Genomic DNA, 72,089 nt, shown 5'->3' with positions numbered 1-72,089 from the left:
CTCTGCATTGCTAATGGAGCTCTTTGTCTTCTTTACAACTTTTCCATCACCTTTGACATAAGATTTGGGGACATCAAAGTGGAATGTGAAGTAAGGAATTGCAGCTGGTGTGTTTCTTGCTAACAGTTTCCAAGATGAAGAGAAAGTTTCTGATATTTAACTAGTTGTCATGAGGTTTGGGACTAATTTGTCTAATTACCATGTGTGCTCCTTGAGTGATATAACAAAAATGTCCCTTAAATTATTTCTCAGATTTGCTAGAACATTTGGTAGAGTATCTGGACAAAACATAAGTATCACGTAAGATAACAACTAATGTAAATTATCAAAGGCCTTCATCCATGCAATATAATACACTGATCACCACTGACAACCATATTAGAGGGATTTTGTTGCAAGTTTATAATGCCGATTCCGAATACCACAATGCATTGGCTAGATTAGTTTCAATTTTTGAGATACAGAGACAGGAGATTATAAAAATGTACCCCCAGGGGCCTGAATACTTACCTTTAGAGTTATATAGGGAGTAGATGGGGGGCGGCACTGGGACATGCTGGCCACACTCAACACTATCACTGTCTCTCATTGCCTCTGCCTCAGTTCTTCCCTAGAACTGCGCTGGAGAAGAGAACCAGCCGGACCTCCGACCTACCGCCCATTCCCCTGTTTATCATTCTACTATCACTGCCTGTATACTGTTTGCTAAATACACAGTTTTATAACATGTTTTTTTGCCTGCGGAATTCGACTCAACTGTACTGCTGTGCTGTGTGCAGATTCTTCACACAGAATATATCTATCATACTAAAACATGCATGTCAGTTTTCCCATACATGCCATGGTACTTTGTATGTTTTATATTCCCCAGTGTAGCCTTCATAGTGTGCTTACCGTGGCTGCCCCACCTGGTGAGCTTGTTGATGGGATGAAAAATACATGGACCTGATAATTATGTTAGGACTCTACTCCTAGCATAAGGATGCTGCAGCCACCTCATCTCTTCTAGGTGTGACCTATTCCACCCAGGGTAATTCTACGCAGTGCACCCAAGATGGCTGCCTTATGTCACGCCAGTAGTAGTAATAGTAGTAGCAGATAATACTGTAGAATATACTGTATTAAAGCAATGAGTATAGGCTGAAAAAGTTTGTAGAAACAGAACTGGATCCAGAAGGAGCTTGCACCCGAATGGAACTAGACTAGAACCGAAATAGCAGGACCACCTGCTGAAAGAAAAAGGTACAGGGCCAAGGGGAGCACAGCCATGCATGTGTACTTCAGAAGAAGTAACAATGTACTGGAAATTTTCCTCTGGGCTGGACAGGCTTTAAATGCACCACTGCACCATGATTGGATAATGAATATTCTATGGCCAACGATAGGTTAGCGGTAGTCAGCTGATTTTCTCCAACATGGTGTCACCCAGTAGGCAGACAATAACACAATATTTAGCAGTTATGCTGGATACACACTAGTTGATATATATGCAGATCAACTGACGTATCGGGCAGTGTGTTGATGAATGTCAGAATTAGATCTTTGGTTTCCAACTTTACTACATTACTACTTATTACTAAAACAACATCAATACCAATAACAAAAAGAATAAAAATGTAAGATGTGTTCATATCTAGATAGGCACTACTCTCCTACAGTAACTGGAGAACTTGTTGATGAATATGGGCCTAATTTAAATTTGATCATGTATGTTCAGCTGCTGCGAGCCCTATGTCCAATGCATACAGTACTTGTTGAAGTGAATATTTGTTATGTAGAATATAGTTGTACATTTTCGTTTAATACTGCTAGGATTATGACTTTCCATGGAAAGTTAAAGATTTTTTGTAATTCTTAAAATAAAGGCATTTTGAACTAAAAGAGACCTGAGCCTCTAAAGCTTAGTACATATAAGCAAACACAGAAGCAAAGACCTTCAATACCATGCGTCCATCCCTAGTAGCTCATTATAAATATAATAAGTGCATAACAAACTGCATCTGACCACAGATCATGATGAATTGATACATCGCTAGCCAATCATAAACGATCCCATGATGTTATGACACAACAGACAGAAATTTGTTTTAGTAATATAACCTAAGTGTTTAAATTCCTTCACTTTGCAGGCTGGGATCTTATGCCTGTCTGACCTCATGAAGTTATTGGCAATAATGATAAAACATAGTCCCGCCAATCGCTGCAGGAATTTCTGTTCAATGCTGGGATGTCACAGAATATACAAATGAGATAGACAAACCTGTAACCCTGCGACAAAGGTCAGAACAAGTAGAACTGGTGAATGAGACATCATAAACAACAGAGATACCACTAATGGTACTGCTGCTTCTGTGTCAATTATCATCACGATTATATCATGACTGCCCACATCCGTAGCCTACAATAGGCATACAAAAAAATATATCACAAAATAGTTAAATTACTGAATCAACTAAAACATCTGACCAATGAAATGCCTAAAAGCCCAAATGAGTTACTGCTCCTGCACCTTTTATTACTACTTCATTTCATACTTGCCTTCCTCCTACCCCCTGAAACTGTTGGGAGGCCCCCAAAAAAGGCTCCCATTACCTTGTGTCAACCTTTTGACCCTGTTGACCTAATGCATGCCGACATTTTCCATGTGTCAACCTTTGGCCTGTCGACCAATAGTGGTCGACCTAATTACTGGCGATCCTATGACCCATACCTCTCTAAGCCATACTTGCCAACTCTCTAGCACCCCCCCCCCTCCCCGAAGTGTTTAATGCGCATGTGCGCATATGTAAGTTGCGGGGTGTGTGGTCTCTGCCGCCCCGCCACAGCTGATTGCCTTCGGAGGGGAGGGGAGCGCATCGCGCGTCTCTCCTTCCCCTCCCTGTGTCACTGTGACTGGGCTGTCGCCTGTCATCCAATCAGAGCTTGCGGCCTGGCAGCCAATCAGGAGCCAGCCCGCGAGATGTAATTGGCTGATGGCCCAGTCATACAGTCAGAGTCAGTAAAGCCGGGGCAGGAGAGACACGAGATGCGCTCCCCTCCCCAGGGAAGCAGAAGCAGGCAGCGGCGGTGGGGGACTGGAGGGGGGAGAGGACCGCACCGTACACAGCCAGCACAGCAGGAGTCACTCACGTAGGGTGAGTTGTGCTTCTGCTTACTTCTGGAACTATGGGGGCATTTATGTGTGGCACTGTGGGGGCATATCTGGCACTGGGGGCATATGTGTGGCACTGTGGGGGCATATGATATTTGGCACTGGGGGCATATGTGTGGCACTGTGGGGACGTATCTGGCAGTGTGGGGGCATATTAGTAATGGGCATCAGTTGTGCGGTGCAATGAGCATTATTCACGATATCAGTCAGTGATGTCACCCATCCCCCCTGCTTCATATATCCAGTCACTGACAATATCGTTAATGATGTGTCGGGGGTGCAATACTAATGATATTGAGCATACAATGTTCACCACGCATCATTAACAATATCGGTAACGTGTCTATTGTTAACGATATATTGCCCAGTGTGTGCCAAGCTTAAGAATGTCAAGGTCCTCTTTACATACTGTGCCACCCATTAAAAAGGTGTGTTCCTATCATCTTTCATCGATGAATGTTTGTTCCATGACTCTGGTGCCCCCACCCCACACACACACGCAGACACTCACACACACACACACACACACTTCCGCCCTCTCATTAACTCAGGTAAAAGTTAGCTTTGAGGTGTCATTCATTTATTGCATCCTAAAAAATATCTAATTTATCAATCTAATCTTGACTGTCGAACTTGTGACTGTCTTGTTCAGTGTTAAAACATTGACCCAATTCATGGACGGCTATACCCTGTAGCTTTACCAGTCCCATGAACTATTATACTTTTCAGAAAACTAACTTGTGATTAAATAAATCACTAAACATTAGAAAAGGCAGAAAAAATGAGTATTGTGGATTCAGGTATGATCTATTATTGTAACAATAATTGTTCTGTTTACAAGATCTCAGCTGTCATTTATAAAAATAAGTTAATAGTGGCATGGAAGCAACATGGAGTGGGCTCCAACTATCTTACCTGCGGCCCCATTGGATCTGAGAGGGAGATGTATCAAACAAGTGGAAAAGTAATCCACAGCAACCAATCAGCTTCTAAGTAGCATGAACAGTGAACCAGAAAACTAGCTATGCAAATAAGCTTTACATATATCCATTATATTAGTGACAGTTGCAGTCTTCAGCACGGGGCTCCAGGCTTCCACCCACAGGGACTGCATGTGGCAGCCAAGTCGTTCAGCTTCTGCTGGCACTGGATCAGGGAGCTAGACAGCACAAGAAAAGTTAATAAATAAAACAACTTAGGAAACAAAATGAGGAGGGCAATAGACCTCTTGTTGCATCTATTCAGGATTGCTCGGTGTGATCCAAATGTGGCCCCAGCAGTGATGGCCGGGGTTTGCCCATGCGCATTTCTGTGCATGGGCAAATCCCGATACCGGCTGTGGGGAGGGAGGGCAGGGGGCAGCTGAGGAACATCCAGCATTGTATGGGAATGCAGGCGTGGCGTTACCTGCTTGGGGCAGGCGGCTGGCGTCACATGATGTCAGTGCCCACCCCCTCTTCCGCAGACTCCAATGGAAATAAAAGTCAGTTTGGTGACCATCAAATGATTTCTCTCCCCTTCATGACCCCATGCAAGGGGTCGTGTTTGCCTACATCCCCTCCCATGGTACCGAGGGGATTCGTTGGCGACAGTGGGGGGTGGACGTTCGGCCAGGCTGCGGGTGGTGATTTTGGGCTACAAACAGTGTATAATACATATATTCAGTCTACAAAAGGGCAGCACATTGGGGGTTATTTTGATTGAGTCGGACGGATACGTGTGCAGACGGAAAGTGATTTTTAGCCCAGTGCGCATGCGCACCGTACACAATACGTATGTGCAGCAATAGCACACTACTCTCGGACGGGACCCAGCGATTAAAAAGTCATCCCTGATCACGGACGGACAAAGTGGGCATAATGTGGGCGTTTTGATGGGCGAGGCTAGAAAACAGGGAGAAACTGGGCGTATTCCAGGGCGTACACGGGGGTGTGTACCGATACTGCACGGACGAGTAGGTCCGGCTGAGTAGGTTCACAATCGGTCACCTAATTAATGCGCACCACTCCTAAAATACTGACACCTGCACGCAATACTAAGCAATGCAGCACTCAATTTACTTTAATTAACCAATTGAGTAACTGCAAGCCACACCACACGTCAGATACACATTCGAAGGTTCAGTTTTTGTGGGCAGATGTATATAGGTACATGTACACACGTGTAATGTAATTTATATGTGTTATATAAGTTATTTAAAGTCAAGGGTAAGGAATAAATGTGTGCCTGTGTGGGTTTTGGCCTCAAATAACCCATATTGTAAATGCATGAATGTTAGTTGTTGGTGGAGTGAAACATCACACATATCATTAGGTTAGCGAGATGTGTAATTAAATAGGGCCATACTAATTAGATCAACATTATTAACAGCAAATAGGGACAAATAGATTGTGAGGAAGTGAGGAAAGTGGCACATTAGGAACACAAGGAATAAACATGTAATGAGGGTTAAATTGTAGTTTAATTAAAGGAGATAAATTAGTTAATTTAAAGCAATAAAAACATCAAACACTTAGGATAATTGGCTCATTGTCTCAAGATCACTTCAGAGCGAATAATTTCGGTTCCATATATTTATGCAGCAGAGACTGACTGCTCGGACGTACGCTTACCCTTACGCTTAGAGAAATACGCTCAGTCTCCGAGCGAAAAGGATGCGATACGGCCGAGCATGGTAGCGTACGTGCATGTGCTCGCCACTCCGCTTGAACGACCGACCGTGTGCAGATGTTTTGTGGGCATACTCGCGCTCCCCCAACGAGTGAGCGAGGCCTACGGACGGGTCTGTCTGCACACGCATCCGTCCGATTCAACCAGAATAAGGGCCATTGCCTTTAATTCTAAAAATGAAGAAAAAAAACACTGACAACAATTTCACATCTATTTCACTCATCTGAAAATGACCAAACATTCCTCTAATTTTCTCCAAAACTCCAGCACATGCTGTGTAAATCTCCATTTTGTCCCACATTAGCCCCACATTAGCCCTACTTTCCACAAAATGCACTCAGGTTCACACATGCCCTCAAATCCCATATTCATATGCTATTTGTACAGTAACTTCCCACAAGCCCTCCCGACTTCCACACATGCCCCTCAGCCATTCCCTTATGCCCCTTGAATGCTGCATATGACCTTTCAATATGTTTACATGCCCTTTACCTGGCCATCAGACCTCCCCAAAGGCTCCTTACATGCCCGTCACATCTCCACACGTTACCTTAAAAATGTAATGGAACTCTAGCCCAATTGTGTAAGACCCCCTAGAATCCATGAAATGATCTTTAGCTTATAACTGTGACCCGCTGTTATAGTTACCAGCGGTACTTGAGTGGCTGCCTATAGCTGTAAAGGCCTTCACAATTGGCTGAAGAACACAAGATAAGACCTGATAGTGGTATCATCTGAGTTTAGGAAATGGGGTAGGCCTTGTTCAAGATCTCCACAGGCAAAGGTAAATGCACTGAGATGAAGGAACACTGCACAGATGGTACCTTACACGGTGAGCATTTGGAGAAAGCATCAAGGAACTTGAGGGTGTAACGGCACAAGCACAAGGCAAGGTATGGCACAATGTCTGACATGCAGATAATCCAGCAGAGTAATCACAGGATGAGCATGGGGTGCAGGCACCTGGAACATGGACCAACAGTTTACACCTAAGCACAAACTGTAATCTGCAGGGCATAGCAGGACTGACTTCTTTTAAAAAAAATATCGAAACCAAAATCAGCAGAGCCAGAGACGACAGTTCCCCTTAATGAGTAAAGTGGTGCATCTGCAGCATTTCATATAGACAAGTCCCAGCTGTCAGATAGGAGAAGACACAGAATGCTCTGTGCCTACCTGGCATCCCCACTGCCTAGCAATCAGCACTGCAAGGCACGAGTGATATGGTGTCCTGGTCACCTAGAAAAGGCTGGAAACTGTGGGAGGGTCGAGCTGCGGCAGGGGCCAGAGTTCAGTGCTCTGCGAGGGCTGCTGGTCATCAGATCCTGGCCCTGATTCAACACCATTCAGAAGGGGCCAAATTCGGCCCCGTTCCGATGGTGGGGCGTCTGAGTTACACACTCGCCAGCCATTCGTTGCGGGGAGGGAGGGCTGGGGTCAGAGGAGGGCGGAACCCGGGCTTGCCCATGAGAACACCCAGCTTTTTATTGCCAAGAACAGCTCCATTGAAAGACGCTCCATCGTTATATGTAAAATAATTAGCTACACCTGTGGATCTTTATTATCATGTCAGTGAGAAATGTCTGCACCTGTGGACCTGCTAAATGCCCTGGAAAAAGTGAGCTTTCTGTGGTCTTGAGGGCCAACTTTGAGAACCACTGATCTAAAGGTGCCCATACACAGTACAATTATTGTATGCAATTTGGACTAGATCGCATCGAATTGCATACGTTTCGGGATGCAATATGATGCAATCTAGTCCAAAAAGTATGTGCAGCACATACTTCTTGAGCTTCTTGAGCTGTGAGATGGGATGTGCACAGGAGCGCGCATCTCATCACACCCAACCGTACCGTGTATGGGCACCTTAACCTTTTTGAAGTGGACAATGGTATGAAATCCACAGGTATATATTTTGCCCGATTACTAAGCTTGAGGGAAAGTTGACTATTAAACATTGGCAAGAAAACATACTAAATAAAACAAATCTGTAATAAAGGCTATAGAGACTATGGCAAACATGTATAAGAATTACATACCTCCCAACATGACCCTCTCCAGGAGGGACACATTGCTCTGCTTCTGCCCTTCTGTCTTAATTTATGATTGACATCACCTGTGTTGAAACACCTTTCTTATTAATTATCCTGTTCAACACAGATCAAGGTAATCATGCATTCAGAAGAAAATCCAGAAGCAGAGCATTTTGTCCCTACTGGAGAGGGTCATGTTGGGAGGTATGAAGAAACACAAATCAACAGAAAACAAATTAGCAATATACTGTATTATCAAAAGCAGAGATCGTGTTGATTTCTTAGTAGAACCTTTGCCAGATCTGGTATAGAGTGAAATAAGAGCCTTCAGCCTCACCGCACAGCTGCAGGAATTAATAATTTAACAAGTATTTTAAAAAGTAATCAGCCAAACAATAGCAATTAGCTTTATTGCCTATAAAAAAACAATGGTAATGACAATTATATTTTCTCTAAGACACATTGGGGATACATAAAGCTCAGTGTGTTCTGGGAGCAGTTTTATTGTATCCGTCTTTTTGTTTTATTTTTCATATTAAAAACATACTTGCCTACCTGACCCTCTGCTTCAGGGAGAAAATACTCTGGGGTAGATTTATTAAGCTCGGTGATGTGATAAAGTGTCTGGTTTTTATTACCAGCCAATCAGCTCCTTACTGCATACCTCCCAACATGACCCATTCCAGGAGGGACACAATGTTCTGCTCCTATACTTCCCTCTTAATGGTGATTTCTATAATCTGTGTTGAACGGTTAATTGATAAGAAAGGTATTTCACCACAGGTGATGGTAATCATACATTAAGAGGAAAGTCCAGGAGCAGAGCAATGTGTCCCTCCTGGAGAGGGTCATGTTGGGAGGTATGTTACTGTGAAGTTATTGGCTTGGTTTGAAAAATGACAGGTAGGAGCTGATTGGCTGGTGATAAAAACCAGACACTTTATCACTTCACCAATGCTTAATAAATCTACCCCTCTGTTCCTAGACTTTCCTGGTAATGTATGATTGACATCACCTGTGGGGAGCTAGGTAATTGATAAGAAAGGTGTTTCACCACAGGTGATGGAAATCATATATTACCAGGGAAATCCAGGAACAGAGCATTTTCTCCCTCATGGAGAGGGTCAGGTAGGCAAGTATGGTTAATATTATCTTGCTGCTCCTTTCTACCTGCCAGAATGAGGTACTGTATGAGAATTCATATAAAAGGCATGTACAGATGGAGCGGGTCTCTTCTTTGCAGGGGATGGTGAAGTCAACGCCAGCCACCATCCCCCGCCACCCGCCATCTGTATCTGCGAAAAGGGACACGCGCGCACGAGATCCCCTTTCGAACGGTTCCCCCTGGTTCCCGCTGGCTTGTTGGCCGTCACCCGGGGTCCCCACCGCCTCCCCGCACCCCCCCTAACCCTGTCCGTCTCCATGAAGCGGAGACGGACAGGGTTCCCGTCGCCCTGCCGCCCGGAAACGGAGACGTGCGTGCGCATGAGACGCACGCACGTCACAGTCAGATGGACGCCGGGCTGCTGGCGGATCGCCAGTGGTGACGTTCTGGCGATTCGTGAGTCAGGGGCGAGCTGGGCCAGGGAGCAGGGTGCCATGTGCCCCCCCGGGCCGCTCAATCGATTTGTGTGCGGGCCGACTGTTTCTGAGGCTGCTGCTGCAGCCACGGCTGACCAGTCTCTGACTGGTCTTCAGAAACATGGCCGCCGGCCTCCTGCACTGAGGACGTCCAGTGCAGGAGGCCGCTACACACAGTGGGGCTGTGGACTCTCTGTCTGAGCCAGACAGTCAACCAGTCGATCACAAACCACCGCCCGCTACATACCACCATCAACTGTGCGCGAGGAAGGGAGAGCGAGGTATCGCTCTGCAGTCCCTGCGGGCGGCCCGCTATCCGCTACAGTGCTACGCAAAAAACAGGCGCTACACATAATGACAGCATGGAGCTGTCAGCAGCGGCGGCAGGTGGGTAGCAGGCAGCGGGGTCAGGTAGCACGGATGAGCAGGGGGTCCCTGCGGTTGCGTGAAGTCAGTGGCGGGGTCCCTGCGGCAGATGGGAACTACTAGTTCCCATCTGCCGCAGGGACCCCGCCACTAACTTCACATCCACCGCAGGGACCCAGCGCCTCACGATCCCGCAATGGTACTAGTCCGGGGGGGGGGGGGGGAGAACCTGCCTCCGCCGTCTACCGCAGGGGCAGCCCTCATCACCGCATCCTGTCCTGCAGTCACAACCTGCCTCCGTCCACCATAGGGACCCTCACAACCGCATCCTGTCTGTCTGCTGCAGGATCCCCAGCCACTGATTGCCCAGGTAACCAGTGAGTGAGGGGGGTTTGGGGGTTGGAACCTGCTGCCTGAATGGAGGCAGTTGTCTGACTGGGGGGGGGACAACTGCCTCCATCCAGGGGGTGGGTGGCCTGGACCTTGAGTTGTCCAGGGCCCCCACATACCTTAATCCGGACCTGGGCAACACAGCATTGGTGGTGCGTACTGGGTCCAGGGAAGGGAGGCATATAACACACCCCCTTCCCTGCATGTCTGGTAGGCACTCCCCTCTGCCTGCTCCTGATTTGCTGCCAGGCCGCGAGCACAGGCGCCAACATTTAAATACTGCCACTGTGCCCACCTAAGTGGTGCGGTCTATGCTGTGCTCTATGCCGGAGCTTTGATGTGCACTGTCCCAGAAGTGCTCCCTGGTGTACTTTGTGTCTGGGGAGCGTCGCAGTAGCAGCTCTCCTCCTCGGCTCGGCCCTGCCCATTAACTCCTCCAGCTCCTCGGTCTTGATTGTGGGGCTCTCATCACTGGGTAAGTGTCCCATATGCTCAGTGGCACACACTAATAGCAGCTGTCTCACATCCAGCAGGGTCTTCCCAGCAGCTGTCAATCAGCATAGTTTGTGCTGCTGATCGTACATAATCCCATCTCAATCACCCCGAGTCCCCCCATTTCATATAAAAGTATAATGTGCCACTTTCAATCAGTGCCAGGGGTCTCCTCAGAGAGCACACATCAAGTGTGCAGTATATTTGCAGTGTGTGTGCTTTTATGTTGATCAGAATGTGAATTTGGGGTACATTCCCTATGTCAGAATGTGAATTTCGGGCACATTCCCTGTGTCAGAATGTGAATTTCGGGCACATTCCCTGTGTCAGAATGTGTACTTTAACTTGTGTGGGCATATGTACAGAAAGCGCTACTAGTGTCGGCAACTGGTGTGGGCATATGTACAAGCAGCGCTACTAGTGTCGGCAACTGGTGTGGGCATATGTATAATCAGCACTACTAGTGTCGGCAACTGATGTGGGCATATGTATAATCAGCGCTACTAGTGTGGGCAACTAGTGTGGGCATATGTATTATCAGCGCTACTAGTGTCGGCAACTGGTGTGGGCATATGTACAAGCCGCGCTACTAGTGTTGGCAACTGGTGTGGGCATATGTAAAAGCAGCGCTACTGGTGTCGTCAACTGGTGTGGGCATATGTACTGGCAGCACTACTAGTGTCGGCAACTGGTGTGGGCATATGTTTAATCAGCGCTACTAGTGTCGGCAACTGGTGTGGACATATGTACAGGCAGCGTTACTAGTGTTGGCAACTGGTGTGGGTGTTACGTATAAGCAGCGCTACTTTTGTTGGCAACTGGTGTGGGAGTTACATATAAGCAGCGCTACTCCTTTTGGCAACTGGTTTGGGTGTTACGTATAAGCAGCGCTACTACTGGCAGCAACTGGTGTGGGCATTATGTATAAGTTGTGATACTACTACTGTCGGCAACTGATGTGGACGTTATGTACAGTATAAGTTGCGCTGCTACTGTCGGTAACTGTGTGCGTTTTATATATATATATATATATATATATACTAGGTGATTCATCGCGCCCTACAGGCGCTCTTCACACCGTCGTAAGGGGCTGCGCCCCCTTAATTTGTGAACGTTTGTATATGAGAAATATGGTTAGAATTGTATGAAAGATGCCCTGTATTGCAACTTAGGTGTCCGCGAATCGCGGGAGGGGGGGTCGCGGAGGGTGCCGCGAATTGCAGGAGGGGGGGTCGCGGGGGGTGCCGCGAATTACAGGAGGGGGGGTTGTGGGGGGGTGGATGCTGCGAATCGCGGGAGGGGAGGGATTGCAGAGAATCGCGGGAGGGGGGTCGCGGGGTGGGTTGCCGCAAATCGCGGGAGGGGGGTTACGGGGGCGGGGGTTGTGGCGAATCATGGTAGGGGGGGTCGCGGGGGGGTGTGCCGTGAATCACGGGAGGGGGGGTCACGGGGTGGGGTGCCGAGAATCGCGGGGGGGGTGTGTGTGTGCCGTGAATCGCTGGAGTGGGGGTTGCGGGGGGGGGGGGGGGTGGGGGGGGTGTGACGCGAATCGACACAAGAAAAAATCAACACAGAAAGGTCAACACATGTAAATGTTGACATAAGTGTGGCACTTCATTGGTGTCCATGTCGACACATGAGAATGAATATGAAAACATTCAAAAAATGAAAAAAAAAACTTCAAAAACTCATGTCAACCTTTTTCATTGTCGACCATAGCCATGTCAGTGTTTTCCATGTGCAATTTAATTCTGGAGCTGCTGCGAATCGCGGGGGGGTGCCGCGAATTGCGGGAGGGGGGGTCGCGGGGGTGGGTGCCGCGAATCGCGGGAGGGGGGGTTACGGGGCGGGGGTTGCGGCGAATCATGGGAGGGGGGGTCGCGGGGGTTTGCCGTGAATCACGGGAGGGGGGGTCACGGGGTGGGGTGCCGAGAATCGCGGGGGAGGTGTGTGTGTGTGTGCCGTGAATCGCGGGAGTGGGAGTTGTGGGGGTGGGGGGGGGGGGTGTGACGCAAATCGCCACAAGAAAAAATCAACACAGAAAGGTCAACACATGTAAATGTTGACATAAGTGTGGCACTTCATTGGTGTCCATGTCGACACATGACAATGAATATGAAAATATTCAAAAAATTAAAAAAAAAACTTCAAAAACTCATGTCAACCTTTTTCATTGTCGACCATAGCCATGTCAGTGTTTTCCATGTGCAATTTAATTCTGGAGCTGCCGCGAATCACGGGAGGGGGGGAGTCGCGGGGTTGGGTGCCGCGAATCGCGGGAGGGCGGGGTTCACAGGGGTTCCGGTGGGGGGTTGCCGCAAATTGCGGGAGGTAGGGGGTCACGGGGGGTGCCGCGAATCGCGGGGGGGGGGGGTTACGGGGGGGTGTGACGCGAATCGCCACAAGAAAAAATCAACACAGAAAGGTCAACACATGTAAATGTTGACATAAGTGTGCCACTTCATTGGTGTCCATGTTGACACATGACAATGAATATGAAAACATTCAAAAAATGAAATAAATCTTCAAAAACTCATGTCAACCTTTTTCATTGTCGACCATAGCCGTGCCAGTGTTTTGCATGTGCCATTTAATCCTGGGGCTGCCGCGAATCGCGGGGGGTGCCGCGATTTGCGGGAGGGGGGGGGGTTGCGGGGGGTGGGTGCCGCGAATCGCGGGAGAGCGGGGTTCATGGGGGTTCCGGTGGGGGGTTGCCGCGAATTGTGGGAGGGGGGGGGTCGCAGGGGGGTGCCGCGAATCGCCGGAGGGGGGGTTGCGGGGGGTGTGACGCAAATCGCCACAAGAAAAAAATCAACACAGAAAGGTCAACACATGTAAATGTTGACATAAGTGTGGCACTTCATTGGTGTTCATGTCGACACATGAGAATGAATATGAAAATATTCAAAAAATGACAAAAAAACTTCAAAAACTCATGTCAACCTTTTTAATTGTCGACCATAGCCATGTCAGTGTTTTCCATGTGCAATTTAATTCTGGAGCTGCCGTGAATCACGGGGGGGTGCCGCGAATCGCGGGAGGGCGGGGTTCACAGGGGTTCCGGTGGGGGGTTGCCGTGAATTGCGGGAGGTGGGGGGTCACGGGGGGTGCCGCGAATCGCGGGAGGGGGGGTTGCGGGGGGGTGTGACGCGAATCGCCACAAGAAAAAATCAACACAGAAAGGTCAACACATGTAAATGTTGACATAAGTGTGCCACTTCATTGGTGTCCATGTCGACACATGACAATGAATATGAAAAAATTAAAAAAATTAAAAATAAATCTTCAAAAACTCATGTCAACCTTTTTCATTGTCGACCATAGCCATGTCAGTGTTTTGCATGTGCCATTTAATCCTGGGGCTGCTGCGAATTGCGGGGGGGGGGGGGGGTGCCGCGAATCGCGGGAGGGGGGTCGCAGGGGGGGTGCCGCCAATCGTGCAAGGGGGGGTCGCGGGGGGTTTTTTTTTGCCGCGAATCGCGGGAGGGAGGTCACGGGGGGGGGGGTGTTTTTTCCGCGAATCGGGGGGGGGTCACGGGGGAGGGTTTGCCGCGATTCGCGGGAGGGGGGTCGCGGGGTGGTGGTTATGCCGCGAATTGCGGGAGGGGTCGTGGGGGGGTTCTTTTTGCAGCGAATCGCGGGAGGGGGGGTCGCGGGGGTGTTTTTGCTGCGAATCGCGGTAAGGGGGGTCGCGGGGGAGCGGGTGTTTTTGCCGCGAATCGCGGGAGGGGGGGGCGCGCGGGGGGGAGGTTTTGCCGCAAATCGCGGGAGGGGGGCGCTCACCTGGTGGCTGTGGAGTAGCAGTGCTGGGCAACATGGGAAGGCAGTGGGTGTCTGCCACTGTCTGTGGGCTCACTGGGCTGGTTCTCTGTCACATACCTCCCAACATGACCCTCTCCAGGAGGGACACAATGCTCTGTTTCTAGACTTCCCCTTAATGTATGATTGCCATCACCTGTTTTAAACAGGTTAATTTCTCAGAAAGGTGTTCAGCACAGATGAAGGCAATCACACATTAAGAGGAAAGTCCAGGAACAGAGCGTTATAGACACAGACACCCACTTTGAGTGACAGATGTAGCCAAATATATAGGAGATGTAGTAGATGGGGGCACTCCAATAAAACACCGTGGTAAGACACAGGTATACACACAAGCGTCCGGTGCCTGCCAATGCGCAGCGCTGCAGCTGCTGAATACAAAGTTCCAGGGGGAGTGCCGCCATCCCCCTGGAACTTTATATATATATATATATATATATATATATATATATGCAGCGCTACTACTGTCGGTAACTCTGGGCATTATGTAGGCATATGCAGGTGTACTCGGGGCATTGCGTGGAGCATAATGTGTGTCGTAATATCATATGGGCATTATGGTGTGCGGCATTTTGTGTAAGGGGCATTACACTGTGTGGCATAATACATAATGGGCATTACTGTGTGTGGTATAATGTGTTATGGGCATTACGATGTTATTAGTATTTTTATATGGCCACGCCTCTTCCCCATGAAGTATCACTCTTACATTTTGCCGCGCGCCTTCTATTTTTAGTGTGGTGGTGGGGCACGCACCAATTTCATTTCTGCCACAGGGTACCAAAATGGCTAGTTACACCACTGGTTCTGGCATAACTAGCCAGGAGGAGCATCCTGTGGGGGTCCTGATATTATACAGGGGAGCAGCCTGTGGTGTCCTATTATTGTTTTTTTTTTATTAATACATATACGAAAAACCTCCATTTAATGATGCGCTGTTACTTATGGGCCGGTGCTCTGGACTTGCCCCCCAGGCTAAAAGTTGCCAGCCAGCCCCTGTGTATAGTAAAGTATAGAACTTCAGAGTCTATTAAGTACAATATATTAAAAGGAACATCCTTTATTTAAAAAAAAAATTATGTTAGCATTTTATAAAAAAAATCATACTGTATGTCAGGACAGTAGCTCTAATAGGAGGGTGAGTTACACCATGGGGCTGCGGGCACCGACGGCATACCGGTGAAGAAGCGACAGGAGGTCTCCTGCATGCGCCCCCTTCCGTCGGATGGTAGGTCCTGGGGATTGACGATAGAATCACTAGGACTCGCAACAAAGAGAGTGGCTCCATCTGTACCTCTGTATCTCCATAAACTTTAGTGTCTCAACATTTTTTTGTTGTTGGTGTTCAAGCAGGGCATGGGAGCATTGCCCACCAGGGCGTGGGAGAGTTGCCCACCAGGGCATGGAAGAGTTGCCCACCAGGGTGTGGGAGAGTTGCCCCTGCTTGAGAGCCAATCAATTGATTGGCCCCAGGAGCAACATTTTCCTGTTTACTTCAGCACCGGCCTATGTGGGACTCCAGAGATGGCGGGGTAGTGAGTATTATATATGGGTGCAGGATCTGGTGTGCAATGCAGACCCTGGACCATTATAGATAAACCAATGCCTGCCATGGTTGTAGGGCATGGATTATGTTTTAAATACAGAAATTTATATTGAAATAATAACCATCTAGAACCACACCAACCACAATTACACCCAGTCAGTGAGCGGCCTTTAGATAGTATTTCACTACAAAACTGTGAGCATAGATTATACAATTTATTTTTCAGAAAAAAAGACTTATCACTAAGATATTGTATTCAGCAAGAAAGGACAGTAAATGGAACATACTGTACCTCTTTACCCAGAGCTGGCCCTAACCAATTTGATGCCCTAGACAAGATTTTGGATGGTGCCCACTGCCCACTAGCACTGCTTCCAGTTCCACCTCTGACTCATCAACACAGATCACAGCAGCAACCAGCAGCACCTATCACCTCTCACCCAAAGCAATCCTGATACACAGAGCCGTAACTAGATATTTTAGTGGTCTGTGCCAGCAAGCCCCCAATATTTTAAATAGGCACCAAAAGCGGTGTGATCTTGCTTGGAAGGAGTGTGACCACACAACATTACCACACCAAATGGCATCATAGTAGTGTCCATTAATCACATTGTAGTGTACCTTACTCCTGTTATACCGCACAGTAGTACCTCTACCTTATACACGATATCTCCATCCCAGCCAACCGCTGTCAAGCTGAGTCAGTTCTAAAATTGGAATGCATGCCCCTAGGAACTCCAAATGCCCTAGGCATTTGCCTAGTTTGCCTATGCCTGGGGCTGGCTCTGTCTTTACCACATCAATGAGACCCTAAGCAGTGCATTGTGATCAGCTCCAACTGCAAAGGGGTTAATACATTTAGAGTTTGTACAGTCACTGCTAATCTTCTGCACTGTGACATAACAAAGGGGTCTATTCAGTATTTTTTCTGACTTTGGCAAAATTCCCTATGTATCAATGGCAGATTAAGCTGCTTTGAATTTGCAGTATTGTGTCAGTAGTAGAATCGGGTCCTGGCATTGCTGAATTTATCCCATATATTTTGTGTAATGCAGAACACATACAACAAACCTAACATACGGTAGGCTCGAGATCTGTATTTTGTCATTCTAGATGGCTGGATTCTACAGAAAATATATTTTTCCAATAATCATATTTGTGCAATTTATGCAGCATATTATATAATTCTAGTTCAAAGCTTGTCAAAATGACGGCTTCTGCAATGTACTTTCAATTTGATCTGTGGCAGTTTTTACTTTCATGTTGAGCTGTGGCAGTTTTTACTTTCATGTTGAGCTGTGGCAGTTTTTACTTTCATGTTGAGCTGTGGCAGTTTTTAGCACACAAACTCTCCATTGCACCTTACCTGCTCCTACCTCCAATCTCTGTCGTCACAGCTCCCTCTCTCCATATCCAGCAAGTTTGAAACAGATCTGTGTCCCTGCAAAAATTGATTTAACGGTACTTGTGTAGTTTCATGGCGCCACGTTACACTACGTTGTCAGCGCAGGCAAACGGCAGCCCAGCGTAGTCACCGCTGCAGCTCTGTCCCCAGCGTCCTTAGCAAGCCTAGTGAGCGCCTCTAATACAGTGTGCATCCCTGGCAAGCCTATTGAGCACCTCTCATACAGCGCCAGTAACCGCCAGGTCCCCCGCGGAGGCCGGCGTAGAGGCACTCCCTCTGCCTGGGACGCACAAGCGTCTCATAAGCAAGTGCGTCTCAGTAGTTTGTGCGGCAGGATACGGCAACCCTGCCCATGTCCGCTTCAGGGAGACGGTCAGGATTAGGGGTTCGGTCGCACATGCGTCTTGTGCACAAAGGGTGGGTGCGGGCTCAAGTCCATCTCATGCACAATAAAGGACGCATTTGCCAGTGCTCCCTGTTACATACTGGCAGATGCCTCTATTTAAAACCTCCACTATCCAAGTCAGCCCGAAGTGTGGCGAGTGCAGCGAGCACCACGTGGGGACGCGGTACGTGTCCTCCCGACCTGTTCATACCCCCACTATCCAGGTTGGCGTGGAGTTGATTTTAATAATCCGAGCCCAAAGCGTGGCAAGTACAGCGAGCCCTGCGGGGGAATGTGGAATACACATAAAGTAATCTGTTCGCCATGCTTCGGGCTGACGTAGATAGTGGGGGTGTTTCAGGAACACATTTACACCTGTCATGTCATCTATCTGAAATGTGGCAGCGCCACATACGCTCCTTCGCATTAAGGTTAAAAATGGTCAATGGTTCCCATACAATGTAATAAGCGGTAACAAAACGCTGACTGACTACACTAACTGCGTAACGCTGACTGACTACACTAACTGCGTAACGCTGACTGACTACGCTAACTGTGTAAGCTCCGGTTAGCAGCAAATGTACACACAGATGCAGTCACAAGCGGACTACGCTGGCTGCGGGAACACGGCGCTGATGCTGACAGGGACACTACGCTGACTACGTAAGTGGAGCCGTTAAACTACACAAGTACCGATTTAACGTTCTGTTATGACAATTTTTAGCACACAAAGGAGTAATTTTGTCTGTCTATTGGCCTCTAGTGGTCACAGGGAGTACTTCACATCTTAGAGGTGAGGAGTAGCTAGCCTTTTTATAGATAGATAGATAGATAGATAGATAGATAGATAGATAGATAGATAGATAGAAATTTGACCTTGACATTAATCATTATGTATTATGTATTACTCAGACTGCTGGAGTCAAACCAAAATAACTAATTGAAGTTACCTTATCAGCTGGTCCATGTGTTGTCTTTACTATTCATGACATAGCCTAATTTATCCAGGAAAAAGGCACTTATTTTTTTAATGTCATAGTCGTTTTAAAAATTGGAACAATTTAGACACATACATTTCTGACTTATCTGCAACAATGAATGGCCATTTTTGTTAGAATTAAGGTTGGAGATTAAAGGGATTAGTGAAACTATGATTCTGTAGATGTTTCATTGTATTTGGCCCAGAAAATATGCAATGGCGTGTTTTTATAGACTGAAAAATATGTCATATGGTCTGTTTCACAATAATGTAGGAGCCGGACTGGAGGCAAAGCCTGGGGGTAGGCTCCCCTGACAGGGTTTGTAGGGAGCTGACTAGCTGGACAGTCATAGAGGGGGTGGCTAAGGAGAGGGTCATAAGGGGGAGGGGCTTAACGGGGTGTTGTAAGGGTATATAAGCAGGGTTCAGGCGGGAAATAGGGGTCACTGGGAGATTTTTCTTAACAGCTAAGCAGCACTGCATCTCCCATGGCTTCCCCAAACGCTGATGCTGAGGTATCTGCGGCGCTGGCTGCCCTCAGGGAGGCAGCAGGCACCAGAGGGGCTGAGTGGCTGCAGCAGCAGATGTCAGGTCTGCTGGGGGGACTGGGAGCAGCAACGCAGGAGGCTGCTCCAGCGGGCGCACGGCCTCGGAGGTCCAGGCCTCCGGAGCGCTTCAGCCCATCTGTGTCCCCCAGGGTTCAGCGCCGTTCAAGGAGCCCCGTCAGGGACCCTCCAGGCCAGGCTGCGGGCCGGGCACCTTCCGCCCGCAGGACCAGGTCTGGGAGGAATCCAACCAGCAGGCGGAACCCTCCGCGCGAAGGGACCCCCCCCACGTGCAAGAAGATCCGGCCGTGCGTGGTACTGGACCTGGAACGGCGGGGCATGCGGGGCATGCTGCTGCCCAGCGCGGGGTGAGTCGTGCCAGGGGGGCAGAAGTACAGGCTGAGGACCGCAGGCCTGGTACACGGAGCGAGAGACGCACAGCTGGCTCCGCCTCCAACGAGGTCACGCCGGCTGGTGCTATACCTGAGGGAATGGATGACAGGAGAAGAAAGATGGCAGCGTCAGCAGATGATGGAGAAATACCTGGTCCTTCTTCATTGGCTGGGTCTCGTCAGGACACTGGACCTGCGGCTGCTGGGTTCACAGCCCCCAGGCAGCCTGGTGAGTCTGTCTCTATGTCTGTTAATGCTTTAGCACAGAGTCAGGGGGGGGAGGGTTAGCCCTCCAAGGGGAAATGAGTAGGGGCTTTACTGAATTATTGAGTGGTTTTGCAGATTGGTTGGTGGGTCTGCGGCAGGGGGCGGGGCCGTCCCCGGCGGCAGCATGGGCGCCGCAGTATTCGGGCACACCAGCTAACATTAGTGTGCCAGTCAGTAATAGTGTGCCGGTTAGCAGTGGGGTGCCGGTTAGCAGTGGTGTGCCGGTTAGCAGTGGGGTGCCGGTTAGCAGTGGGGTGCCGGTTAGCAGTGGGGTGCCGGTTAGCATTGGGGTGCCGGGGAGCAGCGGGGTGCCGGTTTCCGGCGGTGAGCAAAGTAACAGTAGTGCGGGGGCTGATGGGGGCAGTGTGGGGACGCAGGAGGAGAGTGGGAGGCTTAGTGACACCGCAAAAGGGGAGGTGTACGTATGCTTTGAGGGGCCATTGGGGGCCCACCTGAAGCAGGAGGTGAGGGAGAAGATTTGGAAAGGGGAATACGTGGATATATTTTCATTGCTCCCTTTAGAGCGTTTTAATCTGGATAGGCCCCGCAAGGAGGAGAAAAAAGAGGAAGAGGAACGGCGGCGGTATCGGTTGATACCGCGGTCATTCACGAATTGGTTACAAGCATTTGCTATTTTAGCTAGCGTCATTGGGGAGAAGGCACCTGACAATTGTTCAGGCTTATTTTGTTACATGGATGCGATAGGAGAGGCGTACCGGGTGTATGGGGGTTTGGCTTGGCTCCGGTACGACGAGCAATTTAGACAGAGGAAGGCGGTGCGCCCCAACATTCGTTGGGACCATAAAGATATTGCTTTATGGTTAAAGGTGACGGCCCCCATAAAAAGTGGGCAGCCCTTTCGTGGGGACGGGGGGGGGGGCCGAGGGAGGCCACAAGCGGGACGGCCATGCAGAAGGGACTCTGCTTTGCCTTTAATGACGGGTCATGCCGGTTTGGGGCAAAATGCAAATTCAAACATGAATGTTCCTCATGTGGAGGGAACCACGGTGCAAATAAATGCTTCAGAGGGAAGTCACGAGACGGTAGTTCAAAAGGGGGTGACACCAGTTCGGCTGGAAAGGATGCTGGGCTATCTGCGTAGGTATCCCGATCAGCAGACAGCCTCCTTGTTGGAGGAGGGGTTTAAGGAAGGTTTTAAGATACCTTCTGACGTGCAGGTGTCAGGGAGTTTTAGGAGGAATTTGAAGTCTGCTAGAGAGCATCCAGAAGTGGTGCAGGAAAAACTGGTTAAGGAGGTGCAGCTGGGTCGTATGGCTGGACCTTTTAGGGCGGCACCATGGCCAGATTTGATAGTCTCTCCTTTGGGGGTGGTGCCAAAAAAGGAGGCGAACAAGTTTCGGCTTATACACCATTTGTCCTTTCCAAAAGGGGCGTCGGTCAATGATGGCATTGACCCCGACATCTGCTCGGTGGTTTATACATCGTTTGGGAATGGGGGCCATGTTGGCAAAGACTGATATTGAATCGGCATTTCGATTGCTGCCAGTTCACCCAACCAGTTTGCGTTTGTTGGGTTGTTGTTGGGATGGGGAGTTTTTTGTTGATCGATGTTTACCGATGGGTTGCTCCTTGTCGTGTGCTTATTTTGAGGCCTTTAGTTCTTTTTTGGAGTGGGTGGTTAAGGATGTCTCCGGGTGCAATTCAGTTATTCATTACCTAGATGACTTCTTATGTATTGGTCCTGGGGGGACCGGTGTATGTGACTTATTGTTGAGGACTGTTGAAAGGGTGTCGGCAGATTTTGGAGTCCCGCTTGCTCCAGGTAAGACGGAGGGCCCTGCGACTGTGATCAGTTTTTTGGGTATTGTCATTGATACTGTGAATATGGAGTGCCGTTTGCCCGAGAAAAAATTGCTGGGTTTGAAGGCCGAGGTGGGGAGGGCGTTGCAGTTGAAGAAAATTAGATTGCGGGAATTACAGTCTTTGCTGGGTAAGTTGAATTTTGCGTGTCGCATTATGCCGATGGGCCGCATTTTCAGCAGGAGACTGGCAGCAGCGACAGCAGGGGTGGTTCTTCCTCATCATTTTGTCAGATTAGGTAGTGAGTTGAAAGGGGACTTGCGGGTGTGGGCAACTTTTCTGGAAACTTTCAACGGCAGGGCGTTGTGGATGTCAGACACGTGCGTGGCTACGGAGCTAGACCTTTTCACAGACGCGGCTGGGAGTGGCGGTTTTGGGGCTTATTGCCAGGGACATTGGTGTGTGGGCAGGTGGCCGGAGTCTTGGGTGCAGAGAGGCTTGGTAAAAAACTTAGCATTGTTGGAGTTATTTCCTATTTTGGTTGCAGTAGTTGTTTGGGGTGAGCTATTCCGCGATAGGAAGATTTGTTTTCACTGCGATAACCTGGGGGTTGTCATGGCTATTAACCAATTGTCGGCATCTTCACCGCCAGTGGTCATCATTTTGCAGCAGTTAGTATTGGAATGTCTGGCTTTGAATTTGTGGGTTGTGGCTAGGCACGTCCCCGGTGTCTCTAACGGCATTGCGGATTCTTTATCTCGTTCACAGTGGGAACGTTTCCGGGAGTTGGCACCAGAGGCGGACAAGGAGGGGACCGGGTTCCCGAGTCGGCTCTGGGCTCTGCTGGACGGGTAGTCGATCAGCTCATCAGGGAATCCTTGGCCCCGAATACATGGTCGGCATACAATCAGGAATGGCGGAGCTGGTTAGAATGGCGTGAGGTAGTAGGTTTGAAGGAAGATGATGACGAATTGGCTGTCTTGCTTTATATAGGCCATTGTAAGGAGATTGGTTGGTCAGTGGCAAAAATCACGCGCTGCATGGCGGGCTTGGCTTTTGGGTTTCGTGCAGGTGGGAGGCCTGACGTCACCAAGAATTTCCTGATTGCGCAAGCTTTGAAAGGTTGGAGGAGAGGACATGTAGTACAAGATCAGAGAAGGCCAGTGTCCTTCCAGCTGTTGCAGAATATGGGTAGAAAGTTAGGGGAGGTCTGTAGTTCCAATTTCGAGGAGAGGTTGTTCGGGGTAGCCTTTTCGCTTGCCTTCTTCGGGGCACTGCGGATTGGCGAGCTTGTGAGTCCAAGCGTCTCCAGGCCGGGAGGTTTGTTAGGAGAGGATGTGGATTTATACTCGGATAGGGTGGAGCTAGTGGTGAGGAGGTCTAAGACGGATCAATTAGGGAGGGGGAAGAAGGTAGTTCTCTTCTCCGTACCAGGCTCGGATATGTGCCCGGTAGCACGGCTAAGGATATTTAAGGAGGTCAGAGTGGGCAGGGAAAGGGATCCGTTGCTGATGCATGCGAATAGATCCTTTTTATCACGGTTCCAGTTCACAAGTGTGTTTAGAGCAGTCCTGCGGACGTTGGGCCTCAAGGGGGAGGAATACGCGGGTCACTCTTTCCGCATTGGGGCCGCAACTGAGGCTGCTAGGATGGGATTTGGAGATGAGTTAATTAAGCGTATTGGGCGGTGGGAATCGTCTCGTTTTCGCTCCTATGTTCGTTTAGGGGATTTTTGAGGCTGACTGTGTTCTTTCTATTTTAGGGCAGTCCCCGTGCCTGATTTGGATTTTAGGACATTCATATGTCTTTTGGGGAGCTTTGCGGGCTGATGTCAGACCGAACGGCCGCCAGCTAGGTTTGGATAGAGAGGAGGCATTGGTTCGCTGGCTGGGGAAGCGCGGTATGGTATGGAGTGGAGTGTTACAGGAATTTCACCGTTTTGTTCGGCTCGATAGAGCTCCCGACATATTAGTGTTGCATGTGGGAGGGAATGACCTCGGGAGCAGACCATTTAGGGAATTGATACGGGATATCAAGTTTGATCTCCTACGTTTATGGGCAATGTTTCTGGAAGTGATCACGGTTTGGTCGGATATTGTGCCGCGCCGTTATTGGAGGGATGCAAGGTCGGCTGACAAGATCAATAAGGCAAGGATAAAAGTGAACAGGGCAATTGGGCGTTTTATGGCTAGAAACGGCGCGGTAGTGGTGAGGCACAGGGAACTCGAGTCTGGTGCCGGTGCTTTTTGGAGAGGTGACGGTGTGCACTTGAACGCTGTAGGGATAGATGTTTGGTCTTTGGGACTACAAGAGGGAATAGAAACAGCGTTCCGGATGTGGGGGGGTCGCTCGGGGTCAAGGGTTTAACCCCGTGCTTGGTGGCGGAGGGGGGTCCTCGAGGTTGGTGGCATTGAGGCTTAATTATGCGGCGGGGAGGGCCCCATGAGGGGGCTGGACTCCCCTGGGTGAGGTTTAATTAATGAGCACTGGGTGTTGACAATTGGTGCCCTCGAGCCAATCGCTATCGGCTGGGGGTAACAACTCCTGGAAGTGCTTAGAGGTGTGGATAGATTTATTGAGGGCCTCGGGGACCACCTTCCGTGGGAAATGTTTTTGATTATTGTTAAATTTGTATTGTTTCAATAAAGATGGCTGCTGTGGCCAATTTTATCCAACAAGAGAGTTATGTCATTTTTGGGGGGATTAATTGGGCACAGCGATTAGACAATACCCTGTCATGGGAACTCAGCTAAGAAGATATTTATATTTTTCCAGCCACATACTTTAGATAAAAAAATAATAATTTACTCACTAGTAATTATAATGATGTGCAGCGGCGGCTCGTACTGGGGGAGCTGCCTCTGGCCGCAGCGGGGGTGCCGCGATTCAGGCACCCCCCTCCCCGGGCCCAGCGCCTGTGCTGTGATGAGTGACAGGTGCCGGGACTTGGGCATGCGCAGTACACACGTGTACTGCGCATGCAGCTAACTTCTATGGCTGCTTGGGCAACAGCTCATAGAAGCAATCTTTGTCCCGGCGCCTGTACAATGTAAGTTACAGGCACCGGGACCAGCATGTGCGCAGTACCGATATAGGTACTGCAAATGCGCATCTGCCGGTTTTGCACGGCAGCCCGCACAAAGGCGTCCTGGAGGGAGGGAACACCTCCCAATGGGACTGCCTTTGTGACTGGCAGGTTGGACTTCCAATTGGAAGTCACTGCCAGTCACAGTGAAGCCAGTGCAGTCTCACAGGCTGCATCTGGCTTCACTACAGTGGCGGATTTTACCTGGGGGGGCTGCAGCTCTGCAGCCCATAGGTAAAAACTAGGGATGTGCACCGGCCACTTTTCGGGTTTTGGGTTTGGGGTTCTGATTACCTTGAGGTTTTAGGTTCTAATGGGTTTTGCCAAAACACCTCCTAAGTGTGTTTGGATTTCTTGGGTTTTGGCCTTTTGGGTTCTGATTTTTTTGTTTAAAAAGCATAAAAACTGCTAAAATCGCTCCTACGCTATATTAACCCCAATAACATTCATTTCCACTCATTTCCAGTCTATTCTGAACAGCTCATACCTCACAATATTGTTTTTAGGGCAAAAGGTTGCACAGAGGTAGCTGGATAACTATGATAAGCCACACAAGTGTGCGGCACAAACACTAGACTCATATGGCACACTTAGCATCCCCTATAGGCTGATACTGCACACCTAGAATTACCCCTGGACTGATATGGCACAGGTAGCATCACCCCTGGACTGATACGGCACATTTAGCATCACCCCTGGACTGATATGGCACACTTAGCATCCACCCTAGTCTGATACGGCACACCTAGCATCACCCCTGGACTGATATGGCACGCTTAGCATCACCCCTGGACTAATACAGCACACTTGGCAACACCCCATGAATTATACGGCAGACTTGGCTTACCCCAGGGGTGCCACAGATGGTGGCACCCCTGACCTGATACAGCACACATGGAATTATACAGCACAGATGGCGGCACCCCTGGACTGTTACGGCACACATGGCGGCAGGCATGGAATTATACGGCAGACAAATTCCTGCAGTAAAAATAAAAATTTGTATTATTTTAATTGTAACAAAGAGCAGCACACCTTACTTAGCAACACCCCATGAATTATACAGCACTGTTGGCTCACCCCTGGACTACAGCGCATTTAACAGCCCTTGCAGTAAAAAAAAAAAAAACACCTTAATTTTATTTTCATTAAAAAAAGGGCAGCTCCCCTGGTCTGATATGGGACACATGGGGGCACCCATGGAATTATATGGCACACATGCGGGCACCCCTGGACAAATACAGCACACATGTGGGCACCCCTGGATGGATACAGCACACATGCGGGCATGCCTGGACTGATACGGGACACTGGGCAGAGCAGCTGGACTGATATGGCACACTTAACACCCCTTGCAGATTAAAAAAAAACACCTTTTTTTATTTCAATTAAAAAATGGGGGCAGCTCCCCTGGACTGATACGAGACACTGGGCAGCACAGCTGGACTAATTCGGGGCAGCCCTGTAGTAAAAAAAATAATAATTCAGAGATCCCTTTAGATGTCCCCCACAGTGGTCCCATATAACACAGCCCCCTTTAGTAGTAGCCTTAGTAATGCCCCCTTAGTAGCTGTTACCTGAATATGTTTCCCCCTCAGTAGTTCCCCCTTAGTAGATGTACAACAGTTCCTGCACATGTAGTTCCCCCTTAGTAAATGTATCTTTTGTTGCTTCCCGATATATATTTGTCCCCCTTAAGCAGCCCCCATAAATTTATAGCTTCTATTAGTTCCCCCCTTAGAATGTCCTCCACAGTGGTATTATGTTATTATTGTCCCCCATAGCTTTTTTACCCTGTGCGCACAGACAGCACGGACACATCCGTGCTGTCTGACTTCTACATGCCGAATGAAGATGGCGCCGGAGCCGGACCTTTTATAGAGATCCGAATCCGACGCAGGATGATGACGTCTTGGCCTCATTTTTGACTCGGGAAAATGGCGGGAACCGTCGAACTCCTCGGATCCGGCCTCGGATAAGGTAAGTTCGGTGGGTTCGGATCTCTAGGATTCGAACCCACTCATCCGATGATATGTTTACCCCTGTGACCCAGTTGCAATGGGGCAGATGAATTAAGCCTGGCAAAGAGATAAACTTGAAGGAGATAATGCACCAGCCAATCAATTCCAAACTGTCATATTTCAAACACAGATGCTGGTGCATTATCTCCTTCCACTTTATCTTCACTTTTTCTCCATTTTATCTCTTTGTCAGGCTTAATACATCTTCCCCAATGTAACTTAATTTTACTGTAAGTGTAAGTTTTACTATACATGGGTAGGTTAGTAGTCTTTGTCAGTGCCTCCATCAAGGCCTTTCCTCAGGCCCCATGTTTTGGCTAATAAATCAGCATGGTATATTTTTGTTTGAATCATTATCTATATATGTCTACTGTGCATTTGTGTGTCTCCGAAACACTGCCATTACTTGACAGCGAGTGAAAATACATCCCTTTCTCTCTCACAAGCACAAACACAGAGGCAATCACAAGGTAGCAGACTAACTTTCGAAGCATTTCAAGGTGTGAACAACAGAATGATTAAAACTTGTGCCTTAAATAAGTTGTGAAATGTGCTTGCGTGCATCCAGGGAAGGTCCCTCTAATGTTTTTAACTTATTTACTATCTTCTTTTGTCATTTTATATTTCACATATGTCCACCTTAAGAAATGTATATTAGTGAACTCTTATTGCCAGTATGCACCGCTCAAATTTCACTTCATTCTTTTTCACACAGTGATCCCCACACGCATCTAAAGTGAGGAACCATGGCAACGGGACGCCGGAAGAGGCCCACTCCAGGATGCCATGGCAACTGCCTAACAGTGCGTATGGAAGTCATCCCGCAGTGCGATCCCGGAAGTGCTAAAGGAGTTGACACCAGAAGCGCATCATGGAGAACACACACAGATGGGAGACCTGTCTCTTCCCAACCTGACCTGTCTCTTCCTTCTGTCTGTCCATCTATGCACAATATCTTGCTCTGTTTACCCATCATGCAGTGGCGTAGCTTTGTTTGGGGCACCCCCCCGCCGTTAATGGGGAGGCGCCCCCCCTCTCGCCCCCCCTCTCCCGTGCCACCTCCCCCCATTGCCGCAGGCTTACCTGTCCGCGCGTCCCGGCTCCCCTCCTGGCTTCAATTAATTCTATGCAGACGGACCACGATAAAATGGCTGCCCCCATACCGCAGACAGTTTCAGAGAACAGTCTGCTTTATGGGGCGGCCATTTTATCGTGGTCCGTCTCCATAGCATTGATTGAAGCCAGGAGGGGAGCCGGGACGCGCGGACAGGTAAGCCTGCGGGGGATGGGGGGCGGGGGGATTACTATAGTACCGCAGCCCCCCCGGCGCCCCCATATGCACAGCGCCCCCCCGCGACCGCGGGGGCTGCGGTGCTATAGCTATGCCACTGCCATCATGCCTCCATATGCTGCTCTGTCCATCCACCCATCTATGCCCAACATGGTGGTATGTCCATCTGCCCAGATATGCTCAATATGGCGCTCTGTCCATCTGTCTGTTCATCCGTCTATTTATGCCCAGTCCCTCAGTCAAACTGTCTGTTTATGCCCCCATTTGGTGCTCTGTCCATCCATGCCTCCATATGGTGCTCTGCCCATCCATGCCCCCATATGGTGCTCTGCCCATTCATGCCCTTGGTGTTAGTAATAGCTCAGGGTGTTTGGACTTCTATGGTATAGGATGGACGGTAGCTAAAATATTAAATTGCACATAAGGTGTGACATTCCACACTGTAGAATCCATTTAGTCAACAACTTACAATGCAAAGGTTGAAGTACAGGTGATTATCAGGTCTATAGCACTAGTAGTACATGTGATTACCAGGTCTATAGCACTAGTAGTACATGTGATTACCAGGTCTATAGCTCTAGTAGTACATGTGATTACCAGGTCTATAGCTCTAGTAGTACATGTGATTACCAGGTCTGTAGCACTAGTAGTACATGTGATTACCAGGTCTGTAGCACTAGTAGTACATGTGATTACCAGGTCTGTAGCACTAGTAGTACATGTGATTACTAGGTCTGTAGCACTAGCAGTACATGTGATTACCAGGTCTGTAGCACTAGTAGTGCATGTGATTACCAGGTCTATAGCACTAGTAGTACATGTGATTACCAGGTCTGTAGCACTAGTAGTACATGTGATTACCAGGTCTATAGCACTAGTAGTACATGTGATTACCAGGTCTATAGCACTAGTAGTAAACGTGATTACCAGGTCTATAGCACTAGTAGTACATGTGATTACCAGGTCTGTAGCACTAGTAGTAAACGTGATTACCAGGTCTATAGCACTAGTAGTACATGTGATTACCAGGTCTGTAGCACTAGTAGTACATGTGATTACCAGGTCTATAGCACTAGTAGTGCATGTGATTACCAGGTCTATAGCACTAGTAGTACATGTGATTACCAGGTCTGTAGCACTAGTAGTACATGTGATTACCAGGTCTATAGCACTAGTATTGCATGTGATTATCAGGTCAATAGCACTAATAGTACATGTGATTACCAGGTCTATAGCACTAGTAGTAAACGTGATTACCAGGTCTATAGCACTAGTAGTACATGTGATTACCAGGTCTGTAGCACTAGTAGTACATGTGATTACCAGGTCTGTAGCACTAGTAGTACATGTGATTACCAGGTCTATAGCACTAGTAGTAAACGTGATTACCAGGTCTGTAGCACTAGTAGTACATGTGATTACCAGGTCTATAGCACTAGTAGTACATGTGATTACCTGGTCTATAGCACTAGTAGTAAACGTGATTACCAGGTCTATAGACCTAGTAGTACATGTGATTACCAGGTCTATAACACTAGTAGTACATGTGATTACCAGGTCTATAGCACTAGTAGTACATGTGATTACCAGGTCTATAGCACTAGTAGTACAGGTGATTACCAGGTCTGTAGCACTAGTAGTACATGTGATTACCAGGTCTGTAGCACTAGTAGTACATGTGATTACCAGGTCTATAGCACTAGTAGTAAACGTGATTACCAGGTCTGTAGCACTAGTAGTACATGTGATTACCAGGTCTATAGCACTAGTAGTACATGTGATTACCTGGTCTATAGCACTAGTAGTAAACGTGATTACCAGGTCTATAGCACTAGTAGTACATGTGATTACCAGGTCTATAACACTAGTAGTACATGTGATTACCAGGTCTATAGCACTAGTAGTACATGTGATTACCAGGTCTATAGCACTAGTAGTACATGTGATTACCAGGTCTATAGCACTAGTTGCACTCAGTATTATAATAATAGTTTAGCTATTCCATTACATCACATGGGGATTAGCCTCCAAGAAAGTTGCTGCAGCTGAAATATTTTTTGTTTTATGTTTTGTGCCTAATTTTATATAATTCTTGGCACAGAAAACCCATATATTCTAAGTTACACTTTCATTGTCTTCTTGAAGTGTAAAGTCTTGTGTCTGAGCTGGGTTCTATATTAATTCCTGGGAATAGAGAATATTTGGTATCTTTGGCAGCTATATATCTAGAAACTGCATGGCAAAATCATTAGGAGAAGTTTAGTATATTCAAGGTGTAGAAATTCTCTTGCCTGTGTTTCGTAAGTATATAATCCTGCCATGGCAAAGTATTATATATTAGAAATATGATTGCATTACTGTACAGGTTGAGTATCCCTTATCCAAAATGCTCGGGACCAGGAGAATTTTGGATAACGGATTATTCCGTATTTCAGAATATTTTAATATTTCAATGATGTATTTTGAAGTATCTTGCATTTATGCTGTATAAACACATAATATACACACAAAAATATTTTATTACCACATAAAATACACACAAATATATTTTATTTGTTCAAAAAACAAGGTTTCAAAACGTGAAACAAAATGTGTGTACTATCTCAGCAGTGAATTTGAATGCCAAGCAATCATTGTCTTGCACATATATAGTGCCAGTTACATATCATGTCCCCAGTGATGCTGTTACAAATGTCCCCAGTGAGTTTTTAGCAAAAAAAAATTTTCACTTTCTGGAATGTCTGGTTTTCGGAATAATTTGGATAACGGATATTCGGATACGGGATACTCGACCTGTATATAAAATCTATGCTCATTTTGCTCTGGTACAGGCTTTTTTTTTGTAATCCCGGGATTGGCCTCCTGACACCGAAAACTGCTTAGAAACAGTTGTTTGACAGGCACAAGCAGGTGGGCAAATGCGGTGGGCATGATGCAGGGTGGGCAGACGCGGCAGTGGTTACATGTGTCATAGAGATGGTGGATGTGGCCCTGTGGACGTCGTGGTGGGGTCGGCCAGTGCGTGGCTGTGCTGCGTGACCTCTCTAACATCACGCTGCACAGTAGCACAGCATGTTTTTGGGGCAGTACCTAAGCCGAGCACTGCTCGTGCTCAGTGCTGCCCGGCAGTAAGGGCAGAAATACAAATGGCCTTGTGGGACGATTTTGTGAGAGTTCAGTCAGGGTAGCAGCGGCTGCTCCTGGCCGCAGTCTTTGCTGCCCTGTGTGTGCTGCTGCTGCAGCGGTGCTGCTGCACGGCCACGACCTGCCCCCTTCCCCTAGAGGTGGAAGCCTGCTCTCCTCACCTTCTGGAGACCAGGCACAGTGACCTATGACGTCCCAGCTATGTGCCCCCGGAGACCTGGCCCTGAGACCGCCGATAACTGGCACTGTATTGTGGCGGGAGTCCCGACTGCGTGTGTGTTAGTGCACCTGAGGAGATGCTGCGTGCGTCAAAGACCCGGCGCTGTGTGCAGGAAATGTGCAACTACTCAAGGCAGTTGTGCTGAATGGGAATCTGGGAGGGAGTAGCAAGGTTACTCAGTGCCACCTCTACTGGGACAAGGGGTATGGGATTATGAAGTATATGAAGTATAAAGCAATGCCTGTCAGGCTGTCACAGCCCTTTTAAACCCCTTGATCACTTCCGTCACCCTCTCTGCCTCCTCTCTCTCATTCCCTCTATATTTCCCCCTCCCACCTGTCAGTTATGCCTGTCATGCTGTCACATCCCATTCAAACCCTTTCCCCCTCCCTCCCTCTTTCTTTCTCTCCTCCTTTCTCTCTCTGACACAGGGGAATGGGAAAGTGCTGACACAGGGGGAGGGGGACATGGCTCTCACAGGGCGAAGGAATGGCCAAATGTGTAATAGTCATTACAGTGTGTGGCACAATGTGTAATGGGTATCACGCGTGTCAAATAATGTGTAATGTGCATCACGGTGTGTCAAATAATGTGTAATGGGCATCACGGTGTGTGGCATAATGAGTAATGGGCATCACAATGTTCAGCATTTTGTGTAATGGGCATCACAGTGTTCAGCCTTTTGTGTAATGGGCATTATGGTGTGCAGCATTTTGTGTAATGGGCATTACGGTGTGGTCCATAATGTGTAATGGGCAGTGTGATACTACACTTCCTTTCCATGAGGCCATGCCCCTTTTTGCTGCGCAGCTTTGCCGCGCAAGGGTTCCGCCTGCTGCGGGTGGGCCTGTATGCTCAAAACGTCAGGGCTGATTTCTGGTCCCAGTCCGGCCCTGGATTAGATAGATAGATATGAGATAGAGAGATAGAGAGATATAACAGAGTGATGATAGATAGATAGATAGATAGATAAATAGCTTGAGAGATAGATAGAGAGCTGTCTCCCCTCCCCCAAGGCACTTACCTTGTTAATTAAAAAGGTGGAGTAGTCATTAAGCAGGTTCTCTGGACCTTTTTGCTGCAAATCTTCTCCTCACACTCCTCCGTTAAGCTCCGTCCCTTTTTTCCTGGCTTCTCTTTGGTGGGCAGGGGCCATCTTTGTGTAGTCTTATGGGGGCAGCCATCTTCTTTTAGCTCCTGCTGCTGCTGCATGCTCGGCAGCATACAGGAGCAGAGCCATCCTCCGCCTGGCTTCCGCAGCTAGATGGCCCTGAAATACTTCTACCGGGTAACGGGGGAGGGGGAGAGATCGCTCTGCATATGTTTGTTGTCTGCTCCGAGTCAGCGGTGGAGCAGACAGCATAATAAAAAAATGAAGTGCATTTTTTTGTGTGCCCCGTGATCATGGGGACCCTCTGACCCTTGGGGCCTGGGTCAGATGTCCCCTTGACCCCCCTGTCGCCGGGCCTGACTGGGACAGCTACAAAAAGTATGGGGTTCCAGGTGGTAGTGAAGTAGACTGATGGTGGCTGCTGATGATAACATCAGTGGGAGTTCTCAGGAATGACAGGTTACGGACAATTAGACAAACTGATAATCCATATTGGCGAGTGAGTCAGGGCAGCTCACCCTTTTCTCTTTAACTAGAAACAATTATGTACACAAACGTTTATTGTACCTGAATTTTTGTCCCTCGTGTCAATTCACATTTCTACAGATATCTTTTCTATTTAGATTTCAGATCTTTTCTGTAGCTCTCAATTTTATAAAGTCAAAATGATCTTTCCTCTCCCAGCAATGATCTTTCCTCTCTTTGCAAAAAAAAAGGTTGACTTCTGTTTCCTGTACAGAAACATATTGGGGATATCATAAAATATAACTTTTATTGTTTATCACTAAAACTGCGACATATAAAAACAGGTACCATAGAAGGTAAAAGATACGATGAAAATATTAAAAAAGGATAATAATCCTCTTGTAGTGGACCCCAATGTCAGTAGATTCCTGTAATAAATTTTTCTAAATTGGATAAGTGCATCTTATCATGTGTATCACAATGTGTATCCACTATATGTAGTTGAGCAGATCAGCTGGGATTATAAGTTATTTTGTATCATTGTTTTCAGTAATGTTACTGTTGCCAACTGTATATCTGCTTTTTAAACAACTGCTGCTGGCCCCCTCTGCTGCTGCCGCTGCTGGTCCCTGCTGCAGCCATACCTGGGTTACTGGCAAATGGCCAGTATTGTTCTCGGTACTGTGCATGCGCTGGCCCCAAGCTTCTATGGGCTGCATTGGAAGCAGCCCATAGAAGCTAAATCACAGCCCCGGCACCTGTACACTGCAGATGACAGGCACTGGGACTGGCACATGTGCAGTATCGGCCTTGGTACTGTGCATGCGCATACCCCAGATTCTATGGGCTGCAGTCAAAGCAGCCCATAGAGGCATCCCGAAAGGAGGCAACACCTCCCAATGTAATTTCCTTGGGTGACTGGCAGTTCGGACTTCCAATAATAAGTCACTGTCAGTTACAGTGAAGCCAGTGCCGTCTAACAGGCTGCATCTGGCTTCACTTATTTAGAGCACAGTGCCTGATTTTACCTGGGGGTGCTGCAGTCCTGCAACCCATAGGTAAAATCCACTACTGGATAAGACCATTAAATTCAGTAATGGCCTTATTTAACAAAATCATGTAAGTGGTTGTGCCATGATATGACATTAGTACTTATATGTATTATGTATGGTGTGTTACTGTAAACCAGAAATGAAAGAACAAACCCAACTGTATACGAATATCATTTGTTTAAACTGAAATAAAGAAGTACAAAACCTTCACTACTATTACTACCCATTTTCAAGTATACAATTTTAAGTAATGGTGAAATCTTGTTACAAATAACATGTATATTGCATACGCATTCTTTTATTCTGCCATCTAAGACCTTGGCTACTTTTAAACTGGTTTGGCAGGATTAGCAGCTGGTTGCTTTCACAGATATAAGCTCCCTTCTTATTGGTACAGCTGTATGTCATTCTGTAAATAGAAAAGGCATCCAGTTGTTGCCCATGGCATAACAGTTTGGCAGTTGATGGTGGTTTTGCATGTACAGTAGATGAGTGTGGGAATGAGATACTGTGGCCTAAACTACTGCAAACCCTACATTTTAAGTGTTCTTATTCTTTTATTTACCTAGCACTGGCAAATTCTGCAGGGCTTTCTTATTACAAAGAAACACAGTAAGAAAATAATAATACATACTATAGGAGAATTTGAATTTGAAACATGAGGTTAAGGGGTCTATATATTAAGCCTTCTAAAGAAATAAAGTGTAAAGTGATTACGTACAGTACCAACCAACCAGCTTCTAATATAATGGTCATTTTTTTCAAACACAGCCAATAACAGGTTACAGTAACTTGTGACTCCCTACATCTGGAGGCAGAATATTAAGTTGCAGAAGGCCATCCCTGCTGAGGAGAGGCTGGTTAATATACCCAGTATATGTACTGTAGTTTTGAAATGTGCACAGCCAGCAGCCTTTTTTAGTGTGTATTTATCATATAGGTATCACCACACATAAATCACAGTAAATCACACATAAAAAAACAAATATTAGATTAAAAAAAAACACATGTCAAATCACTTATAATATATCCAAACACATACCATTTGTTTTAGATCTGGATGTGTTCTTTCAACCAGTTTATTGATGTTCTCAATGAGTGGCAGAACTTGCTGAGCCCAGGTGCAAAAATATCATTTAGGCCCCCTCCTCACCCCAACCCAAGTTCACAATATGTAACACGGCAATGAGTGACAGGGAGAGGAGGAGGCAGGGGGAGGCATCATGTGACAGGGAAAACAGTGGGTAACAGGAAGAGGATGATAGGGGCAGCAGTGGCCCCCTTAGTCCTCAGGGGCCCCGGTACACTGCACCTGTTGCACCAATGGTAGTTCTGCCTCTGTTTCCAACTATTCTTTTGTTTAATAATGCAGAGCATCATTTTGTGCATTTGGAATGGAGGAGCTTACCAGCTTGCTAGGAAGTGAATATACTCTGCCTAGCGAGTGGGTCTGAATCAGGACGTCTTCACTACAACGTTCATTTGCACATATATCATTGCCCTTATTTTGCATCTAAATAAACCAAACCACATTAAAAGAAGAAATTGACAAGCATGAGAATGATTACTTCACTGGTTCAAACACATAACATTACACTAGGAAAGAGCAAATATATACAGGAAGTCTGATGCGGAGAGCAGGGCCGGAGTAAACCTTCAGGGGGCTCGGGGCACTTTCGCTCAGATGCGAATTAGCATCCTTGCGAGACAACCAGAATGGTGGTACGCAGGCCTACCGTACGTGCGCACGGCATGTAAATGGATGTTTTACATAAACATCCATTCGCAGCCTGCGGTGGGACACCTATATCATTCGATGGTTGCCGACCATTGAATGAGGTTAACGGCTCAGAGCAACCTTAGATGGGCATCTGCACTCTAAGGGAAGTGGGCGAGCAGCTGACACCCGGTGCTGTCAGCTACCTGCACCCGCGTCATAGGCCTATTAGCATGGGAACGCCCATTGAAAAGTTGGGCGATCCCATTTGCTAATGGGCTGCACCGCCGCCCCCTGCCCCCCTGCAAGGATCGGTGCGTGCACCCAGCGAATAGTTGTTCGCCATGGGAACACACACCCTGTGCAGAAATGACCCTGCGCATGTGCAGACACAAAATATCGGACCCCTTGCAAACGAAGGGGTCCGAACGAACGGACCTGTATAAGGTCCTTAATTCTTGGCATCTAAGACACAAGAATACACACGTTTTTGCTGTTTAGACTAGGACCGCCAAGAAATGTCTTTGATTTAAAGTCTGTAAAGTAACCGCTGATCCAGACCTGCATTATGATATAATTATCATACTTTGTGTGCAGTATATGGTGGATTCTCAGGCATGAGATCATGGTGCTATTTATCTCTCAGCAAGTCTCCAATGCCTGATCTATTGTAAAAAAAAAAAAAAACATTCCATGACTAAGTTAACGTAACAGTGTCTATAAAACAGTTTCCATCCATGTGCAAAGTTGTGAAAACTTGATTTAAAAAAGAAAATTTAATGGCTCTAGAAATTCATAAGGTATAACCCATATGAATAAAGAACGCATGGAATTATTCTAAAATTGTGATTTACAATTTTTCCTTTAATAAAATTAAATGCACAATTATTTCTATGCTTGCCTCAAATAGAAAAATGCATATATAAAAATATCTATATTTTCCAGTCATTACGTATAAGCAGCCAGAACCAATAACATTCCAAATTCTCAGATTTTTACATATAGTTATAGCAGACCAGTTTTATTATATTATTCCTTGGCATATTAAAGTTCTTTATTGCACTATTCAGAATTACTTTATTTCACATAAAGATCTATCCTGTTCATAGTCATGAAGTCCCGCATAGCCTAACATGAAGGGTTACCCTCAGTGCTACTAGGGTTTTATCACAAATACTATAAATACCTTCCTACAGCTCTTTATTCCTCATCAAATGAAACCATTACCTGCCAACAATAATAGTAGTCTTTATAAACAGAACCAGGGCTTGGTGCAAGGCTAGGATGAGGAGGCTGCAGCTTTGAGGACTCCACCATCCCTCCCTGAGTCCTTCCCAGGCTCCCACGTTACAAGCTGTGAACAGCAGTGGAGGTGGAACACAAGACTCACAGTATGGATCAGCTGTCTGGAGGCTAAGACTACCCAGAAGTCTCTGCAGTCAGTTCACATGGTGCACATGGTGTGCTACAAATGCAGTGTCTTTCTGTACTCTGCTGGTTTGCCAATTAACACATCCACCAACTCTTGTGTACCATGGCCAGCTGTGGCGTAAATAGAAATGTTGCGCCCCCCCCCCAAAAAACAAAAAAACAAAACACAGTTTCTGGTGCAAATACTGTACATTAATTATAATTATTTTACCTACATGCTCATTGCCAGGGCTACGTACTCATTCCAAGGGGTGGCGTGGCCGCCATATTAACTTGCTAAATTGCGGCTGCAGCACCCACTCATTGGTTTCTTGCTCATTGCCAGGGGTTATGTGCTCGTTGCCAGGGATTTCTTGCTCATTTCCATGGGTTACTTGCTCATTGCCAGGGGTTACTTGCCCATTGCCAGAGGGTCACATGCTTAATGCCAAGGGTTACTTGCTCATTGCCAGGGGTTACATATGCTTGTTGACAGGGGGTGACTTACTTGTTGCCAGAGGGTTACTGCTCAGAGCACACCAGAGCTCTGGGAATCCACACTTCCAGGTAGCATTGTACACGTGGCACTCCCCTGACAGGTGCTAGAGGTCGAGTAGGACCTCTAGTGTCTGTATCCTAGAAAGCAGCGGCCATCTGTATGGAACCTGCAGAGAGCCGGTGCGCCCTTGGGACCTGCTTCCCCTGACGCGGCTTGGCCTGCATTGCGCCACTGATGAGCAGCACCACATTGTGAGTGTGGATAAGCTGTCAGACACAGTGGGCACATGGTGCTGTAGAGGGATTTGATCGACCCCCCCCCCCCCCCCATGGATTAAACCTGGAAGTGCAGGCATAGCAAAGGAAAGATATAGTAAAAGCCAACCAACGCGTTTCGATTAAAATCTTTGTCAAGACCATGACAAGGATTTTAATCGAAACACGTTGGCTGGCTTTTTGGACCTGCACAACTTTTCTTTTTGCTTTGGACCATCTTGTTGTCACTGTTGGACATGGGTACTCACCAACATCCTTGACTCATCCGGAAAGTTTTTGGTTTGTTGCTAACGTGAGTCCTATATTACCATCCACCCACCCTTGGATCTATTCTTCAGTGTACTTGTGGTCCTGTTTTAAATTTTAAATGTTTTTTTTGGTAATAAAAGTATTTTTCAAGTGAAAGAAACCCAGATTTGCTTTAAAATCTTCCATGAATTGTGAGTTATCGGTACGCTAACTTAAAAAGAAACCATTATATGTGTTACACCATTGAATTTGAGTGAGTGGAAATGTACGCTTAATTGAATTACTCGGACACCTTGGTGGATTCTGGTGAAGGTCATTTAAAATCACCATAAAGATACCTTTATGAGCTTCAGATACATACTCTTTTTGTGAGTGTGGTATGTTCTACCCTTGTTTCATTTTCATGTTTTAAAAATGAAATCTATAGACCTACACATGTAATCCTTCTCTTTGTTTCACATATATACCACCTGTGAGAACGGGAGAAGGAGAAAATTCATACACAGACAGCGCTTGGAATATATCCTTATCCATTTCTGTATAGCAAAGGAAAGCTCTTATCGTGAACGCGATGTACCGCAAAGGCTCTTTTACATCCCACCCAGTGACACAGGTGTTTGTTTTTGTGCCACAGCCTACTACTAGGCATCTGAAGCCTGTGCTATGCCTAGTAGTTTGCACTATGACTGTGTATTTCCTGATGAGATAGGGGGGCTGGAGAAGTCTAAAGTGGAGATGCTTGAAGTTGCCTCCTGCCCTGGCTACCTGGGACCTGCAGTACAGTTTACTGTCTCAAGTAATTTCTCCTCTTCATATGGGGACCTAAAGTCCAGACCATTTGTGTCCACTATGTGGATTGTGGTCAGGAAGTCAAGATTATTTATCAATTATCATACCATAATATAGGCTATATAGTCAGTCTCCAGTGCTGCTTAAGATTGGTGAGTGACTTTAGATATTGAGGGGTAAATTTTCTCCAGTTTATTACTTTTTGAAGCTTGATACAACTGGCCCTCAATGAAATGGGTTAGACCTTCCATTTACTTGCATGCCTACTCTCAGTTTGTATTGTCTCAGTTCTCAGAAGGAACATTGACACTTATATTAGTCATGCAAAAATATTACATAGTTCATTATTTATCTGGCCGAGGAATTCTACAAGGAAGTATTTTGTGTGGCTGGCAAGGAAGCTATAAATGTGCTCTTCGGTGAGCTATTTTGTTAAATGAATCACTTTATTTCCTATAAAACAGAATTCACACCATTTCAAGGAAATGTAATTTTGTGTATCATTTTCTGACTCTTGCTGTTATTTCCTATCAGTCCTCTCAGGTGGTAATTACGAGCGGGAATACTTTGCTCATTTTTGCTTTCGCCTCTATGGGCTTCCCAGATTAGCCTAGATAACACACATTGGGTCAAGTGTAATAGAGTCTAAAGGGCCATACACAACATGTTTCAGCTCAAAGCCGCCCAGTCTGCCCCGGTGGTGAGCACTGCTGCGTGCGCCCGCATCATCGCCAGGAAAGCCATTCATCTGCTGGTATTACCAGCAGATGAGCGGCTTTGAGGACGGCTTTGCATAGTGCTGTACTATGTAAAGCCATCTTCCCCTCGTCGGCGGCGCCGGGCAGGGGGAAAGCCGCTCAGTGTGTATGCACTGAACGCCTTTTCCCCAGCAATGAACATGATCATTGTTGTCCATACACGCTGGGCATAGTCTAACAGTGTGTATGGACCTTTAGAATCAGAAAATGAGAGATTTTGGGAGAGTTTTTTCTTTTTTCTTTTTTTTTAAAAGCAGCAATCAATTAGATGGCAAATCCACCTGGTTTTGCAGTGTAAATGATTGCCGGTTTAAAAAAAAAAGGGAAAATCTCTCACTTTCTAATTCTCACACCTTATTACATTTGGTCCACATTATTACATTTGGTTATATCTCTGTGTGCAAAGTTGCTAAGGAAGATCACAGCTGATTACATTTTCTTCATAGTAGGTGAGTTGCTATTCAATAACGACACTGTAATTGTAAAAAATAAACCTTTACTGTGTGAGATAACTTGGAGAGGGGGAACATGGACCTTGGACTATACCAATACAATTTTGCAAGTTTTACCTGGAAACATCGACAAATAAACTGTTTTGGAAAGTTTTGCTTAAAGATCGTTACATGACAGAGGTTTGTGCCAAGATGGTTCCAAGGCTTCTCAATGCTGATCAAAAAGAAAATGGGAAGCGTCTCTGTACAGATATTTTGGAACACATAGAAGTCGATTTGCAAGTCATAACCTGGATGAAGGGGGACACGCTGTGGTTAAATATGTAAAATATTTTATATAGACATAAATAATATAGAAAAGGTAAAGGTGGGTACAAAACAGATACAAACATGTATATGTGTTAATTATACTCCAATTTCTGTTTTGTACCCACCTTTACCTTTTCTATATTATTTATGTCTAGATAAAATATTTTACTTATTTAACCACAGCGTGTCCTCCTTCATTGTGCTCAGCGTGATTTAACTATCTTCCACCCATTTAACCATTGTGCTCAATGACAGCACAGTGTGTAATCCCCACACAAAGCATTTGTCAGAAGAAAAGTTTTTTCTTCTATTAGGAGTCCGGCAGACTTCTTACACCTGCTGCAGCCATTTGGGGTCTTATTTATACAAAATAAAAATCGTTATATTTGTACCTTTCTATATACTAATTAGCGCCGGGGCTCTTGGGAGATTGGGACATCCCCCTTCTCTCAAGCGAAAATAACCTGGATGAAATATTGATCTTCCACTATGATCCTGAAACAAAACGGCAATCCTTGCACTGGAAAACACCATCATCACCAAGAAAGCAGGTCAAAGCAATTCCAAATTTAAATCCATGTTAACTGTTTTCTTTGATATATGAAGGGTGACGTTTTGGCAGATTGGGTACCAGAAGGTGCAAAAGTTAATCAACATTACTACAAAAATGTTCTAGAAACTTTTAAGGAAAGAATCAGAAGAAAGATGTCAGGTGTGGAATACTGGTTTCATGCTTCAAGAGCTTGGTAAACTGAAAATGTGAAAATAGGACAAGAGGAATTCTCTGGGTGAAGAATCCAATGAATAAAAGTAAAACCTCTATGTGGGGGTACTCTTGGATTTTGTTAAAACTTAACTTTTAATGTGTTCTATTAAATTATTAATTTAGTCACAGGGAAGGTATAGAATCCCTGTGGCCGGCAAAAGTATAACAAATATACATTGTAATCAAATACTGTATATTAATACATTTTGTCTAGTAGTGCCAGTAGGTAAAATATATATACTATAAAGAGTATACACTAATCTACTAATGGATTGTATGTTTGGAGACGTGCATGATTAATATTGCTGATCACCTCTCTCAAAAATTAACACAGTCCTGCACTCATCGTCACCGCAGCGCAAAAAAACTATACATAATACTATATATTGAATGGAACTATAATCTCATGAGAAGCAGCATATAATATAGTCGTTTTTGTTTTTAAGAAGATCATACAAGGTATTCTATGCCACAACAGGAAATAGGACAATCAAAGTATACTGTAAAGTCTATGTGGATTCTGTAACAAAAATCTAAATTGTTCTCTACAATAAAAGTATCAATAAACTCAATATATTGAGTCTCTGTTCTTTTTTTTCTCAATACTACAATCAAACATATATTGAATGTAAGCCTAGAGCAATAAATTGAAAGGGAGGGAATAAAAGGAGGGGGTGGGGGGGGTGTTTGTGCCCAGTCCAATGGTGGTGAGTTGCTATCTATCACAGAACAGTAGAAAAGAGTTTTAATTGCAAATTAAGTACAGGTTGAGTATCCCGTATCCGAATATCCGTTATCAGAATTATTCCGAAAACCATACTTTCCAGAAAGTGGAAAAAAAAATTTGTTTAGCTAAAAACTCACTGGGGACATCTGTAACAGCACTACTGAGGACATGATATGTAACTGGCACTATATATGTAAAAGAAAATGATTGCTTGGCATTCAAATTCAATATCTGAGATAGTACACAAATTTTGTTTCATGTTTTGAAACCTTGTTTTTTGAACAAATAAAATATATTTGTGTGTATTTTATGTGGTAATAAAATATATTTGTGTGTATATTATGTGTTTATACAGCATAAATGCAAGATACTTCAAAATACATCATTGAAATATTAAATTATTCCAAAATACGGAATAATCCGTTATCCAAAATTCTCCTGGTCCCGAGCATTTTGGATACGGGATACTCAACCTGTACAAGTATCACAGCAGTTTATAATATTGACAAATGTGATCTTGAATCAGTTAGAGGAATCCATGCAAAGACGTCTATATTCCCACCATTCTGTCTCATCAAATATTTTAAAGATCCGAGCTTGTGTATCCTTATCCATAGATTGTATGTATGGACCCCAATTTTTATAAAAGGTTTTAGCATGTTTTTCGTTTTTCGAATTCAGGTAAGGTAGTTTGTCTATCTAAATACAAAGTAGAAATGGTAAGGGCTTTAATGAAAGATGTATGGCAAAAGTTATTCCAGAACATCTTAAAAAAGCCACATTCCCAGAAGTGGTGTAGATAAGTAGTGGAGGATCCTTTGCATTTCTTACAGCATATAGTAGTTTAACAGACATGCAGCAAACACATTGAGAGAGGTGATCAGCAATATTACAATTAATCATGTACCAGTCTCCAAAAAGACAATCCGTTAAGTAGATTAGTGTATACTCTTTACAATATATATATAATTTTACCTACTCAGGGCTGCCGTCAGAAATTGTAGGGCCTGGGACTGACAAAATCCTGTGGCCGCGGCGGTGGTCCATCCGAGTCCTCTGGCATCTGTGATCTTGCTGCGGAATGCTGGGCGCCCGCACTGTAAGCCACATGATGACATCACACCATGCGCGGCTTACAGTATGGGCGCCCGGCCTTCCCGCTGCACCTATGCACTGTGCAGCAGGAGGATCCAGCCGGACCCTGGGGACTGTCTAAGTGTCTATTTGCAGTGGGCTGCAGAGGACCTGCGGCCCACCGCTGTGTAGTGGTAAGGATGGCTAAAGTGAATAGGGGTGCTGGCGGGACAGTTGTAGTCCTAGCACCCCCCTGTCAGCGGCCCTGCACCTACTGGCACTAATTGACACGTCAAAATGTATTAATATATTTGATTACAATTTATGTGTGTATTTATGTGTATTATTGTTCTGCTTTTGCCGGCCATAGGGATTCTATACCTTCCCTGTGACTAAATTAACTGTATCATTTTAACAGAACACATAAAAAATTAGTGTAGTTAGTATATTAAAGGTGGGTAGTATTGGAGGGGTAGGTTAGATATTTGGCACAATTAGCTACCATAGAAGATAAGGGCCACTTATTTACTTTCTCTTATAGGTTAGGGATAGGTTTCTTTATAGGATCCAAATACACCTGAGTTGGGGGTGGGTTGTACAGGGTGGGGGGTTATGTGGTAGGTTTGTTTTGAGGGGTTATGGGGGGTTGTTTTGAAAGGGGATTCTTCTATAAATAGATAGTTAGATATCGATCCTTCAATAAATATTGAAGTCTGTCCTTGATCTGTTGCTGTTTTATATCTGTTGCAGGCTGCTTTTGTATAATTTGATGATTGAATAATTTGGTGATAATTTGATGCACCAACAATCTTTGTTTTACATATTCCTGCTTATATATAACTAACTGTGCCCGAATGGCGCCTTTGGGTATTTTGGTTTTTATCTCCTTGACATGGGGATATTTCACAACTCCTGACTATAATCTATGGTTCACGACTGTTTTCAATATGTAGTTCATATGCTACAGCAGCATATTATCTATGTAAAATATGTGTAACGTAGTTTGAGACTTTTTGTTATGTGCAGAAAATCAATAAAAATTACTGAATAAAAAAAAAAAATCCAAGAGTGCCCCCACACAGAGGTTTTACTTTTATTCTTTGGAGTCTTCATCCAGAGAATTCCTCTTTTCCTATTTGTACAATATAACCCCCTTTCTTATATATATATATATATATATATATATATATATATATATATATATATATATTTATATATATATATATATTTATATATATATATATATTTATATATATATATATATATATATATATATATATATATATACAGCAATATCTCTAAAATTGCGCTTCTATGAACAAGTGGTCGCTGTTCAGACACTAAGGTTCCCTACCAGCAGGAACCAGCAAATTCCAACATCCCACAAGTCCTTGCAGGCTGGACTCCAAGGAGTAAGCACAGACACACATAGCAGTGGAATTATTTCCTGATTGTGTACCTGTTATAATTGGAAAATTGGTTCTGAAATACCATCTGATGTGGGAGTGACCGGTCATATTCAGAACATAGGGGACCAATTCAAGGCCACTTTTATGATAAAGGCTCTATAATAGAGAAACTTTCTCCTTTTGACCAAATACAGGTTGAGTATCCCTTATCCAAAATGCTCGGGACCAGGAGAATTTTGGATAACGGATTATTCCGTATTTCGGAATATTTTACTATTTCAATGATGTTTTTTTGAAGTATCTTGCATTTATGCTGTATAAACACATAAAATACACACATATATATTTTATTACCACATAAAATACACACAAATATATTTTATTTGTTCAAAAAAACAAGGTTTCAAAACATGAAACAAAATTTGTGTACTATCTCAGATACTGAATTTGAATGTCAAGCAATCATTTTCTTGTACATATATAGTGCTAGTTACATATCATGTCCTCAGTAGTGCTGTTACAAATGTCCCCAGTGAGTTTTTATAAAAAAAAATATTTTTTCTTCACTTTCTGGAATGTATGGTTTTATATTCGGATACGGGATACTCAACCTGTACAAGGTCAAAACTATATAAATCCACCAATAGAGGAATTCATCCCACACCATTGGATAATTAAAGAACTCCCCAGCCTAAAAGAGGCACAAATACATTTAAGACAAAAAAAACCTTGATGAAGTTCCTAACCGGAATGAAACCACCTCCCAGAAGAGAACTGCTATACAGCTTTAAATGCAGTGAATAAAAGAGAGGCTTTGTCGAACGGCGGTGAAAAGCTTTGAATTTTTTTTTAAATTATCAAAAAACGTAATCACGTAATTTTTGCGTTTTCTTTTTCTCCCTAGAGTAATACTAACCTCAATAACATGTATTTCCAGCAATTTCCCGATAATTTTGACCACTTTACATCTCACAATATTGTTTTTAGGGCAAAAGGTTGCACCGAGGTAGCTGGATAACTATGCTAAGCCACACAAGTGTGCGGCACAAACACATGGCTCATCTAGGAGAGGCACTGCAGCGGCAGACAGGATGGCAGTTTGAAAAACTAGGCCCCAAAAAGACCCCTATCTGGCTTGATCATGTTTATGATGTGCAGCCGAGGAGCAGTGGGCGTTTCATGCTGCACTGACTTGTTCTGTTTTTATCAGTTTAATACCCAATAAGCCACCTAAAATTAAAAATAAACTAGGCCCCAAAAAGCACATCATGGCAAAACTGGGCTCACCCACAATAAAAGCGGCAATGATTAAAAAAAACTAGTGCATCATTCATATAATAATTAAATTTCATAAAGAAAAGCGATCCATATAATAATCTCATTGCTCAGCTCTGTGATTAGCAGACAGGATGACAGTTTGAAATTGTAGGGCTCAAAAAGCACATAATGGCAAAAAAGAGGTGCAATATATACTTGCCACTGGGCTCACCCACAATAAAAGAAACAATGATCAAAAGAAATAATGCATCATTCATGCAATAATTACATTTTATAAGAAATCACTCTCATCAGTGTGTACATCCTTGGAGTCCTCATCATCCTCATCACACAATATCAGTTCATCATTGCTGGAATCCTCCATGAGCGATGTTTGTGTTTTGCGATGGAATTGGTGGAAAAGGTCTTCAACGATCACTCACAAGGTTCCCAGCAGTGCTGAACACTCTCTTCGAGTACACACTGGAGGGTGGGCTACTTAAGTTCTACAAAGCCAGCCTGTGCAAGGGCCTCCATATTGTCTTTTTTTCATTCCAGTATGTGAAAGGACTTTCTGACATGCCTACAATGACGCTGTCCTGAAAATAGTCCTCCACTAACCTCTGCATGGTGACCGTCTCTGATGGAGTAGTAAAGCTAGAGGTGTCACTAATACTGGTCAAAACACTTAGACCCAACCAGATGTCCAAAAATGTGTTTTTGTGGACTGTTTTCACCCCCACTAGATGTTTTTGGAAAATTTAGTTTTTTTATGGGCAGATTCGTGCAAAATTGAAAGAGGAGACGTCACTTTAGCTGCCAACTTGCTCACCAGGAGCTCTTTGCATGTCGTAAGATCTGTGTCAGTTGGAAAGAAAGACACAGCATAGGACTTGAACCTCGGATCAAGCACGGTGGCAGAGCCGGCCCTAGCCTAAATGATGCCCTAGGCAAGATTTTGGCTGGTGCCCCCTAGCACCACCACTAGTTCCGCCTCTGACCCTGCTCCCCTTTACCAGCACCATCAACCCTCATCATAGCAGTCATCATTTTGGTGCTCCTACCCACAATATTTTAAATAGAAACAGTGCACACATTTGGTGCGCAGCCCAGACAGGGAAGGGGCATGGCCACACAATTTTGCCCCCAATTCAAATAATGCCACAAAATAGTGCAACTTTATTCACATTATATAATTCGATGGTGTCCCTTATTCACGTTACATCACACTGTAGTACCACTTTACCTTATATACATTACTCCTCACATTATACCCTTAGAAAATAATTCTGAGAAAATATTGTATTTTAACCACCTCCATGGCCACACTGCAACCCAGCACAAAGCAGTGTGTGCTGGGCAGAGGAGAAGAGCTGCAGCTGCTGCTGTCACTTAAGGGGAGGGGGCCCGGGGCCACCACTGGGCCCTCCCATCAGACTTTGGCCTGGGTAATTTGTACCCCCTACCCCTTTCTCTCGGCACCCCTGATAATACCACACAGTAATGCCCCTTACACATGACACACATTATTAATGTCCTTATAACCATAATGCCCCTTACACATTATGCCAACCTTTATTAATGCCCTTCATACACATAATGACACACATAATGCCCCTTACACATATGTTGCACATTATTAATGCCCTTATACACATGACACACATAATGCCTGTTACACATATGTCACACATTATTAATGCATTTATACATGACACACATAATGCCCCTTACACATATGCCGAACACTATTGCACAACCAACCCACCCGCAGTCAGCACTTATTTGCATTGTTATGACGAGCACACACAAGGAGCTTCCGATGATTAAAATGATATGTGGCATGCCTATATTCTGTGTGCGACTGTGGCTGTGGCTGTACCTGCATACGGAATGCTATGTTACAGTGATTTCCATGAATACACTATTTCATATGCAGATACAGCCTCACTCACACACAGAATATAGGCATGCTGCATATCATTTTAATCAGCAGAATCTGCTGATGCCCCTAGGCATTCCAAATGCCCTAGGCAATTGCCTAGTTTGCCTATGCCTAAGGCCGGCCCTGCACGGTTGCCAAAATGTAGTGTTCCGTGCATATTGGCAACCCGTGTATCCTGTCGAAGACAAAAAAGGACTTTACAAGTCAAGCATATTTTGCGCATGGGCCTTGTTTGATCTCCTTCGCAAGTTGATTCTCCAAAAGCCTAATTAAGGGAACCACCTGGCTCAAACTAGCAGTCTTGGCACTCACTTCACAGGTTTTCAGCACCTTGCATAGCACAAGTTTCCAATGTGCTGGGCTAAGGTACATCCCCCTCCTCTCCCAAAGTCATGGCTTGTTGTATAGCTCTGAATGGCTTTCTGCTGTTCTTCCATCCGCTGAAGCATATACAGGGCGGAGTTCCACCTTGTTGGTACCTCCTGCTTCAGCTGATGGAAGGGAAGATTAAATTCATCTTGCAGCAGATGCAATCTCCTAAACGCTATTAAGGAATGCCGGAAATGCCCCGAAATTTTTCATGCAACTCACAGCATCTCTTGCACGCCCTTGTCGTTCCTTAAAAATGCCTGAACCACTAAGTTGATTGTATGAGCAAAACAGGGGATGTGTTCGAATTCACCCAGCTGTAATGCTTTCACGATATTACTGGTGTTATCTAAAATGATAAATCCTGAGGAGAGTCCAAGGGGGGTAAGCCATGTCGCTATGACATCTCTCAGTTTTTCCAAGAGGTTCTCAGCAGTATGCCTCTTAGTAAAGCCGGTGATACATAGAGTAGCCTGCCTAGTAGGAATGAGCTGGTGATGCTTGCTAGATCTTACTGCTGCTGCTGCTGGAGGGGATTCAGCCACCCAGTGGGATGTCACAGTCATGTAATCCTTGGTCTGTCCACTGCCGCTTGTCCACATATCCGTGGTTAAGTGGACACTGTCGCCAATCCCACTTTTCAGGCCATGGATTACTTTAGACTTGATGTCCTGGTACAGCTCAGGAATGGCTTTCTGGATGAAATGGAACTGAGATGGAACCTGGTACCAGGGACACGCAGCCTCCATTCATTGTGTGAAACCCACACAATTAATGGCAGATATTGAACGCACATCCAATACTATCATGGCAGTCATGGCTTCTGTGATCCATTGTGCCACTGGGTGAGAACTGACATACTTGTTTTTCCTCGCCATGCACTGCTGAACAGTCAGTTGTTTTTTCAAAGTAGTATAATGGGTTTTCTTGGGACACAGCAGCAGCAGCAGAAGGCCTTTCGATCAAGGATTCTTCTGCAAAATCATGGAAAGGGGAGGATTCTTCTAGCACATCCCTGGTTATTACTGAGGATACTGAAGTTGAGGGTGAGGGTGTTGGTAGTGGAGATCGCAAGTGGTGGGGTCCACTAAAAAGAAGGGACACATTTGATGCTGGTCTTCTTGTTGATGTTAATTTTTCAGCACCAATTTTGGAAAGATCCCTATACTTCCCATGAGCTCACTGTAGATGACGTAATAGGGTAGATGTTCTGAGATGCTTAATGTCCTTACCTCGACTTATTTTGTTTCCACAAAGGCTACAGATGGCTTGGCAAATGTTTTCTGATTTGGTGTGAAAATAATTCCACACATAAGATGAGCATTTGTTGGTCCTATGACCAGGCATGACAATGGCAGCCTTATCATGCCCAACAGATGGTTCCACTTGTGCCTCACTTACACACACAACATCCTCATCCTCAATATCCAATTCCTCAGTAGTGCCATCATCTGCTACACAAGTGAAACCCTCATCCTCTTGCTGTAACTCCGCAGGAGTAGAAGGCGGCTTCTCTGAGAGATAAGGCTCACACATAGCACTCAAGGACACACTTGGACTCCCCTCAGTGCTCTGTGACATATCTGGTACTAGACGCACAGTTTGTTTTGATGACTTAGGAGGTTATTCTGGTTGGTGCGGTCCGTTCCAAATTCTTTCGGAGCTGACCGAACGCCACGCTGTGCGGATATTGTAAGAAGAAACGCCCACAGGTCCTCCGCATTCGGACGGACTCACTCTGTAAGAAGAGGGTGTGTTTTCGGACAACATCCAAACCGTGCGTGTGCGGTGGGAACACAAAGATTCTGCACGGTCTTACAGCGTCAGAACGGACGGGAAGCTGCCCGTACGAACCGATGCGGGGTATTTCCGCAAAACTCACGACTGTTATCTGAACTCATACATCTGCCACATGACACACTTAGCCAACCTCATAAAAAATGGATCTTAGTGGTACCAATTTCTGTCCATTGCTTGCAGTGTAAATGTGGGTAAAATAGCAAGCATGCAGTGGTGTTTTCAGCTTATATTTGTGTATTGAGTAATGCTCCATTTAGGCAGCAATGCTTCCAATTGAAGCTATGAAAAGAGTGTAATTAATCACTAATGAGTAGAGGAGTGGATTGTATTGTGTTCAGCTGAGAGTGCTTCAGGTGCGGGCGTACTAATTGGGCGAACCGAATGCCTATCACATGAACAAGTGGTCTCCGCAAAGTGAAACTTGCTTATGAAGACCGCATATTTCATGCGTGTTGGTTCGTTTGCAGTCGGTGTGCTGTCCGAATGCACGCCTACCACAGTTAGTGCACTCCCTCGTGTACGCCCATATTTACGCCCAGTTTTTCCCATTTTGAATCCACGCCCTTGTGTAGGTCCGAATGATGCCCATATTACGCCCATATTTCCCGAGTCAATTCGGTGCACATTTGTGGACGGTATTATTGAGAACGAGTACGGAGACCATGCGTGGCACATGTGCATAGCGTTGCCTACGCATGCGCAGACGGCGAAAACGCGCCCTCCGAAAGAATTCGTAACGGACCGCACCAACCAGAATAAGGCCCTTAAGTGGTTTGGCCTGTTTTCTAACTTAGGAAAGCGGAATGACAAGGTCTTTCTTTGTCAGATGCATGAGATGCCTCACTAGCAGCTACAGATTCCCAAGCCTGACTCAGAAATAGATGGCAAGCCCGGAGTCTTTCCTTGCCACTGCGTGATGTAAATGGCATTCTGGCAATTTTCATTCTTTCAGCTACAGGAGGATCAGACTTACTTTTTCCTTTTATTCCTGTTTGAGTTTTTTTTGTTTTAGAAACTTTTTGGGGTAACTCTCCCTGCATGGTTTGAGGATGAACATCAGCGACGGCATTCGTATTAGTAGTAGTACTATATGCGTCAACATGAATGATGGCAGCAGCTGGTGCGGGAGTATTTGGTCCAAGCTACTTTTGGTCTAATTTGTTTTTAATGCGCAGCTTGTAGAACACTGCTTGGATGCAGAACAATCACACATCCACCTTCTGACAGTATATACTGTGGGTGCACTACACACAAAGAATGAATAATTAAAGATGAGAAAAATGTATTACATTTTTTTAATTTGTTTTTAATACGCAGCTTGTACAATGCTGCTTGGATACAGAAAAATCACGCACCCACCTTCTGACAGTATATACTATACTATACAGTATATACTATTCTACACATAAAGAATGAATAATTAAAGACAAGAAAAAGTGATTACGATTTTTTACATTTGTTTTTAATGCGCAGCTTGGACAACGCTGCTTGGATGCAGAACAATCACACACCCACCTTCTGACAGTATATACTATGGGTGCACTAAACACAAAGAATGAATAATTAAAGACGAGAAAAATAGTTTTTAGAGCCGATGTTTCAGGATGAGGTGTATGTGTGGACAAGTGAAGTTGGTGGATAAAAAGATAGTAGTACAGTATGTTGGTGTGTACATTGCACAAAAAAATAACTTGGTTATAGAAAATGAACATGGCACAGTGGGGAGAAAATGAACAGATATAAAATACAGTATATAAAATTATAAAATAGTAAATAATATAGAAAAGTGAAAGCAAAAATAGTAAAATGAGAAAGAATAATAATAATAATAATAATAATAATAATAATAAAAACAACATATTGATTTAAATTAAAATAAACAGCCACTTATGGCTGCCAAAGCTTACTGCAATGAGATAAATCATGTACAAGAGCTATTACACATCATCACCCTAATACCAACCAGACAAGAATGCATGGTTTTGCCTTCCAATAGGAAATCCATCCTTTTGCCGAACAACCTGGAGCTGTATCCTGCCATGAAGGTTTCCCTGCCATAGTGTGACTGTCCTTGCCTGCCACAGTTGTTATTTTTCCCACATATTAGTGGCAGCCAGCCCATACTGTGAGTGCCAGGATCACTTTTCTTCATTTTTTTTGTAACAACGCAATGGTCCATGCTGCTGATCAACTTGCAAGAGATACAAAGTACAGTAAGTGGGTGTAGACAAGACCAGGTTAAGGGCTAGATGGGAAAGGGGCTGAGAAAAAAATAATGGGCATATTGTGAGAAGAGGAGGAGCTGTAACCTGTACTGTAATGGTGTGGCCAGTACCATGTGGGCATGTACACCCCGATCTCTCCCAATAGATAAAACCAGAATGATTGGAAAATAGAAATAATATTGTATTTAATGGCCAAGTGTGTGGCTAACTTACTGTTATGATAATGACTATTTTTATATGGAGTCCTGGATCTGTAGTCCAGTCCTCCCCCAGGGTGTAGATAGCATGGGCCTTATTCTAGTTCACTCTTTCTGACAAATTCCTTCTTAGATGGACAAAACCATGTGCACTGCAGGTGGGGCAGATGTTACTTGGGCAGAGAGAATTAGATTTGCGTGGGGTTTTACTTCAAAGTGAGATCTATATTGCAGTGTAAAAATAAAGCAGCCAGTATTTTCCCTGCACAGAAACAAAATAACTCACCCAAATCAAATTCTCTCTGCACATTTTACATCTGCCCCCCTGCAGAGCACATGGTTTCTTCCATCTAAGAAGGATTTTGAGGCATTGCTATTTTAGATGTCTGTAGGTTATTGGGAAACTTTAACAGCACATTTGTGAGGTTACTGTAAACAGCTGTTTCTGCTTTTAATGAAAGTACAGCCTTTCTAGTAGTAATGGTGAAAACTCATCTATGTACATTAAACATTATAGTCCAGAGTACCAGTTTTCCTTGAATGTGGTCTCTTTTCTATGCAAATTCTCTTACTAGAAATCTCCCTCATTTCACCTAGCCCATATTACACTGTTACATTTTTAGGGAAAACAGGAATGGGAGATACAGTAGATACATTTACATTGAATCATTAGCACCATTTCCCAGCACTATACCAAGTATAGTAGCTCTTACTAACGGCTTTGGGGCTCATCTACATTTGTATATAAGTTATTTAAAAAGATTCCTCTCAGATGTAGCAGTACGCACCCACGCTTCTAGGGGCCACGTTCACAATCTCTTTTCACAATCTCTCCATATATGGAACTAGACACTCCCTTAGGGGGAGCATGACACACCCCTTCAATGGGGCACTGTGCAAAATTCTACTACCAACTATAATCTTCCTGAAACTAATTTTCAAAAGTAGGGAAGTGTGCTCTAATGTACATTGATAGCGAATATAGATTGCAAGCTCCACTAGTGCATGGTCTGACGTGAATGAATAAATAGTCTCGTTGAGTAATATGTGTGCACTATGTAAATAACTTTTATAACTCAATAACGTTGATGAAAATGTATAGGTCAGCAATTTAAGTTGGGTATGGGAAGGATCATTGATAGGAGGAATGAAGGTCCTTTGTCATTTTGTTCCTAAGTTACAGCATTGCTCCTCTATTTTGATCATACAATGTGTCTATCCATCGGAAAGGGCTGATTAGCAAATTTTATCCTGCGGATTCCATGACTCATACGGATCCTTTGTTCTGTTGCTAAGTGCTTCTCTCATTTAAACTGCTACTAATTTTGTCTTCTCATACCAGGTTTTGTTACCAGAGCACATTGCCGGAGTCACAAATTCCTGCAGTCCCTGAATACAGCAGACGTTCTGTTCCGTAACCCCTTCCTTCCTCACAGCTGCAGGATATGCATAGAAAGTCAGTGTCAGTTTATGTATAATTGTAGTCAAAACAGGAAAACTTTCCGTATGCAGTAAAGAGTATGAGCAGACATTTCTATTTGCTTTCATCTCATCCGCATGACCGTTTGTTTGACCACAGTTGGCAGTATCAGGACTGCAGTCCATGTCTTTCTGATCGCATCAGTAGTCACTATTGCTTTCTATGGGCACTTGTGATAAGGCCTCATTTACTAAACTCCAAAAATCTTAGATTTTTGGAGCTTGGCCACATTAGCTGAGAAGGAGCCAGATGCACTAAGCTTTAAAAAGTGATAAAATGTAAAGTGATAAACAACCAATCAGCTCCTGCCTGACATTTTTCAAACCTGTGTTTACCTGCACACAGCCTAGCGAACAGGTCTGAATCAGGTCCTTGCTGCATCTGGCTCCACATCATAATACACGTCCTTATACATGTTATACCACACAGTAGTACTCCTTATACACATGATGCCACACAGTAGTAGTACTACTTATAAATTTATGCATCACAGTAGTGCTCCTTATGTATATTAAGCCTCACATTAATGCTTCTTATACACATCACATAGTAGAGCCCCTTTATTCATGTTACCCCGCAGTATTACTCCTTATACACATTATACACAGTAGCACTCCTTATACATGTGAAGCCAAAGCCCCTTATTCATGTTATGCCAGGGACCTCAGTGTTTGGCCTCATTTTTGGAACTTGGATCCCCTAAGTTCGGGTGGATTCAGTTACCTTGGAAATGGAAGCGCTCATCTCTATCTCGGTATGGAGCCCTCTGGGGTTTTCAGTGAATAGAGTTCTTGCTCCACCGGAACCATCATCGCTACACCCCTGACTTAAATACTAGTAGTTGATAATGGCACTAAAACCCAAATTGCCGGCTGCTAAATCGAGTGAGTCCCAACTCAAAAGAAGTCTGCTAATATATATTAACCAGCGCTCAGACACTACACGTGAAATGGTGTCATGCATATACTATGTGCAATGATGGGTCTGTACACACTGTGTATGATAAACAGGGTAATTTATTCATCAATGTGCTGGCTAAAAAGCTGAGGCAAAGTCCATGTGCCAGGTGCTGTTCCCAGCTGGGATACGTGGTGCTGGTCACAGAGGGATAATCCTCAAGAGTCCCCTGTGGTGAATGGGCACAGTGGGAATGGGGAGAGGGGCAGTGCTGGGATAAGTCTGGTCACTCTGTGTTTGGGCAATGCACAGAGGTGTCCAGGACGGGGGTATGATGTTGTCTGGACTCAAGGATGCCTTGGATAGAGGAAAACAGTCTGTGGGTCAAGGGAGGTGTATGAGTGTATTGACATCCGGCATCCTTTCCCTCAGCAGATGCCGGTGAAGTCTCCAGCTCGTGGACTACGTGGGACCTGATGGAGAAAGAGTAGAACTCCGGGGTATCAGATACGTGTACTGTGCACCATTGGAGGTGCTTGAGATGCCAGCCTTCGATGAGAACTCATACACCTCCCTTGACCCACACACTGTCTTCCTCTATCCAAGGCATCCTTGAGTCCAGACAGCATCATACCCCCATCCTGGATACCTCTGTGCATTGCCCAAACACAGAGTGACCGGACTTATCCCAGCACTGCCCCTCACCCCCCCCCCTCCTATTCCCACTGTGCCCCTTTACCACAGGGGACTCTTGAGGATTATCCCTCTGTGACCAGCACCACGTATCCCTGCTGGGAACGGCACCTGGCACATGGACTTTGCCTCAGCTTTTTACATTGATCAATAAATTACCCTGTTTATCATACACAGTGTGCACAGACCCATCATTGCACATAGTATATGCATGACACCATTTCACGTGTAGTGTCTGAGCGCTTGTTAATATATACTAGCACACCCCTGACTTAGATATTATATGCAATGTATTGTAACTTAATACCTTTTCTTATTTTATTTGCTTTAGTTGTGTTCCATTTATGTTATTTCTTCCTTCAATTAATATGTTATCTCATTTAACAATCATTTTATTGTCAGAAAGTCCACATAGCTTCTTATCACTAATCCTTATTAACACTATAGTATTTTCACTGATGTGCTGCTCTGGGCTTTCTGGCTTGTGCTGGTTTTTGGGGTGCTGCACCCTGCACCTAGATATAGCGGTAGGGAGCCCCAATATTCTGAGAAGCCTTGACGACGGCTTGGGGGCTTACACATAAATTTGCACAAATATATGTAACCAATAACTCTGAATTCTATTATCATGTAGTGTTCTAGACTGGTTACTAATGCCATTCAGTGAGCTGGGAGAAACCATGTATTGTCAGAAAGTCACAAGGATTTTAAGTAGGTTGCCACCAGTATAATTATACTATTATAATTATATTTCACTAAATCAACTTTACACACTTTCAATTACTCAGCCAAGCAGCATTTATCAGATAGGACCACACAGAAGAAAACTTATCTTCTCCTGTTGTCACCTGAGTGATAAAGGAGTTATCTGAGTGTCTCATTAACACGGACCAATGTTTTCAAAACGATCCCCTTCTATTCAAAGAATGCACTTTATCACACAATTCAAAGAATACAAGCATGAGAGATTTCTAGTTCCTAAAAGCCCAAAACAGTTTATTAAGTTTATTGATTATTCTATGCTTTTCACAATAGTACCTGGGTCTAGCTGGGTTCTTGTGCCCCAGATCCTAGGCCTGTGCCTTAGAGGAATAATAAAAAAGGAACTCATTGAGCTCATTTTAACATAACTCAACCCAAGTCACCTATTGTATGTTTTTATATATGTTACATTTTTCACAATTGTCTTTCACCTCTATAACACTCCAACACAACACATGAAGTAGCTGCTTTTATCTTAATACATCACTTGCTTCACTAGTGTAATGCCTCGGGGTAGTTTGGCTGGGCTTATTTTGGGGGTTGTCCCACACCCTAGACTTTAACCTTTACAAATATAGGGACTTACCTCATTATGTTACCTGGACATGGTGGGTAAGCCCAAAACCCGGGCCAAGATTATGAAAAAACTCTATTTATTGCCAAATGTATTACAATGCTTATGTTTGAATAGTGGGCCTGTGTCAGTTTTCTCTTTGTGTGCGGTGTAAAATGTTTGTTATCTTGTTGTGATAAAACCTAGTCTCAATAAGAGGGGGAATCAAACTGTCTTATGAGAGGAGTGTTGTCCAAAGAAACCAGGTGAAACAAAAAATTAGATGAATCTATTAGGGCCTACACAAGGGGCAATTTCAGGGTATTTTCTAATACCCCTTTTACATCCAAATCCTGGACCCGATCCAGTATTTGGAATACGGACCCAAGCCAGGTCAGATCCGGGATTTGCACCATTTACACTACGGTGCCTACCATCATCTCCAGGCACTGTGACTGCCGTTCACCCTGCCGGGACCGCCGATCATCGTGCTGGGGCCAAGCCCAGCACCAAGGTAATCTGCTGGGCTGCCTGTTAGCCCCCGTGCACCTCCCCCCCAGCCCCGGTCCACGAGTTGAATGGACGCCGCACACACACATCCATTCACCTCCTCCCTGCCTCTGCTGCTGTCTGCAGACTACTGCTGTGTGTGCCCCCCTCTGCAGTCCAGAGATTGGGCCATCCCCATTGCTGTAAACAGGTGCCGGGATGGATGACTCGGTGTACCCGTTTACACTGCCATCTACCCAGGTCCTGCCCCTGTTCTACTCTGGTCAGTGTTCCAGCTTGCGTCAGATCCTTCCTCTACTTCTCGTTTTCTCTATACCTAACGTCTAGAGGTAAGATAAACTATTTACCATATATACTCGAGTATAAGCCTACTTTTTCAGAACATTTTTTATGCTGAAAAAGCTCCCCTCGGCTTATACGCGAGTGAGGGTCCCGCTTGAGTCAATAAGTTTTCCCAGTTTTTTTGTTGTAAAATAAGGTGCCTCGGCTTATATTCGGGTCGACTTATACTCGAGTATATACGGTATATCAAATTCTGGACCTGGCTGCCAGGTAAATAAGGAGCCAAAGTAAACTGTGTCTGTAAAACAAATGATATCTTTACAACTAGTAAGCCCGTTCAAAGCAAATGCTTTGAAAGTTAGTCTGCTAACTTGTGATGCCTCTGTGTTTGTGCTTGTGAGAGAGAACGATATGTAGTATCACTTGCTGCCCAGAGACACACAAATGGACACTAGACATATATATAGATGATATTAATCAGTATGATGTAGTAGACCATTAAAAAGTTCCAGCAACACATCACATGCCAGTAACAATGCCCGACAACATGTAATATACCACGTCCAATGTCTGTCCAGATTAAATATTAGCATCTGCTGCAAATATTGTGCTGGAGGTTGACAAGTAGAGCTCACAACCTCTATGTTTACTGTGCTTGCGGATATGATAAATTAAATTGCATAGCTCTTTTTTATAAAATGTGTGTCCCACTGCTATGTGTGTTCAGCTGTGGCAAAGCCTAATATCATAACCCTAACCCTCCCTCCATGCAGCTTAACCTTAAACCCCACAGCCTAACCCTAACCCACCCTGCTGCTCCCTCCCCGCAGTCTAGCCCAAACCCTCTTCCTGTCACATCCTAACTCTAAGCCACCTCCCAGAGCCGGCCCTAGCCTAAATGACGCCCTAGGCAAGATTTTGGCTGGTGCCCCCTAGCACCGCCACTAGTTCCGCCTCTGACCCTGCTCCCCTTTCCCAGCAACATCAACCCTCATCATAGCAGTCATCATTTTGGTGCTCCTACCCGCAATATTTTAAATAGAAACAGTGCACACATTCGGTGTGCAGCCCAAACAGGGGTGTGTTCTTGCTGGGAAGGGGCATGGCCACCCAATAGTACCCACACAGTAGTGCAACTTTATTCACATTATATCATGAGATGGTGTCCCTTATTCACGTTACATCACACAGTAGTACCACTTTACCTTATGTACATTACTCCTCACATTATTCACATTATACCCTTAGAAAAAAATCCTGAGACAATATTGTATTTTAAGCACCTTAATGGCCACACTGCAACCCAGGACAAAGCAGTGTGTGCTAAGCAGAGGAGACGAGATGCAGCTGCTGCTGTCACTTAAAGGGAGGGGGCCTGGGTAATTTGTACCCCCTACCCCTTTCTCTCGGCACCCCTGATAATACCATACAGTAATGCCCCTTACACATAACTCACATTATTATTTTCCTTATAACCATAATGCCCCTTACACATTATGCCAACCTTTATTAATGCCCTTCATACACATAATGACACACATAATGCCCCTTACACATATGTTGCACATTATTAATGCCCTTATACACATGACACACATAATGCCCATTACACATATGTTGCACATTATTAATGCCCTTATACACATGACACACATAATGCCTGCTACACATGTCGCACATTATTAATGCCCTTATACACATAACACACATAATGCCCCTTACACATACAGTATGTCGAACACTATTGCACAACCATCCCACCCGCAGACAGCACTTGCACAGCTGCTAAAGGCCCCCATACATCGAGGCGATTTGGTCCGATTTCGGCTGATTGCGACCAATCTGCCCGTTACATGCAGTCAGGTCCAATGCGCGGTCCCGTGCGCATCGGACCCGACTAGGTGGTCAGACCGGCTGGCCGTCCGACCACCCGTTCTGGGGCGGGCGGGAAGCAGGTAATCATGTGATCCATCACAACACATCGCATGTGTCCTGGCGTCTTTCAGTCCATCGGGTGTCCGTACACTGCTGCGAGACGTTGCAGGCAGTGTATGGGCACCTTAGCACTGTGACCTCTGCCTCTGCTTGGATACAGATGTTTCCTCATACATCTTGCCTCAATATGCCATGCAACTCCTGGTCAGTTCTGCTAACGTCGGGTGCCTTTTTTGCTGACATTTCATCTTATTTGCATTGTTATGACCAGCACACACAAGGAGCTTCTGATGATTAAAATGATATGTGGCATGAATATATTCTGTGTGCGACTGTGGCTGTACCTTCATACGGAATGCTATGTTACAGTGATTTCCATGAATACACTATTTCATATGCAGATACAGCCTCACTCACACACAGAATTTAGGCATGCTGCATATCATTTTAATCAGCAGAAGCTGCTGATGCCCCTAGGCATTCCAAATGCCCTAGGCAATTGCCTAGTTTGCCTATGCCTAAGGCCGGCTCTGCCACCTCCCCCCATTGCTGAACCTAAGCCCCCCTTCTCCAGCCTGACCCTATCCCACCCAGTATATATACGTTCATCATCATGGATGTCGGGATTCCGGGGCCGGCATCCTAGTTGGATTTCAGAGCCAGTCTCATGGCAGTAGTCAGGATGCTGGCATCGGTATAGGGAATGCCTGCATCCTGACCGCCAAAAAGTATTTGCTAAAGTACAATAATTTACAGAAATGGCGTACAAATATAAATTATTTAATCCAGAAGAATGTATTCACATACCGACAAGAAAACAAATTCCAGTATTTACAACGGATTTCATGTATCAACCCCATTTTATCAAAGCATTCATTATAAGTAACATACCACACTTTTTTGTGTATACATATTCTGTCATGTACGTTGTATAAACACCTCCAATAGCAAGTTGGCACATATGAAAATAATTAAGATCTGTTGCGTAATCTAGATTCTGTATGCATGTCAGGACAAACTATACAGTAAACTAGCATTATAGGTTCAAATACTTCATAAGCTACTTCATGGCAATTGATCATGGACAATGTCTCTACATCTAAGCGCAAAAATAATAAAAAAAATACACTTTCACATGTGTCTAACTTTTAAAATTCCACACTTTTACAAAAGCTCTGTCACACGCAGCCGCGGTGGTGCGCGGCGGGCATACTACTCACCCGTCCGCGCCCGCCGTCGGCTAGCGTGTAGTGGTCTCCAGGTCAGCGGCAGCAGGCAGCGGCAGTCTGGTGGGCAGCAGGCAGCGTGGGACGCCGGCAAGTGTAGCGGTGTGTGCTGTAGGGGTGCCGGGAGGCCGGCGCCGCCATCTTGGTTAAGGGCAATTAGCAGATTGGCTCATGTCTGAGGTTTCCGCCCATACTGACCTGACAGCCAATGGCAGCCGCCCTCTAGGGATATAGGGGATCTGCCTAGGCCTGTTCAGTGTCAGTACAAAGAGTCTCCAGAGGCGTTCACAGCTCCCAGCTGACTCCGGCTCTCTGACTCACCTCTCCTGACTTGGTGCCTTGCTTCCAGTGCTCTGTGGTTGATCCAGGTTCTGCTTAACCCCATCGCTGCCAGTTCTCTCCACAGTCTGGTTCCTGCCTGCATCCCTGAGCTCCCTGGCCTCGCTCTTCAAGTCTTCTGCTTCCAAGCAAATTCTTCTTTCTTCAGTCATCATCCATCTTCTTTCAGTCTTCAAGGATCCTTCATACCATCAAGTACATTCTCTTTCCGGATCCTCTCATTCTTCAAGACCCTAGCCTGCCGTCCTCAGTGCTTTGAACTGTCATTATTTAAATGAACTTTTCTTCTTTCAAAGTGCCGTGCTGGCTCAATTATTATTTACCACTAACTGCCACTTAAAGAAAGTATTCAAGTGTGTATTGTTCCATTTATGAATTCTATTATTAAACCTGCACGATTTAATCCTTCCTCCTCTGGTCCGTCTCCGGTTGCTACACACCACACGACTTCATCCAGCCCTTCAGTTGTGACAGTTTGTACTGACCTGATGGAGTCGGGTGAAGAACAGGTTTCCATGGCGGACGCATTTCACAGCATCGTGGCTCGTCTGGAGCAAGTAGAGGCTACCCAACTCCAAGTGGCTCAATTTCTTCAGGCCTTGTCTCCGCCCCAGGCGGCTCCCTCAGTTTCTGTGACTGCAGCACCAGAGGTTCCAGTTCCTGTTCCTATACCTGGACCCGTAGTTCCTCATCATATGCAATTACCAACCCCCAGCAAATATGATGGTTCACCGAAGGGATGCCGTGGGTTTCTGAACCAATGCGATGTTCATTTCACCTTACAGTCATCTCACTTCCCTACCTCCAAGGCAAAAGTGGCATATATTGTGTCTCTCCTGGCAGGGTCAGCTCTGGACTGGGTGTCCCCTCTCTGGGAACGCGCTGATCCCCTGCTCAATGACTATGAAGCTTTCATTACCTCTTTCCGTCGCATCTTCGACGAACCTGGCAGAGTGTCTTCTGCCGCTACTGAGATCCTGAGGATTTGCCAGGGTAGTCGATCAGTGGGACAATATGTTGTGCAGTTCCAGACTCTGGCTTCGGAATTAAAATGGAACGAAGAGGCTCTCGTCTCCGCCTTCTGGAATGGGCTGGCAGGTCGTATCAAGGACGAATTAACTACCCGTGACTCTCCTGCTACTTTGGTTGAACTCATCTCCTTGTGCAACAAATTAGATCTACGGATGCAGGAGCGTCAACTAGAGAGAAATCGCTCCGATCGTCTCCGCTCTCGTTTCACCACCAACGCTGTTCCTGTTCCTAGACCAGGTTCCTCCACAACTACACCCCCAGATGAACCCATGCAGATCAACCGCTCCCGGCTCTCCTTAGAAGAAAAATCCCGTAGACGTCGAGAGAATCTTTGCATGTACTGCGGTTCTTCCGCTCATCTGCTGTCTTCCTGTCCACTGCGTCCGGGAAACGACCGCTCCTAACCTCCCCGAGGGAGGTCAGGTTAGGAGTCCTGCTTTCATCTCCCTCCTCAACTGTTTCCACCATTCCGGTTACCCTTGTGTGCCCTCAGGGGAAAATCAAGATTCAGGCCTTACTAGATTCCGGAGCGGCTGGAAACTTCCTTTCTTCTTCTTTCGTCTTTCAACATTCCTTGGCGGTGCAACCTTTGGCCCATCCCTTGGTCCTCACTGCAGTAGATGGGAGTCGCATCAGCAGTGGGCAAATCACTCTTCAAACCAATTCTGTGACGGTTCTCGTGGGTGCTTTACATCAAGAGACTCTAGAGTTTTTGGTCCTTCCTCAGTCGTCACACCAGGTAGTCCTGGGCCTACCATGGCTTGCTAAACACAATCCTCATATTGATTGGTCCAGTATGGAGATCAAAGCCTGGGGTACGAACTGCCTAACTACTTGCATGCCTCGTGTCATTCCACTCCATCAAACTAATCCTCAAGAAGAGGGAGGCCCCAGTCTTTCGTCTTCACCAGCTTCACCCTTGTCGATACCCACACCATATTCTTCTTTTTCTGACGTCTTCAGCAAGGGAGGTGCCGATACCCTGCCGCCTCATCGTCCCTGGGACTGTCCGATTGAGTTGATGCCTGGGAAGTTTCCACCTCGGGGCCGCATCTACCCCTTGTATCTACCTGAGACCAAGGTTATGTCTGACTACATTCGTGAGAACTTGAATAAAGGGTTCATTTGCCCATCTACTTCGCCAGCCGGAGCGGGGTTTTTCTTCGTAAAGAAAAAAGATGGAACTCTCCGGCCGTGTATCGACTACAGGGGTCTGAACGATATCACGATCAAGAACCGCTATCCTTTACCCCTTATCACCAAACTTTTTGACAAGATCCGAGGGGCTTCTATTTTTACTAAACTGGATCTAAGAGGGGCGTACAACTTGATCCGGATCCGTTCTGGAGATGAGTGGAAGACGGCTTTCAACACCCGAGACGGCCACTACGAATACCTGGTGATGCCATTTGGTCTTTGCAACGCTCCAGCCGTCTCCCAACAATTTGTTATTTGGTGTATCTCGATGACATCCTCATCTTCTCGTCTAACCTCCATCTCCATCGTCAAACAGTATCTGAAGTCCTGCGGCGTCTTCGCCAAAATAAACTACTGTATACTGCAAGCTAGACAAGTGCGTCTTTGAGGTCACCTCCATTCCATTCCTCGGCCACATCCTCTCCAGCACTAGGATAGAGATGGATCCAGAAAAAGTAAAAGCCATCTTAGACTGGACAGCCCCCACCACGCTCAAAGGCATCCAGAGGTTCCTGGGCTTTTCAAATTATTATCGTCGCTTCATCCGGAACTTCTCCACCCTTGCTGCACCTCTTACTGCTCTAACCCGTAAGGGGTCAGATCCAAGTCAGTGGTCACCTGAGGCCTCTCAAGCCTTCCAGCAACTAAAGAATGCTTTTATCTCCGCCCCAATCCTTCTCCAGCCAAACCTAGACAAACCCTTCATTCTCGAGGTGGACGCATCCTCAGAAGGGGTAGGGGCAATCTTGTCGCAGAGAGGGGAGGACCAGGAACTTCACCCATGTGCCTTCTTCTCCAAGAAGTTTCTTCCAGCGGAAAAGAATTACCCCATTGGGAAGCAGGAGTTACTGGCAGTCAAATCAGCATTGGAGGAGTGGCGGTACCTCCTGGAGGGGGCACGACATAAAATCACTGTATATTCCGACCATAAGAATCTCTCATTCCTCAAGCACGCCCAATGTCTTACAGCTCGTCAAGCCCGCTGGGCCATGTTCTTCGAACGTTTCAATTTTCAAATCAGATTCAGACCCGGGACAATGAATGCCAAGGCCGATGCTCTTTCACGCTCTTTCGAAACCCCAGCAGACCTTGAGACTCCGCCTCGACCAATCCTCGATCCGCTGGTCTTTGCTCAAGTAACAGTCCAGCCTTCACCCCCACCAGGCAAGACCTTCGTTCCTCTCAATCTCCGCAAGAGAGTGCTGTCCTGGGCACACGCTTCCCGTTTTGCAGGGCATACGGGGGCACAGAAGACCTTAATGTTCCTGTTGCATTCATACTGGTGGCCTACCATTCGTCGCGATGTAACCAGCTTTGTTGCCTCCTGTGTAAAATGCGCTCAGCATAAGTCCTCCAGAACGTCCCCTGCCGGTCCTCTTCTACCTCTAGCCATACCAACAGAACCATGGTCCCACCTGTCTATGGACTTTATCTGCGAACTTCCTCCCTCCAAAGGGCATACAGTAATCTGGGTGGTAGTTGACCGGTTTTCTAAAATGGTGCACTTCTTCCTATTGAAAGGCCTTCCATCCGCTCCAGTTTTGGCTCAGCTCTTCATTTCCACCATCTTCAAACTCCATGGGTTGCCCAAAGAGATTATATCCGACCGTGGAGTACAGTTCGTCGCAAAGTTTTGGAGGGCCCTCTGTTCCGCTGTACAAGTCAAGCTCAAGTTCTCCACTGCTTTCCACCCACAAACCAACGGACAGACAGAACGTGTCAACCAGGACTTGGAAGCCTTCATTCGTTTGTTCGTCTCTTCCTCTCAAGACGACTGGGTAGACCTTCTGCCTTGGGCGGAATTTGCGCACAACAATTCCTATCATTCATCCTCCGGCACCACTCCCTTTTTTACTGTCTTTGGCAAACATCCCCGATCTCCAGAGTTCTCAGATTTATCGTTGTCCGATGTCCCTGCAGCTGCTTCTTCTCAACAACGGTTTGCAAAATTCTGGTCAGACGTTCATACCGCTCTCCTCAAAGCATCCGCTCGATATAAAAGGATGGCGGACAGAAAAAGAAGAGCGGCTCCTAGATTGAAGGTTGGAGATTGAGTATGGCTGTCTACCCGCCATATACGCCTTCGGTTACCCTCCATGAAGCTGGCTCCCCGGTTCATCGGGCCATACCCAATCACTCAAGTGATTAATCCGGTGGCCTACAGACTACAGCTCCCTTCTTCCTTGAAGATATCGAATTCTTTCCATGTGTCTCTTCTGAAGCCTTTGAGATTGAACTTATATCAGAAGAAGGTGCCTAAGCCGCCCAAGATTGGCTCAGAGAGAGAGACAGAGTTCGAGGTGAGGCGCATTATCGACTCACGTTGTCGCAATACCCATCTTCAGTATCTGGTAGAGTGGCTTGGATTCGGTCCTGAAGAGAATTCCTGGGTTGATGCTGCAGACCTCCATGCTCCCCGTCTGGTGAGACAATTCTTTCAAAGGAATCCACACAAGGTGCGTAGGTGCCCTGGGGTCACCCAGAAAGGGGGGGGTACTGTCACACGCAGCCGCGGTGGTGCGCGGCGGGCATACTACTCACCCGTCCGCGCCCGCCGTCGGCTAGCGTGTAGTGGTCTCCAGGTCAGCGGCAGCAGGCAGCGGCAGTCTGGTGGGCAGCAGGCAGCGTGGGACGCCGGCAAGTGTAGCGGTGTGTGCTGTAGGGGTGCCGGGAGGCCTGCGCCGCCATCTTGGTTGATAGCAGATTGGCTCATGTCTGAGGTTTCCGCCCATACTGACCTGACAGCCAATGGCAGCCGCCCTCTAGGGATATAGGGGATCTGCCTAGGCCTGTTCAGTGTCAGTACAAAGAGTCTCCAGAGGCGTTCACAGCTCCCAGCTGACTCCGGCTCTCTGACTCACCTCTCCTGACTTGGTGCCTTGCTTCCAGTGCTCTGTGGTTGATCCAGGTTCTGCTTAACCCCATCGCTGCCAGTTCTCTCCACAGTCTGGTTCCTGCCTGCATCCCTGAGCTCCCTGGCCTCGCTCTTCAAGTCTTCTGCTTCCAAGCAAATTCTTCTTTCTTCAGTCATCATCCATCTTCTTTCAGTCTTCAAGGATCCTTCATACCATCAAATACATTCTCTTTCCGGATCCTCTCATTCTTCAAGACCCTAGCCTGCCATCCTCAGTGCCTTGAACTGTCATTATTTAAATGAACTTTTCTTCTTTCAAAGTGCCGTGCTGGCTCAATTATTATTTACCACTAACTGCCACTTAAAGAAAGTATTCAAGTGTGTATTGTTCCATTTATGAATTCTATTATTAAACCTGCACGATTTAATCCTTCCTCCTCTGGTCCGTCTCCGGTTGCTACACACCACACGACTTCATCCAGCCCTTCAGTTGTGACAAGCTCATTATTGTGCATATATGTAATTGGCAAAGACTTTTGAGTATAATCAAACCAATCATTTTACTATAGCATAGTTTGGCAATGTAAGCACTCTGAGCTATCATATTAACACAATGATGATGCTGAATTGTACTTATACCCTTGTAAGTAGTATTAAAGAAAGTAATCTGTTTTGCATCCAACAAGATGCTTTGTCAAGGATGTTGTCATCAAATTCTTTCTTCCTAAAGAATTTGATGACAACATCCTTGACAAAGCATCCTGTTGATTGTGAAACGCGTTGGTTACCACAGGAACAATTCCCCCACACTACCTACATTCAGCTCTGCAAGGGTACCAGCAATTGAGGTTACAAGAAAGTAGCCACAAACACGCTGGAGCCTAAAAAAAATTAGGGAAAGGGCTAGAAAGTACCTCCCAGGCTCAATACATCAACAGTCCGGACCTTGCTCCCTCATGTACCTCTAAAGGGCTGTAAACAATTTGGATGTTGTTACTTTAAATTATTCACCTTTATTTTTTTTCTATTATTTATTCATTATTTTTTGTTTACGGCCTTTATTTATTCATTTTGAACTTTATCATGCTTTTGATTTCCTATTATTACTTCTGTTTACCCTCTCTCGCCACTATGCCTTTTACTCTATATCTCTATCTCTTCCCTATCCCATATATATATATATATATATATATATATATATATATATATATATGTATATATACACATCCAAATAGGACAGCATTCTCCTCCTTTGTTACACAATAGCCGGGGTGTCACGGTCCAGAAGGCCTATATATATATATATATATATATATATATATATATATATATATATATATATATATATATACAGTATATATATATATATATATATATATATATATATACACACACACATATAATCCAAGGGGTCTGGCACTCCTCTGGGTTGAATCACCAACTTGCCCGGTGCCTTCCACTATGGACCTCTCAGTCCTCTGTAATCCAATAGCAATGAGGCGGCACTCACAGACTTTTTTAGTGCAGAAAGTGCAAATTTATTGCAAATAACAATGCTCCAAGCATTGTTATTTGCAATAAATTTGCACTTTCTGCACTAAAAAAGTCAGTGGTCTCTTCGTCAGAGAGCAGCCCTCTGACAAAGTCCTTAGTGATGAAATGCATAGGAGCGTGGCCTGGTGTCGTTGACTTGATGCCTGTCCATTGACTGCGTGAGCCCAACTGCTTACAGCCTTCTATGTGGGACTTAAAGAAATTAAGCACAACCCTAGTGTATAGAGCTTAACAATTTGTTGTGGTATGTGATCCTGCATTTTTGCTTGCGTGGATTGTAAAAGAAATAAAACCTTGTCATTTTGATATCTGCACTATGGAGCGCCCCTGTCTATTTTCTTTTTAGATCATTACTACCTGAGGAATCCAGGTGTCGGTGGAGCAGCCGGGCTAAAAAAACGAACCCAGAGTGCTGATTAAAGTCATACCCCTTTTTTGGGCCAGAGACTCTTTTACTTGTGGACATTTCCATGAAGGTTCATGGAAGCAGTTCAAACCAAGTGCAATTAAACACCCCAATAGGTTAACCTTTTATCTTACTCACTCAAACTTCCCTAGATGCATCTAATATGTCATGAGATGATAGGAAGCAACTAATGGTTTTAGTGGTTGTGGGTAGAACAGAGGTATCCAACAGTGGAACCATCCTATTCCATCTCTGGAAATGTCAACATTATGATTATTATTCCTTTTTTTTATTGACTCTACTGAGACTTCACATAAAAATAAATAATTATTGTCTTCTGCTCCTTTCCAATGTTGGGGGTATTTATATACCCTCTTGCGTTAAATTCTAGATTAAGGCTGGGTAAACACTAGAGCGACGGGGTTTCAATCCGACAACGGAACAAATCCCTGTCTCCCCTGATTGTGTGTATACACTGCAGAGATGTTAATGAAGGACGGAATGATCACTGTTCTGTCCTTTATTAGCATGCATGGTATCCCTAGTGATATCGTGAAGTTTGATGCAGCACAATAAGGGGGGTTTGCAATCTGGAGGTCATTGCGGTTGAACTTGCTCGACCGCTGTGACCCTGTCCCGTTCTTGGTCAGCTCGACCGAGAACATGCAGGCGGGATTCAATGTCCCGCCTGCAGCGGGACGAGAAGGGGGAGTGGCAGTTGGCAGCTCGTCACTTCCCGGCCGTTCAGGGCAGAACGAGCCTGACAGCTTGTGAAGTCGGGCTCTTTCTGCCGAGATACCCTGCTCAATGCTGTCGAGGAATTGAATAGGGCGGTGATTGAATACCCCCCTTAATCTAGTGTCGTCACTTGCAACTGCGGAATGCACATATCACCAATACACACTGAGCAATTTAGGAGATATGCCGAACCGATCCACTTCACTGGAAGGTATATCGTGAAGTGTGCACCCAGCTTAACACAACGTTTATCAACACACAATAAAATGATCATTCAGTATAAGACATTTACGAGACAATTCCCCTTTCCTTCCTATGTGAAAGTAACAAGTTAATTGTCCATACACTGCATGAACCGGCCGACATGACACTTGGAAAAGGAAGGACGAACATGTTGGCCATAGCCGACCGATCAGATTTTTTGGATAATATATTTATTACAAGAAAATAAAAACAAAACTAAATTTAGCAATAAAAATGTAAAATAGCAAATGGCAATTGATAGCAATAGTTGAGTACCATTAACACAACATTATGTAGCAGTCTCTCATCCAATTTGTTGGATGTCCCTTACCTATTGATGACCTCTTTAATAGGATAATCAAGATTAGCAGAATGAGGACTCGCCGTATAGTTATCTCTAACACTCTACTTATACAGAACCTCGCTTCTGTTGATAGCTCGCATAAAGCAGGAGGGAGTCCCTGGGGTGGAGACAGCAATCCTTGATGGCAAAAAGTTAGTAGTTGTTGGCAAATAGATCCCGAACTCTGGTCCGAGATCTGACGAATGTAAGCATCTAATTTTTCCAGTGGGTGATGAAAAAGTCCTTTTGGAGGGGAGGCTGCATGGTAGGTACTCATAGGTCGGTAAACTTACGCGTTTTGACAGTGTTCACTAGCTTTATCTAAGGTGACCTTTGATAAAGCTGGTGAACACCGGTGAAACGCCTATTTCATTACCCAATGGGAAAATTGAATGCTTACACCAGCCACTTTATTTTCACCATCAGCACACTCTGTTCCATGTCATAATATTTCCTCGGGGGCCCTCCATGATCCAGTCCAACACTAGTATAGGCCTATATGCAGCCCTCTTTGTTCCTTTACTCAGCTATACATTCTGTTATCTGTTAATACTATAGACAATGCTTGTATTTGTATTTTACTCTTACCACTAAAACATAATTTTCCCAAGTTTATCAGTGTGTCCTGATTGAAAGGAAGTCTGTACTCTTCTTGTCTCCCATCTGAAGTTATTTTTAACATCATAATCTGCACTGAAGACTAGATTTCTGCTAATCCATTTAATCATTGTATCTTGAAATACATATTAACCCTATGTACTTCTTCATCATATGCTTTACATGAAATCCATTTGATTAAGAATCAAGAAACCAAACATACAATTAATTTATTTCTCAGACAACCGCTGTCTCTCATTCTCTGTCAACCGCTGGAAGAATTAAGAGATGAATTTCAGGATTTAGTTTAAAAAAAAAATGTAATGGGCACACAGTTACTACAACCTATTAGATGAGAACAAGAATGCTATGCAGAGAATCCTCTTTTACATTACTGCCTGCAGCATCATACCTGTATGTAGAATTATTTTTAAACATATTTTATAGGACATACTTGTCACCTTATGGAGATGACGGATGATTTCTTTGGTCCTAGGTGTGGTTCTCAAAGGGCAGGTTTGATGCACTGTTTATAAAAGGAGAATGTGGATGCCATCTAGTACAAAAAGTACATGCTGCAGATAATTTATGTGCTGTGCGATGTGGTGTGCGCGGGAGCGTGCATTGCATCACACCCGAACATCGCTCCATGTGAGGGCGGCCTTCAAGAGAGTCTGGAAGTGCTTCAGGAATACCATATTGTATGAAATGTGAGTATACTTAAGGCCCCAAATTACTTTTGAGGAGCATTAGATTGTATTGGAACAAAACCTCAATGTTTTTACCCTTTTCTTTTTTTTCTACAGAAAGGTACTGTAGGAAGGGTTTGGAGGCAGGGTGGCAACAGGGGGGTCAAGGGGGACAGCCATTCCAGGCCCCATCGATCTGAGGGGCCCAAAGCAGGGCCCCCTGCTGCTCAGTACCTCAACTAGCCTCCATCCCCATTCCCCTCCCCCCTCAGCCGCCCGGAACACCCTGCGGAGTGAGGAAGCAGCTTCTACACGGGCCTTGGCTGGAAGGTGGGGCTACATGGAGGCGGAGCTTCATGGGAATCAGTGGTAGCAGGGCTAGACGGTACTTTGGGGCAGAGTTATAGGTGACTCAGGCAGCTCAGCTGCTGCTGTCTGCACAAAATGGGGAGGAGAGTCTTATTTTTTTGTAAGGATATCAATATGCCTATACCAAGCATGTCTAAATTGTACTACTGTATTTGCCTCTACCACCTCTGATGGGAGGTTATTCCACTTATCTACTACTCTTTCTGTGAATTCTCCCTCCTCTGTATATATGTGACAGTCGCCCCTGACACGGTGTGGTGTGATGCCGTACCTGGACTCTGGACTTGCTGGCTTCAGATCTTCACTGCCTCTTCTTAGAAGAAGCTGTGGCAGGGAATGGCACAACCCAAGGAGGACCAACAAAAGCAACAGTACTACAATTATCAGCGACAGTAATTTATTTATCACTAGCTGACCTGCCCGGCGTTGCCCGGGACAACCTTGGGTTGTTGTTTTTTTTATTTCAAAATTGCTGTCAAATGTTGTCTTATGCTGCGTTTATGGCTCAAGATTGTAATTTATTAAAACCTCCACCATAATGTTAGAATGTGTTTGCATTGATACTCAATGCCAGCAATGAAATCAGGGGTGGTGTTGTTGTTTGAAACGCACCGCTCCTGACATAGCTTGTGTGTGTTGATGAATTCTACATCCACTCCTGAGATTTAGCACCTATAATGCATTTATTTTTGTGTGTTTGTGTGGGTTGTACTGTTTTGTGTGTGTGTTGTAGTGTATGTGGGTGTGTGTACTGTGGTGTGTTGTGTTGTATCTGTCCAATGTGTAAGTGTGTGAGGTGCGCTACGTATAAATATGTGTGTGCAATGGTCGAAGTGGAAATTTTGAAGTGGGGGTATGGTAAGGTATGGGAAATTAAAGGCTGAAGTTATGTGGACACTCCACAAAAAGAGGGTGCCGCCACTCAAAAGGGGGCATGTCCTTGAGTGTAGTGTACCCTGCTGTATGCCCCTTGTACACATTATGCAAAACAG

The 72,089-nt window shown here is 45.4% G+C and overlaps 1 long non-coding RNA gene across 1 annotated transcript; it reads left to right on the top strand.

Annotated features, from left to right (window-relative positions):
- The first annotated feature begins 28,298 nt into the window (after positions 1-28,298).
- Positions 28,299-68,233, top strand: LOC146026828 (uncharacterized). The gene is made up of 3 exons (XR_014454555.1): positions 28,299-28,335; positions 53,741-53,854; positions 68,059-68,233. It is a non-coding gene; the product is annotated as an uncharacterized LOC146026828 (long non-coding RNA).
- Positions 68,234-72,089: the final 3,856 nt, after the last annotated feature.

The sequence above is a fragment of the Crinia signifera genome, chromosome 1, assembly GCF_055691185.1.
Source record: "Crinia signifera chromosome 1, ASM5569118v1, whole genome shotgun sequence".
Lineage (NCBI taxonomy): Eukaryota > Metazoa > Chordata > Amphibia > Anura > Myobatrachidae > Crinia > Crinia signifera.
This window is presented reverse-complemented; position numbering and strand designations above follow the sequence as displayed.